The sequence below is a fragment of the Carassius auratus genome, chromosome 7 (assembly GCF_003368295.1).
Source record: "Carassius auratus strain Wakin chromosome 7, ASM336829v1, whole genome shotgun sequence".
Classification (NCBI taxonomy): Eukaryota; Metazoa; Chordata; class Actinopteri; order Cypriniformes; family Cyprinidae; genus Carassius; species Carassius auratus.
In genome coordinates, this window is record NC_039249.1 from 14,936,653 (window position 1) to 15,008,741 (window position 72,089).

General features: G+C 37.3%; 1 protein-coding gene across 1 annotated transcript; it reads right to left on the reverse strand.

The window, feature by feature from the left end:
* Positions 1-17,194: 17,194 nt before the first annotated feature.
* irx5a (iroquois homeobox 5a) lies at positions 17,195-20,689 on the reverse strand. Its single transcript, XM_026267576.1, has 3 exons — positions 20,052-20,689; positions 18,655-19,060; positions 17,195-18,167 (listed from the first exon to the last, which is right to left on the reverse strand). Exons 1-3 carry the CDS (start codon positions 20,289-20,291, stop codon positions 17,476-17,478), a joined length of 1,338 nt encoding a protein of 445 aa, XP_026123361.1. The 5' UTR covers positions 20,292-20,689; the 3' UTR covers positions 17,195-17,475.
* Positions 20,690-72,089: the final 51,400 nt, after the last annotated feature.

The following is a 72,089-nucleotide window of genomic DNA, read 5'->3' on the forward strand; positions in this document are numbered from 1 at the left end:
GTGTGGTTTTACAATCTAGCCACGGTCTCTGTGCAATTGCATTATGTTTCTGTATTTATGTTACTATCTGCAGTGTGTGTGTGTGTGTGTGTGTGTGTGTGTGTGTGCGTTTTAGAGCAAATCTTTCTGAGTGTGCTATGCTTTTTAGTGTGTGTTTCTGTGCGTGCGTCTGTGTGTTTCGAGTGATCTCGCTGAGAGCTCTGTGCTGTTGTGGTGTGTGTGTAAACTCTGTGGTCTGGTCTGTTTTCTTACTCCGGTTTCAGAGCACAGCCTGAAAACGTTCATATTTTTCATGGCAGCTGAGATAGAACCATAAATTCACAGCGTGCGCTAGTATTTTTATCCACTTTACATAATGAAAGTTCCATAGTATGTGTGTGAGAAAGAAATAAAGAAAGAGCTTGAGAGCAGGGTGGGATGTGAGCTTTGGGTTAGTGTGAAAGGGTGGATGTCGCAAGTAAAACAAAACTAACTCTTGTGGCAATTTAAATGGCTGTTAAAAATTTGGCACTTGAAAGCAGTGTTCGCTTTCACATGAAACTCAATCAAGGTTTAGGCCTGAGTGCTCCCGACCAAAAAAAAAAAAAGGAACAGACTCAGACTTTCAACCACACATTACATGCCTCGTGACAGCTCTTATTGTGTAGTGCTCCTTCGAACAAGGCCGAGATAAACTGTCCCGGCACCGTCACAAAGTCACTGGAGCCAGTCAGTCCAGACACTTCCCTAGTGCCACCTGTTGCCACGCTGCTGTGTAACACACACCTGTCCTTCAGGTAACACACACTTGAAGCAGATACCTGAGAGGCAGGGCAGCAGACCCATATGGCCACAGGGTGGTGGGCAAGTCTAAGACTCCCATCACACACTATTGAGCTATTGTGAGTACAGTAGAAGAGAGGTTTAAGGGGGATTATGGTGTTGCCTCTAGCGGGAAGGCTAAACTTTGACTGCCTCAGTAACTGATACTAACTGATCCACCTTTCATCTCTCTGAGTCACTGATAGCCCGTCAATTCCTGTTATATAACAGCACAGGCCTTTGTGTGCAAATGAAGGTCTTTTTGTCTGAACATCCCATAAATGTTTATATGCACCTAAAATGTTCAGTTTATGTCAGACACAAATAATATTATTTCCCTATAGCTTTCCCTATTAAAATGTAGCACCATACAAAATGTACTAACAGTCTGTATTTTATTATTATTATTATTATTATTATTATTATTATTATTATTATTATTGTTGTTGTAATTTTTTTTTTTTTTTTAAGTTGGACTAAAAGACCTAGGCTAAATAATGTACAGTTGTTATTCACTTCATCCAGGTAATTCCACTCCCAATTTATAGTTTTATGCTATTGGCTGAGCCTGTGTCTGATTTACAGTGCCCTTTTTTGCATAGTGCTATTTTTTTTAATCAAAAAAAAATCCAGCCTTGGTGAGCATAAGAGAGAAAAATACATTATTATTATATAAATATTTAGATTTAAATATATTTCATACCATTCGCACTGTCTTTATCTTGAAGAAAAATTCTGCACTTTGGTCTGATACTCTTCTGTATTTGGGTTGTATGCTCTGCCATGCATCCATGGAGAGAGGAGGGAGAGAGAAAGAAGCTCCTGTGTAGAATGATTTCTGTGGTGGAGGGAAGTGGAACCAAGCCTCTTAAAACATGAAAACATTCCCCCTCAAACCACCATGACTTAAGCGATTAGGCTGCATCCATAGCAAAACACTCCTATTTCCTGAAGATATTTGGGGCGTTTAATTCTTTGACAATATTGCTTGGTGTGCGGTGTCTCTCCCTTTTTTGCAAGTGCTTTTTATTGCTATTCTCATGCTAGTCACTTGAGTAAAGCAAATGAGTGGTGTAGTGAGGTCCCGACTGAATAGATTTACAATAGCCTCCGTTTAATTATTTCCACAGCCGCTTCTGTTATGTCAACACACATTAAAGGCAGGAAATAGAGAGAAGGAGGGCAGGAACATGGATGCTACTCCATGCAAGCGTAGCACGCATGTGCGGCGGAGGCAGACAGTGACATAGGATGGTATGCATATTTCATACACCGCATGCATTTTTTACTGGGTGGATTCTATGAGTGCTGTGGCTTTGTACTGTGTCTGTCACCGTGGCTTTGGGTGTGAACGAACCACTGCCGTGTACAATTTCACTGCGATGTATGCTAGGAAAGTGCTTGTATTCTATCCCGCTCTGTAAGAGCTAGTCAGGGGAATCAGCGATAATGAGATCGCCAATTGAAAAATCGTCCTTTGGTTTCTTCTCAGTCTGTGGTGAACACATACATGGAAAAGCCACCATTTGACAGGCAGTCAATGTTGTAAAAAGATATTTTCGAGGATTAGGCCAATGGCAGCAGCTCAATACCTGGGAATCTTTTCCCATGGTGCCGCCTAAACGGTGATATTGTGGACGGATTGCTACCGCGTATGCAAATACAAACACAGACACTCTTTTAAAATATAATATAGATGTGTAATTCAGCTGGGTATTGGCATCGTGTTAGGCCTGTCCTCTCTTCTGATTACTGGTGGCAATTTCCTGTAGTACTGTTCCCAGACTGCGGTTAGATGTCTGATTATACTGTTCACCAACTTTTTTAATATATGCCTTCACCGACGACATAAGAACCAGCAGCAATCAAACATGCAAACGATCAGCAGGCCGATAGTGTTTGGGTTAATGTAGGGGTTGACAGAGATGCAGTGTTTCTAGCACAAGCCTGGAGAGAACCGCATTCACTGTAATGATTGGCAGCCTCCTTAAGCTGGAATTTAACAGCGGGAGGAGGGAGCCGTGGGCACCGGCCGGGTATCCAGTGTTGTGTCGTACAATTGCCTAAATTTAAAAGGTTACACTCCCCCTCTCCCTCCATTCTCAAAGGCAAACCTCCTTACCACAGACAATGTCTCCAGAGCGGCTCAGACTGTATCAGTCTGCTGTAATTGTCTGGTTTGTGTTGGAGCTGGTAATGGCAGAGTGCTTCTGTGGTGTGAGGTGTCTCTGCCTTGTTTTCGGCCTTTGAAAAGTTTACACATAAACACAGGGACAGTGGAATTCACTCAAACTTTGACCCGCCCTGCAGACAGAAATCAGTCTGCTTAATGTTAGGACCGAGTGGAACTTGAGACTGTTGACAAGTCGAAACACAGGTGAGAGTCTCTCTCTCTCTCTCTCTCTCTGTGTGTGTATGAAATGAGATTGTTGCCTTGTGAAAACTCTCTGATGTTTCTCTCATTATTATGGTTGGTTAAAATTATGAATTCTCTGTTTAAATTAGGAAAGTAGGCCCGTTAATGAACAAATGATTCTTATCAGTCAGTTCATTCAGGACTGTAAAACTCTAAAGGTACCCTTTGAATGGGCCAGATGTTTTTGAGAATCACAGCCTAAAACAGTTAATAAATCAGCATCAAGCTATCATTACTTTCGCAGAACCTGGTTTTACCAAGTACGACATGTTCCTGGATCAACATCTTTGTTGACCCTGGAACAACATTGTGATTAACCAATCATACTTGAAGAACCAGTTTATAGTTTTTGTGAAGTTTAGGCTTACAATCAGAGTTTGGTGCTTGTACATCAGTGCCGTTCATCTATCATTTCCTCTGATTTTAAGGAATATAGTAAATATTCGGATTCAAATGTTGTTCCAGGGTCAACAAAAGGAAATATCTGTCAATAACATCCCTGATCATCATTAAAGAGTTCAGATATACAGTATATAAAACATGTCATGTCAACACATTTTAGTGTTGAGATCACCAGCAAGACCCCGAAAGGGCTTCTGCAACATAATGTACGAATATTGTATATATTAGATATACAGTTGTACAGGAATAATGTAAATTCATCCAAGAATAAAGCATTTCCACACTTTTAAAAAGCTGCATTGTAGACAAACTTCTGTTATGCCCCTCACAGCGATGGGAAGCAGCAGGAGGATGTTCCTTTAGTGCAGAGTGAATTTCTGAAAGGGCTATAACTCTGATCCAGGCAACATAAAAGTGATGGGAATAACCAGCAGGTCATGACCCGAGTGTGAGTTTACTAATGAAGCTAGTAAGCTGAATCTAATCTCTCTCCCTCTTTCTCTTTCTCTGATGTGTTCTTTATTGATTACACAGCATTGCCTGCTAATAGGTCCCCCAGCAGCCGTGTCTAACACAGGTACTTTGATAACACTGCCAGAGAGAGAATAAGAGAAAGAGAGAGATGCACATATCACAGTTATAAAATGTTAATCCATGTTAATATATAAACACTGATGTATTCAAATGCCACCTTTTTGCCCACAACCATTTTAAATAATTACTTGAAGAACAAACCAATTTATGAGTATAATATGTGAACATGGCTCACATATCACGGCCTTGTATTTCCAAAACAGTTGAAGTAGTTTGCACCTTTTCTTCAGAAACGTCACTCTCTCTTATCCTCTCCTTCATCTGTGTAAGAGTCAGATAGTCGGATTGGGAGGGAACATAGAGGTGTCATTCTTGTTGTGTCTGTCAAAATCTCACTCAGTGAAACCCTCAAAACATGCAGCAGATGTGAAAAGAGTGTGTGATGTAAAGGAATTTTCCAGAGGGCTTCCCTGTTCAGGCCTATCTCCTCTGAAGCCACATCATCCTGCAGACATCCGTGCTGGCTTCATTGAATATTAATTATTCTGACAGCCAAGCTTATTAATCATGCTTTAAGCTGTACAGCCTTAGAAAACGACACAAAAGATGTCTTCACAGTCTTACCAGGTGGCTTGTAACGTCTTTTAGATCAGGGTGCACATGTTTTTAAAGCCAAAACAATATGGCTTTTTTTCTTTCTTTTTTTACACTGCTTTTTGCAAACTTTTTTCATTTCATTTCATTCAAAGTTTACCAACAATATTGCATATTTCATTTTTATACCTTGCCTTAGCACACACACACACACACACACACACACACACACACACACACACATATATATATATATATATATATATATATATATATATATATATATATATATATATATATTCAGTACCATGACTGAGGTGCCCTTGAGCAAGGCACTGAACCCCCAGCTGCTCCCCAGGTGTGTGTTCACGGTGTGTGTGTGTTCACTGCTGTGTGTGTGCTCTTTGGGTGGGATAAATGCAGAGCACGAATTCTGAGTATGGGTCACCATACTCGGCTGTATGTCACTTTCACTTCACTTCACTTTTCACATTTAAACTTATTAGAGTGTTACCTTGAGAAATTGTAATGATATTGGGAGAGCTTTTGAACGCACATCTCTGCACATGTTGTTTCTTGAAGGATGCCCTTGGGGAGACACCAAGAGTCAGACAGATTTGAACATTGCCTGCATTAAAAAACAAACAAGACACCAGACAATCCCAGTGTGTGGCCTTTGTAAACACTGCCTGTGTTTACATGAACTGCAAAAACCTGACTACTGTCTTTTTTTTTTTTTTTATATGAAAATAAGTTGAGATGCTTTCATGGATTGTCATTCATATTCTGTGTACTTGCAGTGACCGCAAAAGTGTTTGGACATATACAGTATACTCTCCATATGCATATTACATTATTACACATACAGTAATGGATGCTCTGTGATTTACTCCCACAACATATATTATTCATTTATACCTGTTTCAATCATATAACACTGCTTACATGGCAATTTTCTACGTTCTATTCTATTATCGTTATAGCCCTCTAATGCTTGACGTCCATTATTCTGCACCTGTCCACTATAGTTAAGACCATGCACTAAAGGATATTTGTTTATTGGGCCTAAATGTCTTTTCAGTACTTTAGATTGTTGTTTTGTTCGTTTTTTTGTTTGTTAACTAATAATAATAATAATAAATTAAATATTTAATTAAAAATGTTTCATGCAGTAGCATATATACTTTGTGTATATGAGATATATGTATCATTTATTGCAGTACTTTATTTTTTTTTAAGGTTATTTGTATCTTCTTTACTTTCCTGTTAACTGCTATTGGCTTACATTACAACTAGTGCTGTGAAAAATGGAACACATGCATGTATATATTTCAGAAAAAAATATTCTATTTTATATATTAAATATATATAATGCTATCTATCTATCTATCTATCTATCTATCTATCTATCTATCTATCTATCTATCTATCTATCTATCTATCTATCTATCTATCTATCTATCTATCTATGGTATTGTACTTTGTATCTCTTAAAATACAGTGCCGGGAATTATTATGTACAATTTTTATTTTTCTAGATTTGTGTTATTTTTCCTTTCTGATTGCATAAATTCTGCAACAAAAGGGTTAAATTAGTGTACAGCCTGTCCTCTGTCTCTTGCTCTATATCCTTCTCTAATGTAGGTGACATTTAAAGCTCCTTCAGTGAAGGGCAACGACTTCTGTATCCGATCGATGACCAGCGACATACAAATCATATGTATTGATCACCGTAATCATTGTTAAGAATATATAGGGCAGACACTAAAATCATATGCTCTTAGTCTTAATAGCCCACATCAAAGCAATTACGCACCCAAACTAAGGCCAACTCACCATATGCATATTACCTAGCCTAATACATGTTCAGTGATTTACCCCCACAATCTGGCCCATAAATCAGCCAAAACCTGCCGAGTATTGAGCTGTTCAAGTGATAGGGTTTGTGCGCATGTGTTATAATGGAGATCTTCATAGACACTGAGCCCTCTTAGTGTATGACATCTATGTTTTTTTAAATATATATATATATATATATATCAATATATATATGTCAATACTTGTGATGTATAAACTAATGTCAGGTAAAAACACTAATGAATAAGCTACATTTGGGCCTACAGGTCAAGGACAGGGGAGATATGTAATTATTATTTTTAGAAGTAATGGAGTGTGTATGTGTGTTTGGGGTTTTAATCGTATCTAAATTAAGCAAGAATTGAATAGCTATTATGCTTCATATTTATATTTTCAAATCTTTCTTACTAATGCGCAAGAAACTGTATGTTTATAGCTGCAAATATGGTCAAACTCTAGTCAATAGAAGCTAGTAGTGTAAAATCTTGAATCTACATTTCGCATAGTTTTTCAGCAGAGAATCGGTCCCTTGTTGGAGAGCTATATTTTGTATTAGAAGTTTAGTGAGTTTTGGCACAGTTACAGCTGAAGAGACGCACAGCATTAAATTACACAGCTCATATTCTCACTGTTTGGAAAATTGAAATGGATTGTCAAGCAAAACGCTTGTTTAAAAAGATCATTTTAACGCTATATCTCAGTCTGATGATTCAATCTTTAATAGCCACCCTTCTTTAGTTAGATTAGGATGTTTATTAACAATTTATTTGAGTTGTCTGCTTATTCGGATTCCCCTGATTAGGTTTCTGTCAGTATGTGAATAAAAGTAAAATAATGAAAGCAATATCATGTGCTTAGTGAATCTTAATGTTTTCTCTTTCTTCTTCCTAACTTTCTCTTTCTCCACCTCTCTCATTCTTGACAAATGCACTTTTTATCTACCATCAATTTGAATGAGGTTATCATGATCACAGTCCTCTGCCCGTCTTTCTCTGTAGCAAGTGTCAGTAAAAAAGGACCAGTCTCTGGAGTAAATTCATATTTGAAAAGCTGTAAGCGCTAACATTTAACAGTGCATGCAACAGTCTGTAAAGCCAGGTCAATATAGAATAGATTTACAGAGAAGCTGTTTCAGTAAAACCATCACATATAGTTGCTAGTTTGATAGATTAGTGACAGTGATATTGGAAAAAAGCACACGTCATAACCTGTGTCTTACGACTCTTTTATTGTTGAGCTTATTCAGTATCATATTTTATACCTATAGTCGCATATTCCATCCATACATTTTTCTTCTGTGATTGCCTACGCAGTTTATTGCTGTTTGATGCTGAGTGCTTTGGAATATTTAAAGCACCAATTTAATTAGTTTTATTTGTTGAAATAGAGGGAGGGAAAGAATATGACAAAAAAACAAGGGAGAGCTGAAAAAAAAGTATTTTTTTCTTTCTATATATATTTTTAATTCTGAACCATCAAGGTGTCTTTTGAGCTTTAGTTCATTATTATTTAGTTATTATTAGTAGTAATAGTAGTAGTAATAATACAAATTATAAAAACAAATTTTAACCACACTTTTTCAGATTAATAAAGTTATATATAAATATTATTGTAAATAATATTGTTAATATTATATTAGGCTCCGATAGAGGGGGGAGCTATTAAAGTTGATATTAGTAGAGGGGGGCACCAAAAGGGTGAAGGTGAATTAATAAACTAGTGCAATAGTTCTAATTATATCCCCTTATATTTCACAAAAGGAAAAACTGTGTTTTGTTTGCTTTGGGTTTTTGTTTTGTTGCTTTTGTCAACTTCAATTTAGTAATGTCTTTTTTTTTCTATTTTTGGGGCCTTTTTTTTGGAGATGGTTTGCAGAAAAAAGAGTGAGGGTGAAGAGAGAGAAAAAGAAAGAGAGGGGTGGATATCTGATTACTTCTGTCTTTTCCCACACACTGATCAGAGGCTGAAAGTTGAGAGCTTGTGTCCCTCAAAGCAAGGAGTTCACTCCTGTTTCCAGTTTAACCTCCTATTAAACTGTCCTTTGTCTTGCTTCTCCACTGGCGCAGGCTCAGTTCCACACACACTGACCTGGGGTCAGATAGGTTAAGGGGGGTAAAAACTAGTCTCACTATCCATCCATGAATGATGACAGATCTATGCAATGTGTTATCAGAAAAGAAGTATATACTACCACTGTTTGACGATCAGTGGAGCAATGAATTCATTTATCATCATTTTATGCCTCATCAAACAAGTTGCCAACCCCTCCATGGGAGTAGCAGAAATTAGCTAGTGAAAAAGTGTTCATTTTAGTTGGGGCTAGGTAAGTGCTTTTTGATTGCCTTCTCCAACAATGCTTCCCCTGACAAGCTAATAAATCAGATCCAGACAAAATCAGAAGTGATGCTCTAAGGGTGAACAACAGCATCATCTTCAGCTCACACACAAACACACACAAAACATTCAGAAATGTTCAGAAACTTGCAAACATAGTGTTTTTTTCTTTATTCTTTACAAGGAATATTTCAGCCCAAATGAAAACTGTGTCGTTAATTCTCATAGAATGTGAATCTTTGTTAGCCTGAAAAGAAAATGTACCTTAAATGCACTGTTTTTTTTTTTGTTTGTTTTTTCTTTGTGACTGTCATTGCCAGGACTCACCTGAATGGTAATCAGACTGAAATGAGCTTGTGTTGAAATCTCTCCTGTGTTCTGTAGCACAATGTTGTACTGTGGCCCCTTTGCTCTGTGTTTGGCAGTTAGGTGAAATCATGCCATGCTACACCTATCTTGCCCAGATGGCTCTGGCATTCTCGACCAGAGAATTACTTCTCAAACTGGAAATGGCGCCTTCATCGAAAATGAGGTCAATCGATTATTTGAGCCTGGGCTGAGGCTTGCCCCCTTTGCTGCAGTGTTACAGGTATTAATATATTTGGCAGGATCCTGTCTGGGGGGGGGGGGGGGGGTAGCTGGGTGGAAGGGGTGGGGGTTAGCGTGCAGACGAGCCCCAGGTTGAAGGGAGGCCACAGTTGGCGTTTTATCAGTTGAAAAAGCCTCGCTGATGAGATTACCTATTCCGCTTGGCTGTAAAGCACACTGCTAATCAGAGAGCTAGCCAACACTCTCTCAGCTGGCATGCAACCAAAATACTCAGTTTAGAAGGTGTTTAGCAAATGAATAGAGAAGAACAAAGATACTCGGTTGTGAGTAAGACAGAAAACCTAACATAAGAAAAGGTGCCATTTAAAACTGGAATGTTACACGTCTTCCTGTGTCATCCGCTGTTAAAGTTATTTTATTTATTCAAAATTGGTCTGTTATGCTGCTTGATATTGGTATTGGTTATATATATATATATATATATATATATATATATATATATATATATACATATATTAGCGTAAAACATTCTTCTAGGTGTTTATGTCAGAAGTCTGGCACATTCCCAGTAAATAGCTTAAAACAAGCATAATAATGTGGATATTCTGTTGAGACAGTGGACAGACCAAAAAATAAATAAAAAATTTCACTCAAACCATCATTAAAAAAAAACAAAAACACTTAAAAATACCTTCAGTTGCATACCGCAGAAAAAGTAGTTATATATATATATTTTTTTTTTTATGATCTTGAGTAAATGTCAACAGAATTAAATGTTGTGGGGGAACTGTCCCTATATAATTTCATGAAAATGTATTACACTGTTATGATCTGTTCTATGAATGTATTTTTGAAATACCTGTATTTGAACTTGCCGGGGGGATTTTAATGCCATTTTTTTTTTTTGTGTGTGTGTTCTGACATTTGTTAATTGCTGGTTGTACATCATCAGCAAGTGCTTTTCTCTTAATTGGTGTGTGTGGGAGTTCAGCACCCTGTGAAGAGCCTGAAAGAAAACAGTCACAGGGCAGTGCTGTCTCCTCCTCATTTAGTGTGAATGTGTACAGTAGGTCCAGGCACACAGTGTTGTGACTGAATAAAGCGTGTCTCAACTCCTCATTAATGTTGCCTAAACACACACACACACACACACACACACACACACACACACTGCTGTCTTCACATAGCTCAAAATAACCCCAGTAAAGCAGCAGCCATTTATCTGTATCTGGGGAACTGATCCAATTACAGAGCTTACATTTGCATCCATCAACCTGAGAGGGGGGAAATTTTTCTGTGAAAAACTGGTCAGTTCCTTTCACAAAAAAAAAAAAAAAAAAAAAAAAAAAAAAAAAGATTGCCCCTCATTCTCTTGCATAACTTCCATCATCAGGCTTGGCTTTCTTCCCCAGGTGGGCAGCAGATAATGGCCGCTTACTCCTGCTATCTCACAGAGCAGCGCATCAGAACAGCCATTAGGCTAAATATCAGTGTCATAATGTGGAACAGATGTCTAGAAGAAAGGGATCATTTAAAAAGGCCAAATGTAAATAAACAGGCAGCTTGTAGACCTCCCTTCATCCCCTCTTTCCTCCGTCCCCCTCTCCTCTCCCTCCGTTCTCGTGGACCCTGCGTAGTGTCCAAAAGAAAACAGTTCATCAATCTTAATCTGAACCATTAAGAATGTAATAATACTAGCCGCTTATCTAGGCAAAGTGGTGCTGTGGGACTCTTAGGACTTGGGCCTAATGTGTTGAAAACTGTCCGTTTTCTTTCCTTGTAGTGAAAAAAAAAAGTGTTTATATCTGCATTAAAAAATAAAGGTTTCCATCCTTGTGGCTTCGCCTTTCGATGGGGCTGATATTTCATATGACATGTGCTTACCACTAATAGTATTGATAGGGGATGGTAAACAGAGAAAACATAACAATTAAACAATTATTGTGAAAGTGAACGTCATATGCACAATGATAAAGTTTTTTTTTTTTTTTTTTTTTTGTCAAATGCTATATCACAGAAAATGAATGGATTGTGCAGATATATTTTTCTGAATGTTATTGCTATTATGTGCATTAAATAATAAATACACATTAAATGTATTCTTTGGTTTAAAAGTACATTTAATTTGGCAATGTAATAGTTTAGTTGGACAGGTGAAGGAAAGGTAACACCCAGTCTCTGGAGCTAGAGATTAGAAAGGAGATCAGTTTAAAGTTGTCTTAAATTTGATGTGTGGTTTAATCTAAAATATTTCATATATATGTGTGTGTGTGCGTGTTTGCTCATTGTTTATGAAGACACAAATTTGTATACATGATATGGAATGTGACACTTCTTCTTGTTTTCCTGTAATTCAGAAAGGTTAATAACATACGAAAATGTGTTTTGTTTTTTTGTTTTTTATGCTGAAGATTTCCTGTGATGGAAGGTTTAGGGTAGGGTTGGTGTAGGGGGATATAAAATATCGTTTGTACAGTAGGAAAACCATTAAACCTATGGAGAGTCCTCTTAAACCACAATAGGCTACCTAAACGTGTATATGTGTCTTATGAGTTAAGTTTTTAAGTTAATGTGTTTTATTTTTTTAAATCTTTTACCAGGGTTTTATTAATTAAATCCACCAATTATAGTTCTGCTCATATTATTTCATTTTAGCTTTAAAAGAGCGCAGTGCTTTTACTTCTGAATTAACCAACTATTTAGCCAATTTATTTATTCCGTAATACTTGTCAAAAAAGCGCTCGGGTGATTATTCTTCGTTAACGTAAAAAAAAAAAGGTGGTTTCACTTAAAACATCAGAAAGCTGAAAATGACACGTGTAATCTCTCCCCGGAGAGCCGCACGCGGGCAATAGGAAAACAGTGGGTGAAGTCTAGGCTAAAGTGGGGGTAAATAGCAGTAAATCACAGCCTGTCACTTCATCTGGCTCAACTTACAATGTACGTCTGCCGATCCAAAATGTTCCTTTAACGCGAACGATTTATAAGTGTCGAATGGGCCGTGGCTTTGCGGAAAAGCTGCTCTTTACTTCTCCTTCCCCCCTCGTCTGCTTGCCGTTGGAGCCCGCGAAATGATATAGGCTACGTCAGAACAGCCCTGACAGAAGCTCGATTTTTGGGGGAGAAAATGGGCTAATTTGTGAAAATTACGCCCCATGGCCGCGTCACACTCTTCGCCCCGGAGTGAAGAGAGAGTACGAGAGAAACAGCTGGTGTGAATTTTTAGCACCCATAATTAATTAAGAAGTTCCTCAGTGGGATTGGATGATTAAATAAAAGGGAGGAGGTATTCCCAGCATGCCATAGCCTACTGAAGAGGCCGCTCCACTCCAGTTTCTTTATCGAGGGTGAGGATGATGTTTAGAGGCAGAAAAAAACAATATTCACACACAATCAGTTTTAGCGATAACTTCTGTCTTTTGTCGCTTGTAAAACTCAGCTTTTCTTTAGACCAAAGTCCCCTCAAGCGGTTTTCTCGTCTCTCTGTTTTTCTAAACTAACTAGTCCTAATTAACCGACATATTGTTCACTTCAAGGAGAGACAGAGAGGGAAGAAAAACTTGGCCACACGTGCTCTGCTGCCTCGCGCAGATGTCCCAGCGCATATTATAAGCAGGTCAAATGAATGGGTGTCCTTTTACACATTCGAGCTGAATTTGATTCGACTCAGCTGGAGTAGTGTTAGTGTGGAGGGATCAAGTAGTAGTTAGCTGTTATCAGGTGGACTGTCGATATTATGCAGAAATCCGATTTGGAACATGGTCCGGTACATTTTAACGGTGATTTAGCGATTATTTTTATCAACAGGTTCTGATTACGCCCTAGACTTTACCTGTTTTATATGGAGAGGCCAAGACGCTCACTGCTCGATAACGTGGCAGGTGTAATTTTACGCGTGAATGTTTTAAGATCAAATTTTCTATTTTAAACTCATATATCATTATGTATTAAGCAGAGAGATGAAACAGAGTCTTGTTCATAAAAAATAAAAAAAAATAAAAAAATAATAATAATTTGGTGCTTGGTTTTGTGAGGTTTTAGAGCGTGGAAATGCTGTTGCTGCATGATATAGGCTATGCAAATACGTTTAGGAAATATACCCAGAGGATATTTACTATACACCGAATTTTACAGGATAGGTTCTGCTTGTTTTCCCCTGCAAATTAACTGACAATTCCTGTAATATTTAGAACTGCAACCTATAAAGAGGAATGGGATTTTGTGGAATTATGGGTGCGTGCATTGTGAGTGCGCGGCTTTCTAAAATGCAAGCTATATATATATATATATATATATATATATATATATATATATATATATATATATATATATATATATATATATATATATATTATTATTATTATTTTTTTATTTATTTTTTTTACGTACCTACCGTTTTATTGCCAATCCCGTTGTATTTCCCAGATAATGTAAATGTGCCCACAAATCATTATTTTGATGGTTGTTTTCGTCTCACTTTCTCTTCCATTTATTCTGACTTGTGTTTGTCCAGTTTCTCATGTAATAAGATTCCCCCCCCCTGCTGCGTGAATAAGCTAATGTCACATTTCTGATGAAAGCAAATAGTTGCAAGGGGCCTGTGAACACTCGCTATTTTTGAACAGTTCGAGAATTATTGCAGTAAACGCTATTCGAATTTGGTCGAAGTAATTTCGTTATTACTCAATTCCTCCCTACTCTCGTTCGATATAACCTATTGTTCAGAAACTAAGGTCAAATTAATTCAGGTGTATACCAAATAATAATAGTTATCTATTTAAATGTTTAGAGTTTAGCTTACTTCGCAGCCCCTCATTATATTATTAAGCAAAATCTTAAATTAAGTCGTTTCTGGTAGGCTAACACTGCTCTTTTGTATGTTGCTCTCTTCCTTTTAAGTATTGTATCCTAGAGTTGCGGCAAGGTTTCTTCGCAGAAGTTTGAAAATCTTATTTCAGCATATACTTTCTTTATTTGGCCTATCGGTTAGATTTGTCTCGGTCTCTATTTTTTACACGTGGGAACTGTCTTGCTCGTACTTGACATGCACACACAGTGACTGTGGCTCTCTTCCGAACAATAAGACTGAGACCCATTCAACTGGAAGAGAGGGAGAGAGAGACAGACGCGGGGAAAAAAAAGTTGAACAAAGTCGTATGGGACCATTGCGGAGTTCGTGCGGTTATTCATTCTTACAAAAGCACGGACCGGCAAACCCTAAGCTAAACGCATACTGGATTAATACATTTGTGTCACGCTGAAGATAATTTAAACTTGTGTTTTAAAATAGGCTAGTGTAATGCGCGATTTTAATATATAGGCTGCCCACTAAAATTATTACCGACAATGGATTGAATAACACTATCCCATTTGTCTTTCGTTATAATAATAATTAGGCTATCTATCTATCTATCTATCTATCTATCTATCTATCTATCTATCTATCTATCTATCTATCTATCTATCTATCTATCTATCTATCTATCTATCTATCTATCTATCTATCTATCTATCTATCTATCTATCGTTATAATAACTGCCCTTAACACACACACACAAAAAAATAGACAATTACTGATTTAAGTCACTTGTTTGTTATTAACCTCAAATGTCTGAACGTTAAATATAGGTTTTATTTTTGCATCATAGCCATGCGATTATGTTTGAAGTTCACACGACCTTTACAGGGTAAATTAGGCATATTTAATGTATTAAGAATACTCACCCTATTGTGTCAATAGAAATCATATTTTACACAATCCCCGTACAGTTGAAATATCCAACTGATTTCATGCGTAAAATGAGATCGTACTATCGATATTTCAATATTAATCCTGGAATATCATCATTAGAAGAGAAGATATAATAATAATAATAATAATAATAATAATAATAATAATAATAATAATAATAATAATAATAATAACAATTCAGGTGAATGAATGTTTATTAGATTAATTTGGGAGGAAAATGTAACCATGTGTCTTCGAGAATATAAATAGCTGCTTTTTAAACTTGTAGAAGGGCTTATGCACACACGGGGTATTGCATCGAATACTTCAACTCCTAGAGGGATCAGCAAAGAAAAACATAATTATGCTATTTAGCCGGCTGATGTGGTGCAGCGGCAGCTCCATCCCACTCCGAGAGATTAAATATAGCTGCCCCCCTCACCCGCTCTGCTGCCGGGGAAGGACATTAGAGCCAGGGGAATTAAATGAAACCCAGGGGACTTTTCAACTAGAGTGCGCAAAGTAAACTATAGAGATTAATGACACGACCTCCGAATGAATCAAGTCGCTTCCAGTCCTCACGATTATTATTATTATTATTATTATTATTATTATTATCATTATTATACATTTCTGGTTATAATTAAATGCAAGAGATGCTATATTATTTAGATGAAATGCTGAAAATATCAGTAGAGGATGTGCTAAAAAATGTAATTGTCCGTTTCCATTTTAAGAAAGGCCATACTTCGATATGAAAGGCAATTTATTGATGATATTAATATCGTATAATACTTATAATTATATTTAATGGAACAATGTTAAATCATGCAACTGATCTGTGCACATAACGGACGACAAAAATAAATATTTTTTAATTATTATTATTATTATTCTTTTATTATGTTCCAGAGAGTAATAATTTATAGATTTGTTGTGTTTTAATTTGGAGACTGACATAGTTTAAAATGTGTAACTAAATCATTTGAAATTTGTATTTATTATTAATCTCGATTGCAATCTTTTCGTGGAAGTGTGTATCTTGATAACTCTTTCTGTAATTGCTAAAGCACATAAACATTTGTAAACTTTATATTTAATATGTTACTCCAGATTATCTGCGCCTCTTGAAAAAGGTTCACTTAGAGTCTCCCAAAGAATCAGGCCTCGAAATTAAGAGCAAGTGTGACACCTACCTGCGGTCGAGGGTAGAGGTGCAGGACAGTACTAAGGGACAGGCCATGCCAGGGGGACATTTGCTTGTCACGGCACCTTGGCTACACTCTTGAAAGCCATCAGCGTCTATAATCCAAAGCACTATTAAGCCTATCCTACCATTTAATTATATAACAGAGCAGTATGGTCCCAGAACCACTCCGCATCGCCGCGCGCCTCTAACCACTTTGCCACGCCTAGGAAATAGTAATGAGGTCTAAATTTGGCATAAAATCGAACTCATTACTGGAGTTCGCCACCTGATTGCTTTGCATATAACACGACGCGGTTGGAATGTAATTGGGTTAAATGACTGCTCGACACTTTTGCCGGTGTTGTCATATCAATATTCATCCATCGAGGCATCTCTCTGTTTGCAAAATATAGATGAGCATTGCCCCGACCGAATGCTATCGGGAAAAACTTGAGTAAAAACTTAACAGCAGTCGACAAATAAAGAGACCCGTCTTCATATCTTTTCCCAAACCGTATGAGTTTCAAAATGTGCCGCGCTTTCTTGTTTTCTTTTTAGGGGTAAGTCCTAAAACAGTATCTTCATACTAATTCCAAGTATTATCACACTGCTTTAGTCGGCATTTCAGCGTTTAACAGGAATAGCCTATCTGCCCGTTCATGATGTCACATATCGGTAAATAAATAATAACGCTTTAAATTGTGCAGCCATCAAATTCTCATTAACATGCATGCAAACTCTCAAATCAGTCGCTGCACACATTTTCTTTTCCATAATTTACTTCAAAGATAGTGTATTGTCCATTTTAAATACAAAATGCTACATTAAATATACATATTAGTCTTTAATACAAATAGACTCAGGCGGCTGCAGCGTTTAAGACAATTCTTAGAAGTTACATCTTCTTGATTAACCATTCAGAAACTAAGATTTTGAGGATAAGCATTTACTCAGAAAATAATTGTCCTCGGATTTTTTTTTTTTTCTTAATGCGTCTTCTTTTGCTTCTTCTTTAAGCAACAACAAATAATAAATAAATGTCCGTGTGACTGGCGATGAATCCGGTATTAAATGTTTGACATACCTTTCTTTAGCTCATAAGGTGAGTCTTTACAAAGATCTACCTGTGTTTGGCTTCTTACTTTGCTCTCTCTTACCAGAGCCTCGGCTCTGTTTAAAACAGTCTGGCTTAATCCATTGAAATGTGCCGTAGAGCTGGTGTTGGTGGCGTGGCTACTGTGGAGGTGTCCGAAAGTGCTATAGTTCGTGTAGCCCGGGTAAAAAGGGGAAGTGTAGTAAATAGGCCGAGAAAGGACAGTGTTATTAGGGAGAGGGCACTGAGGGGAGGACCGGGTCGGCGAGGCAGCGCTGGCTATGACTGTGCTTTGACCCAGCCCCGCGGCCTGAGGAGCCTCACTGCTCCCTTTGCACCTGTCCGAAGACGTGGCGATCTCGGCTAGAGACCAGAGTTTGGGTTTGGGCGCCGAAGGGGGAGAATGAATAACAGATGTTACGTTGCTGTTGCCCGTGCTCGCAGCGTGGCCCGGTTCTGAGGGCTTCTCTTGCGTAATGAGATCATTCCCTCTCTGTAGGACGGAGGGAGAAGAGGTGGTGGGTTTTACTTGCTCGGCGAGGAAATCCGTCCTTTCCTCTGTGTCTTTTAATTCCGAGTCTGTCAAAGGTGGATCAAGATCTTTAGCATGAGACTCGTCTTTAAACCTGTCGCATGGTAGCTCCCCTGGGTTGATGAGTTTATGATCTGAAAGTTAAAAAAATATATATAGAGGGATTTTATAAAACAAAATTTGCTGACAATAACATAATAACATGTTAATAAACTGTTGTGTATGCTTAGTTTCACAATTAAAAAAAAGTAATCATGAAATGTATTTCTGTGCAATGTAAAGGCCATTTAACATTTGTTATTATTGTTTAATAATAATAATAATAATAATAATATGTTAAAATATAATAATAATAAAATATGGCTGGTGTTATTATAGCTCTAAATGAGATGCCGCGCGCCAGCTGTGTCCTTATTATGCAGCTCGAGATAAATGAAGTGCAAAACACCATACGTCACCAGCAATTCTCAGTCCATAAGAAGTCAAATTAGAGGAGTTCAAGGTGATTATTATTTAAAGCAATTCTCCCATTATAAATAATATACCACCATTAACCAGCAATCAATTTTGCGCCCGGAGTGGAAACGACTGCAATGAAAAATTGATGATTTTTCCACCGACCTGCCTCTGTGTCTGTGGAGTCTCCCTTGTCCGTGGGCTTGTTTGGCTCGTCGTCGTCGTTTTTCTCGAGATCAATGTTTTCGTCCTCCTCCTCGTCCTCGCTCCGGTTCCGTGGGGTCCAGGTCATCTTGTTCTCCTTCTTTAGCCTCCTCCTGGCGTTGGCGAACCAGGTGGACACTTGAGTGAGGGTCATTTTCGTGATGATGGCCAGCATGATCTTCTCGCCTTTGGTGGGGTACGGGTTTTTCCGGTGCTCGTTAAGCCAAGCTTTCAAAGTGGCTGTGGCGTCCCGGGTAGTATTCTTGCGGTAAGCTGGGTCTCCATATGGGTATGAGCCCAAGGGAGCAGCGTAAGGATGATACCCTATAGATCCGGCCATGCCTGTCGTGTGGTCATACGGGGAGCTCTGCAAGGAGCCAAACCAATGGTTTTATTAGCAAAATATCACTTTATGGACACCTGCGTACAATGTAGGATTGGTTACAGAGTACTTACGCAAACACACCACAAGCAAACACATTCTCGCGCACACACATGCATGCCACATGTATGCTTCACACTTTAAATCTAATTAATCAAAACAGTAAAGCGCAAGGCGTGGGACTACGTATTCTATCATTTAAATTTGGTCAGTTGCCTCATTCCCCTCATATTGTGAAATCCAATTTCACAACTCTTCATCCAAAATCCCTCCTCTTTGTTAACGATCATAAATCTCCCTTCGACAGCTAAACTGACTTTTGACAATGTTTATTTTCAGATTAGCCAGCTAATTAGAAGTTGCAGCTTTTATGTGGGGTCATCTGACAGTATGTCGTACACGCATTGACCAGCGCTGGCCTACGTGGACTCAGTTCACATTTAAATAGCCAGTAGAACATGTTTCCTTTAAGTAGCCCATTTGACTAAATACATGGATAAAGACAAATGGGGAACAACTGATAATGTATTCCTTTTCGCCTGCAGCCCACAGAACTGAGGAAGTAGTATTGCCACAAATCACAACAAAATAATTATGTAGTACATATATATATATATATATATATATATATATATATATTATTCAGTAAATACGCGAAATCATGTTTGTATGTTTCTCTATTTGCATTTCTATAATTCGAAATTTATTTACGTTGTAGCCTATAGAAAATTATCAAATGTTTGAGAACAATTTTTTTGGTTGTTTTAAAAAATTGTACTGCAGTATATTTTATTTAAAAGAAACCCAAACAAATTCCGCGAATGAATATTTGATTGATATAACCGTAGATATTGCGCAAACGATTACTGTGTCTCAGTCTTGCAACACAACATGCATTACAACAAAGCGTAAAAAATATATATACATCCGGCAACTTCTAAAAGTAGAAAAATAAGACCGTGAATAGCGCACTCACCACATAAGAAGTGAAAGTGGCGGCGGCCGCATCAGCGCTGTACGGGAGATGGGAATTGTAGCCTGGCGAGGCGCTGGTGAACGCTGTAGATCCGGCATAGGGAGCGAAAGCAGAGCCAGAGGAAGATCTCCCTAGCTCCTCTGTCCGAGGTCCCGATATCACGCTGGTACTGTAGGCAGGACACGAATAGAGTGCCAAAGAGGCGGATGGCTGATACAAGTAGCCCTGAGGGTACGCCATGGTGTTGATCCAAATTTAAGCTTCTCACTTGAGTTGTTCTCCCTCAAACTCTCACGCGCTCTAAGCGCTCGCTCATAGAGTTCCGAGTAAACAGACCTCCGTCCCGTCCTCCTCACGTTGATAGTAGTGATAATTAAAGAGAACGACGAACGCATAGACTTTGCAATCGCTAATCAGTCGTTGTCAGACTCGCACGCAGATTTTCGAGGCGCTCTCTCACTCTCTGCGCGCGCTGTGACTCTCATGCCGAGCGCGCGGGACAAGTTTTTTGCTCTCGGATTGGGGCTTTGCTTCGGAGAGTGCACTGCCAGGATGCTAAGTTGGAAATTGAGGATTCTGACGCCTACTATGAGCCTCTCGCTCCTCCTCTCGGGGTGTAGTCATCGAAGGAAAGGCAAGCTGGAGCTGGGTTACAGCAGCCCAGCCTAAATCGATTCTCTTTCTCTCTCTCTCTCTCTCTCTCTCTCTCTCTCTCTTCATTCGTACCGTGGCACTCACTAACAATCTCCCCCGCTATCCCCCTATTTTTATCTCTAACAAGCCTCACTGCCTTAGACTGAGCAGCTACAGCCCCTGGATGGCGATCTCATGCGAGCCAGTACATCAACTTCAACTTTCTTCATTTTATAAATATACGAAACCTTCATTTTCACACATGATTAATAACAAATGGACTGTTGTCTTCTTAGGGCTTGCCGAATACGACAAGAGACAAGTAGGGTACACAAGTACTGTTCGCAGTTCTTCATTCTCCAAAAATAGTGTTTGTGTGTGTGTTCGCGTCGCTCATTTCAAGCTTGTAGAAACACTTTTTTTTAAGAATGCGCGACAAACTGTTATCCATCGTACCTTAAATCAGCTGAGAACTGATTTCTTTTCGAAGTGTCATGTGTTTGAAAATTATCATGGATAATTTGGAGGTAGTCTACTTTATTGCCTCATTGTAGAATATAATTAGCTATAGCTATTTTTACACAATAGTTTTTGTAAAACGGGTTTCCCTAATTTTTCAGAAACAAAGAACATAAAGTGACTGTTTACGAGCTTAGATCAAGTCTCAGCGGTAAGAAAGTGAAGAAGCAACTTTTGACAGGTGTTAACTGATTTGTCTGCTGGACAGTTTTCGCCTTAGATCCCGGAACAAACCAGATCTTCTTCTCCTATATACCAAAGCCCCAAGCGCAGACCGATTAAGACCATATGAACCACGGCAAATCCATCACGACCAGGGGCTCTAAACCCCTTTGATTCAAACAGATATATTCATTTTATTCTATTTGCTCGCAGACTATATTTTGTGCGTATATTCTAACAAATAACAAGAGATATATCTTAAATATTTTTTATTTCGCCTAGATAAAAATGCATTAAGTAATCTACTCTTTTTATTTTATATAGGCTAGCATTCTACACGTCATCACAACAGTACACACAAGCCTAATAAAACAAGCAAAATGTGTGTGTGTGTTAATAAAAAGGTTGCATTAATACAAAATCTACTAATCTACCAGGTTCATTTTAGACTTATTTACAAAGGTGAACTGATAGCCTATACATCCAGTGTTGAAGAATAATAAGCAAAAACTAAAGAAACAAAAACAAAAGTGGTGGCTGAGGAACTTGACGCAGGAGTCAGTGGATTGGCTCACTTGTTAAAGTCTCTTTGAGCCGAAAGGGATCGCTGTAGGCGCTGCTACGGAGTGTGTTCATGATGTCACGTGTTACTGCACTCTCAGGAGTGAAGAAAGATGACGCTCAAACTCAGTGGACCAATGCTAAGTTCAAAGCAAAACAAACTGTAGACATACGGAATTACCGCGTTGTCGACTGTGATATAGTGAAGTGTTTTATTATATCTGCACCACCCTTCAATGTTGGTCAATATATACATTAAATCGAGTTGAGGAGCTTTCGAGAATGGCAGTAGCTTATTTCTTGTAATATCTATTAATGAGTAAACCAAAATAGCCATACCCGTTTTTATTGTAATTTTACATTTTGAATCGTCTGTATATAGCCTTATAGAATAAAAAAAAAAATATTCCATCTAAAAGCCTTAATCTCGTTAAATACCCCACTAGCCTCCGTTTTTTTTTTTTCTGAAGCACAGCTGGAAGTGGCCATTGCACAGACACCTCTAAATAGTATATCAGTTTCCAAGGATACCTGGGAAGTAGCATTTAAATGACGTCAATATTCATTGATAGAGTATTATCGGCAGTAATGAGTTCCTCTTCACCAATAGGATTCGATAAGCAGTCTGTTTAGCGACAGTGGAGGGGTGAATGAAAGAAAGCTAGGAAAGAGAAAGAAAGCAGGGACTAGTCACACTCTACACGCGCTGCAGGCATAAAGGTAGGAAACTGCTTATTTAACTTAAATGACATTCTTTACATAATACCCTCATCGAAGCAGTAGGTAAGTGGACGAATAATTAAACAACAGCACTTTTGAGCATGGTGTTTTAGCATAGGGGTCTTATATTGAAATGGTGCGTGTTTTATTTTCCCGAAATGCTCCCGTGAACTCCCAGACTGGACGGCAAGGGGAGGTGTAGGCTTATGTTAGGATATGTGCGCTCACTGATGTATAAGTTATCCTCTTGCTTGTTTTATGACGGACGCTTATGTTTCCAATTATGCATGTTTGTAATATGACTAGTCGTGCGGATATGCAAGAGTCTGAATCTTTTGCACAATAATGCAATATGTCAAAGAAAATATAACAAGGACGAGCACAAAAAAAAAAAAAAAAAAAAGAGTAGGGGGGAGGTAGCCTATTTCAAGTGATGTTTTTACAGCAACATGCCTCAGGGAGACGACGTAATTTAATTTGGATTTAGAAACTATTATTAGAAAGCATTATCTATTGTAGCAGACTAATTGCTTCTCGCGTTCACGCGCAGAATGGGCTGGTTAAACGAAGTTAGTTAACGTGAAGTGCATGACAGGTTTCCTCGAGGCACAAGGTTGGCGTGTCTCTCCCGACAGCAGTGGGCAGTCGGTAACGTGTAGCCTACCTCTCTCTCTGCCCCCTCAAACGGATTTTAGCCACTCCAAATCTGCCCCTAAACCGATTAGTTGACGCCAAATATTCTTTGATGTATTAGCTAAGGGGTTTTGCCACTTGGAAGCCAATTGAAATTCTAAACAGTCCGCCGCTAATGCTTTGGGGAGATCCGTGGCGAATAATGGATGTGATTTATTTTTGACCTTGCCATTTTTATGAAATGATTAAACACATGTGCACAAGTAAACCCTGCTCCCTAAGCAGCAAAGCAAAGCAACGTAATAATAATAATAATAATAATAATAATAATTACTATTATTGTTATTATGAATATAGCATTAAACAGCTAAATAAACATTTATATTTATATTATGTGTTAAAAAATTATATAGCTATAGTATATAGCAAATTTGTTCATCATGGCTTCATTAATTTATTTTCTTCTCTTTTTTTAATGCTTTGAAACATTAATATTTTTTTTTACCAAATCTACTTGTCTGTCTTTAAGTGCAGAAAGTTTAAAAACAACGATAATTGACCACTGTTTTGAAATGTTTTGTAGATGTTTGTAATACTGTGAAAGCAAATATCAACGTGATCTACAGTTAATGTTTGTCATCTTTTCAGTACATGACAACTGTGTGTTTCATTTTTGCTTTAAATAATAAAATATATGCATAACCCAGGGAAATAATAAACATTTGTATCGGTTATTTTCCATACAATATTATGTAGCATTTGATTGTGTGAGTGGCCGCGTACACAAGCATGTGTTCACTCATTACAATGCTGCTTGTAATGGAGTGCTTCTAAGCGTGATCCAAATATCTATGTAAGTAGGGCACAAGATCAAAAGGGGCAACGCTGATCCTTAAAAAGAGCAATCTAAATCTGTCAGTACTCTATAGGTTTGCCGAGGACATTTTATTGAAACCACCTTGAATGTTGATGCAGGAGCTCATTTATTTTAAACGTGATTACTCTGGTATTTTTTTTCTGTCCCCTGGAACAGGTGTGAAAATACTATGAGGGACTTCTAGCAGATTTAATCGACTTGCTGATTCTCATCATGATAGCCTTTACCACCCCAGTCAATTTTAAAGTGTTCATATGGCAGAGATAGACTGGGTCCCTGGGTCCCCCAGCTGTGGCTCCATATTCCCGGTAGTCTTCCTCAGAGGCCCCTGGTGACTGACAGGCCGTTAGCCAGGCTAAACGATGTGATGATGAGCTTTTTATGAGAATGGATTTAGAATTGAGAGATTTCAGACAAAGATTGTGTGCATTTTTCCCTCTCGTTCTTTCTCTGTCTCTCTCTCATATCCCTCCCTCTGTCTGTCTCTCTCTCTCTTTCCCCTGCCAGACGGCTAGATTATGATTGATTTGGTTGAAATGGATTGTAGGAAGCAGACATTGATTTTTCAATGACTTCTCACCAAAAAAAATTAAATAAAGAAATAAATAAAAATAAAGAAATAAAGTCGTATCCACAACATCTTAGTTTCCGACATTCTCTCTCCTCTCTGTGTCATTCTTTGCTCTGAGAGCGAGAAATCATCATAATGCCGTCTAGTCAACGATGAGACAAATGACCTGTAATGTTATTTTGAAATGAGTCAGTAAGCTGAAGGACTAAAGGAGTATTGATTGAGCCTAATGAGGATTGAGTGTTGGAAAAACAAGCTTTTTCAGGGTTTTGGTTCTCTTATCAGCACTAAAGCAACACAACAATGCAATGCACCCTGTACTACTGCAGATGCCTGTGTCTTGTAAGGCTCATTTGCTGTCTCCTAATATTAAATCAAACATCATCAGCCTGCATGCATGTACACCACACTTAAAGATTGTTATGATCAGTTAGTTGCAGCAAAACATTTTTACTAAAAAGTCATAACAACATGTATTTCAACATGTATTTTTACCACATGTGAGGGCATGAAAGAGCCTTTAGGCATCATAGGTGCATATTTTAGTGGAATTTTACATAATGTGTACAAATAGTTGCTTGGCAGCTGTTTAATATTTAGACATTTAATCAGAACCGGAATTATTGGTGTATTCGCCATAGTTATTATTATTTTTTTATTAGCTTTGTGTGCAAAGAAAGAATTACCCTTGTCATAGCAATTTCAGTCTGATAATGTGTGAGTAGAAGCAGCTTTAATAGAATCTGATAGTTTAAAGGGTCTTTTTCATTGACACACTTTAATATTAACAACTGCAACAATAAATAAATAATATAAATTTTAATTTATACTTAATTTATATCTTACCAAAACTTAAGAACACTTTACATTTGAGATAGAAATAATATTATGTGATTTACTTACTTATAGATTTTCTTTTTGTTAATGATGATATTTGTTTCTTTATGAATTTGAAAATGTATTAATTAAATAGTGCAAAGCATGGCTAGTTAACTAGCTGCTTATTAACATGCATATTACTAGAATATTGGCTGTAAATTGGTACTTTGTCACATATTAATCTGTTTTTCTCAAAACCATATTTTAGATTCCTTTATCCATCCCATACCTAAACTTAAACTAAACTTACTAACTATTAATAGGCAGCAAATTAGGAGTTAATTGAGAGAAAACGCTTAGTTAAAAGTGAATATGTGTTCCCTAATCTAAAGTGTTTCCGTCATTTGTGCTTTGGATTATGTTTTTAAATTTATAAAGAAAATATACCAATAATCAATATTAGACATTTATAGACATTTGATAAACTGCTGTGGAACAAAGTATCTTTACAAGGCACAGGCTTCATTGAAAGCCTCACTGAGACTTAAAGTCTTAGCAGTCCCTGATCTCTCAAAATGCCCTTTAATTGGTGTGAGAAAACAAGTGGCCACAGTTTTTTTATTTCTGACTGCAGTTATCAATGTACAATGCTAACATGACCTCCAGAGGATTAGAGTAAATGTAATTAAACTTCTTTTTCTCTGACCCTCTTTGGCTGGTTTAATAATGCTGGTACTGTATGGTAAGCTATAATCAATGGTTCAGGACCTAACTAAACTCATAAAATTGAATAATTTATGGACAAGTTGTTGAAAGTGAAACATTAAGTCGATTTTAAGGATGTTTAGCTGGACTGTTTTACATTCAGTTCCAGATTGCTTTATGTCACTGCAGTAGCATCCTTGTTTTGCTATCGTCACACCATTCGGTACACTCTTCCATCCACAGATTGTTCACTTTTTAAGCAAAGCCTTCCTTGTCATCCCATTGGTCAGAATCGTGCCACACCAACTCGTCATCCAGACAGTTTGTGTCCGAGGTTCGAGCGAGTCGTTCAGAGGCCCAATGTTACAGGTAATCAGTTGAAGCTGCTGCATAATTCTTAGGAGGAGTTTCTTCTCTCCTCTTCCGCGAGCAGCGGCGTGTTGTTGTTTTGTTTTCTCTGAGCAGCTCTTTGATGCCATATCCTCTTACAGTTGCTCGATCCCAGCAGCCATGTTTCATAAACATCCAACGGAAAACATCCTCTGCATTTGAAATGTAGATGGCTTTCTCTGCCTGCCTCTCTGCATACCGTACTTGCCCTCTCACATTCTCTCCCCGACGCTTTTTCGCAGCAGAGGTGTTGGGTTTCTCTCCACTGCCTTTGATACGTTTGAACAGCTACCCGATCAAGCCTCTGCGTTTTGGGTGTCAGGTGTAATCTGTGGCAACAACAATGTGAGCAAGGCCTCATTCCCCATTTGCTCCTCATTAGGATGATATCACTGAGGTGCTGGATCCAAATGAGCTGTTTTGTTACGCTGCAATAGTACATGATATGGCCTCTCATGATACATCTAGGATGCTTAGGAGAATGCCAGCCTGTCACAGTACTCTAGAAATATACTGGAGTTGTTTGTAATTTTTTTTTTAATTCAATGATTTAATAATGTCATTTTCAGTGAATAATAAATACACAGAAATCATGAAGAAATATACGCCATGTTAAATGACTCCAAATGCTCTTAGAGAAGGAGTACATCATATGAGGCTGGAATTCTCCAAAGACATTTCCTAGAGTTTGTTTCCCCATACCTGGTTGGCTGTTTGAGCATGTCTCGCTCTAGGTATCTGTACGCCTCTGAGGTACCTATCTATTGTGTGTGTATGTGCGTGCATCTATTTCCCAATTGAAGCATTCAAGTATTTGTCTTTTGTTGCTTGGGCCCAGGCATTATTTGCTGATGATCTGTTTGCATAACCCTCTTCCTTGCCTCCCTTCTCCCTCAGGGAGGATGCATTTTAGTGTAACACACTGGTATCTGCGGGTGTGCTCACCTTTCTTTTCCCATAAGCAGCTGTAAGCCCAAGAAATGTGGTTCCACCCTCGCAATAAAAATATATCAGTGAGATCAAAGAGTCACTCATCTCACCTGTGCTTACTCTCTAGTCCTATCACTACAAAAGCAGGAAGATGTCACCAGAGTTCAGTTGTTACTCATAAGACTGAACTTAAAGAGGTAACTTACCTTTATGTTGAAAAAAAAGTGTGTGTATATATATATATATATATATATAGAGAAAACTTTTACTTTTTTGTTATTATATATTTTTCATTTTTTGGTGAAGTGTGTATATAATTTGATTGTGCCATTAAAAAAACATAAAAAAAAACAACAACATTAATTCATTCATTCATTTGTTGGGTTAAGCACGTCACTATTATGATTATGCCAAAAAAATGAAAATCTTTTTAAAAATATTGATTTATTTATTGCGACTGAAGGGTGTGAGTCTCTTTTTTAATTATTTAATTAGATACCATTTAGATACTGAAGGGTGTCAGTCCGTTTTATTACTTAATACATTTTTCATTTTAATGAGCAATGCAGTTTTTTTTTTTTTGTATTATGATAATTAAGCACAGCAACCCACTATCAAAACATTGCTCATCGTCTCAGACATATTTGTTTCCCTGTAGCCTGTTAATGAAGGCAAAAGAGCAATGTGTGTGCAGTGAGTGTAACCCATGAAGTGTGTCCCTATGCAGATGAGATGCTCTTCAGACAACATCAGTGTGTGAGCAGCACACCGTGTAATGACTGTAGCAGAAGCCTCAGTTCTCATAGCTTAACACGGCACACTCACCACGCACCTATATTTGCCAACGGTGGGAGGATCTGTTGAAAAGCAGAGCTGGCGTCTGAATATTTTGAGTGAGGGGGAAGCAGGGAAAGTTAAGAGGGCCGTCCATGCGGGAGACAGTAGAGGTGCGCAGAGGTGAAGGCTGTGCTTCCATCCTTGAGGGAGCCCATTTAAACAACGCTTTGAAAGTGAAGCTAGACAGCACCGGGAGTCATCTCTCTGACTGGATCTGTGAGCAAGAGAGCACAGAGAAAGAGGGAGAGGAAGAAAAATTTTGGTGGTTGGGAGGGATGGCTTTGCACATGAAACATCTTGTGTTTTGTTTTCATAGGCCGAATATCCTGTTGTAAATATTCACCGAATGCCTGTTTTCTTTACCTTTCCTTCTGTGTGTGTTCCTTTTGTGTGTGTTTCTCTTTATTTTGCACAGGTCCTGATGGAAAGAGAGAGGGAGTGGGAGGGAGACAGAACTTGAGAGAGGACGAGGGAAAGCCCGTAATGCTGTAATGCCCATTAGCGAGATTTCACGCACTCTCTCTGATCTGACTCACTGACAGAAGCCTCTAACAGACAATAATGAGAATGTTTGGCAGGATTTTGGATGTCTGTGTGTGTGTGTGTGTGTGTGTGTCTAGGTGAATGCAATTTTTATGTGCTCCGCTCATCAGCTGTAGCAGAAAATATTTGGTATGATGCATGCACCCACACATATTCTCCTCACACATTATTATTCTTTGACAAAAATGCAGAACATCATATTCACATATGGCATTGTACATGTTTCAAGTCAAATGCATTGCGGGTTGATTTTAGAGATGTATATTAAAATAATGGCTGAAATCAGTAAATTATTTTTGTCATAACTAATAAATGTAAAATAAATAGCACTTATAATTAAAACTGTTACATGGGACTTTAGGCAGTGCAATATTATAATTTACAGTAAAATTTTATTTGAAGGTGTTACATGTGTAACATGTACTTACTATTATTGTAACAATAAATGATGCATAATTACATGCAAATAACCATAAACCAAATCCTAAACCTAATCGTACAGTAAGTACAATTAATATTCCAGTAGTTAATTAATATTCCTACTTGCAGTAAATTAATAATTACACTGTAACAAGGACACCTTAAAATAAATTTATAATATTTAATATATATATATATATATATATATATATATATATATATATATATATATATATATATATATATATATATATATATATATATATATATATATATATATATATATATAAAGTTTATTTATTAAAGTTTACGAAGGCATGCAATTAAAAAAAAAAGAATATTGTGTATGGATAAATAATTTATACATTTACTAAAAATAAGAATTGGTAATTTTGATTTCATGGGGACTTTATTATCAGCTATTGATAAATGATATGGTGCCAACATATTATAAGTTGATTTACTGTAGTTTACTTGTGAAAACTAAAATGAAATTGTGGTTGCAGTAGATCAATCTAATTTACCCCTTAACATTTTTAAAATGTTGAAACCCAGCTTTAGATTTATTTGAAAATTACATGTCTGTCCTTATTATGAAATATTATCAGTGTACTCTTTTAATTCCTTAAATGGCAAAAAAAATTGTCACCAAAAAAAAACCTGCTTTCACTCTCTCTTTCTCTCATGCTCTCTCATTTTATTTTACACAAATTAGCTTTGGTCCTGGAGGGCAAAATGACAAGAGGTTACTGGGAGACTATGTGTTTAATTAATTGAAAAATGCTCAAATTGCTTTTACAGTTGTTATTGGAGGTGAAAAAATGGAATCCATGTTGCCAGTACTCAGGCGTAATTAGCTCCTGAGGGAGTTGAATATTTAGCATTAGCAATGTTGCTGCACTTAGGACACAAATTTCTATTTTGATAATGAAGGGCTGGGGCTGTCGTTGAGGACAGCTGTAGTTCGAGAGGGTGGGGGTGTAGAGGGTTTGGAGGTCCTGTGCAAAGGAGAGAGACACCGTGTCTGCTTTCTCTCTCTCTCTCTCTCTCTGTCTCTCTCTCTCTCTGTGTGTGTGTGTATGTGTGTGTGTGTGTGTGGCTGTGAAGGATATGGCAGCAAGGGCTCCCAGGGGCCACACATTACCCAAAGTATTTAAGTTTCCAATTAAACTGAGAACCAGCTACCACTGCAACAAGCTTGGAGAGGGCCAATGAGATTCCACACACATCTCAGGGAAACTGCGGCCCATAGAAGTGGCGGGGAAAATAGGAGAAAATCCTTTGTTTATTCAAACTTTAACTTTATTTAGACTTCTTTTTTTTCAGTACAGAGATGGTTGGGAGGGAGAGAGAGGGTGAGAGGGAGTGTGAAGAGAAAAAGAGAAGGGAAGGGAGAATACAAGACTTTAATGATCTGCTGTGGAGAATCAGTGTGGAGTCCTTGGAGACTGCTGGGCTAGTTTGAAGCAGCATGGTCTCATTTGGTTTGGACTGAGTGTGGCAGTCCAACTGAGCTCTTATACCATGCTGTCTAAATGCCTGCCTGCTACTGCCTCTAACTGGCCGTGTGTGTGTGTGTGTGTGTGTGGACATATGTCATGTGGATTGCATAGAGGATGTGTGAAAGAATAAGTCTGCTCTGTTAAGTCCCCTTGTTAAACCATAATAATTTCCACCGTAGTCAATTACACATTCCCCATGTGTTTAATAGTCAGTTTTCAATCCCTATCCCTTATGTTTGGCAATACGGAAAGTGCTCATACAGTCTTTCTCATTTCTTGTTGTTAGGCTTAGCTGACAAAATATTGTGCATTGCTCAAGTCAGATTTCGAATGGTGTTATAAACTGGTGTTTTTATTATTATTAATTTCATGCTTTCAAATTCTATGCTAAAAATATGTGTTCAGTTGTGACCCTGGACCACAAAACTTAAGTCGCTGGGGTATATTTGTAGCAATAGCCAAAAATACATTGTATGAGTCTCAATTATAGATTTTTCTTTAATGCCAAAAATCATTAGGATATTAAGTAAAGATCATGTTCCATGAAAATATTTAGCAAATTTCCTGCTGCAAATATATTAAAACTTAATCTTTGATTAGTATTAGTATATGCATTGCTAAAAACTTACTTTGGATAACTTTAAAGGCGATTTTCTCAATATTTAGATTATTTTTGTATCTCGGCCAAATATTATTCTATCATGACAAACCATACACCAATGGAAAGCTTATGTATTTAGCTTTCATATGACATATACATCTCTTTCCACAAATTGACTTATGACTGGTTTTGTGGTCCAGGGTCACAACTGGTCAGTTTTCAGAATTTAAGCTTTATTTGGCCTCAACAGGCATCTTTGCATCTGACACTGGGGCTGCAGTCTTTAACCCTCTTGTAAGCGCACCCAACTCCTCTGTTGACTATTGCTTGTTTGAGCCGCACTTGGACTTGGAGCAGGCTAAGTGGTTTTAAAAACTTTTATACTTCATTTATTTTTCAGTGTAAAGATACCTAAATAGAGGAGTATCCTGTGAAATAACTGTGATCCCTCCTTGTGCAGGGAGTTCACCCAAATTAATTATTCTGCTTAATTATTCTAATATATAATATTGCTCATTATTGGTCATCACCAAAAACAATTTAAGTCTAAAACCAACATCCTTAAAAACAAATAAAATAAATAAATAAAATAAACCGTAAAATTCAGATGCATGTGCTTTTAAGGGAAATTCTGTCATCATTTACTCAGCTTCATGTCATTCCCAATCTACATGACTTACTTTCTTCTATGGAAGGGAAGGGGAAAAAAAGATATTGATGGCAATTTTGTTCCAGACAGACTTTTCTTTTATTTAAAAATAAACAAATAGTTGTCACAGTATATTCATCCTTTGTGTTCCACAGTTTCAATTATGTCCTACAGTTTTGGAATGACAAAAGGCTGTGTAAATAATGAAAGAGTTTTATTTTATTTTATTGTGGACTGTCCCTTTAATTGAGAAAATATAGCTAAATGACTGTCCTTTTATCATCCTAGACACCATGCCCATTGTACAGAAAATATGCTAATTGGGGCAATGGGAGAAACTGAGACATGGGGTTATTTAATTTCCCAGGGTGCACTGGACTTAGCAGAGATGACAGAGAGGCTGAGGCAGAGTGTAACGGGAGCTTCACCGCAGCAGCCCTGCTCTGGGCTTCCAACCGACAGAGGAGCACCGTGAGAAAGAGAGACAGAGAGAGAGAGAGAAAGAGAAAGAGAAAGAGGAGGAAAGTAGACCTCTGAGCTGCGACTCTTGTTCTTTAAAGCACACATCATTAAATGATATAATGTTGCTGTCAGTTTGTCATGCAATAGAGTCAACGAAAAAACTTGAGAATAAGACTAGTGCCAAAAATTAAGAGAAGGAGAGGAAGAGACAAACGGATTCTTGCCAAACGTTCATCGTCTCACTTCCTCTCTCCTCTCTTGACAGACTTGTTTTTTTTGTGTGTGTGTGTGCTACCCAGAATTCCTTGTGACATTTGTTGTGTGAAGATTACTCACTGGCCCGTAGCTTAGTGTAGCACAACAGCGATGGTTTTAAAGACACGGAGTTGGCGCTGTCCCAGCCTCGACACCTCACCCACAAACTGTGCCTCCTGTCAACCCCCACAGGCACCTATTGTGGTGAATCAGTGACCGTACCATTCCTCCTTTCTGCTCTTCACCAACAAATGATAAACTAAGTGGAAAAAAAGACAGAATGGCATGAAGAAGAAAAGAAGATCCAGAGCATGTTGCCTTTTGGTTGAAGTTGTTGAGGACAATGCAAGTGCTGGACCATCATTTTCAAATGCACTGAAAAGCAGAGCACTGACAAGTTTCATCAAACAAACATTTCATTATTATATTTCTTACAACACAATGCTTCAATGAAAATGAATGCAATGTTTAAATAGAAAGCAACATAATAATAACTATTCAATACTGCCTTTACATGCTTTTTGAGTAAGTATGTCATGTTAAAGTGTTTTGTTCAGTCCTGCTGATAGTTGCTGCATGTATCATTTAGTTCCAAATAGAACCTGTCTCTCTTAGCAGATTAAAAATAGTGGTGAATTCTGACTTAATAAAATTAATTATATGTATTATGATTGTTTTAAATGTATTCAAATATATATTGCTAATGTAGTATAATAGTAGATATTTACCAGCATTTGTCCTTAACATATTGAATATATTTTCTATTTTTAATGTACAATAAAATATTTTTTATCCTTGACAGAGGCCAACAATTACAAAACAGAGCAGATATAATGCAAAAATGCATGAATGATTTGAATGCTTTAGTCTACTTAAGACAAATGGACAAAGTTGAAAACAAATAAAACGAAAAGCAAAATGAAATGATTTGGACTGTTAGGCAGTCATAAACTATTTTTTTTAACTTATTATTTTTAGTAATATATATATATATATATATATATATATATATATATATATATATATATATATATATATATTTTTTTTTTTTTTTTTTTTTTTTTCAGCCACTCTTGCCATACAGAACAGAGAAAGAAGCAGTCAAATGAGTTTATCGTTCCTCATCTGGTCTAAATCTGTTGTAAACCTGTGGCTGCCTTGGGTGGTCTTGATCGTTTACAGTAAAGTGGGGTTATTTTGTGTGTGTGTGTGTGTGTGTGTGTGTGTTTGCTGAATAAATGACCAAGCACAGCTGTTTTAGCACTTAGCTAATTTTGAATGTGTTTGCATGGATGTGTATGTGGTTGTGTGTTTGTTAACTTTTGACCTTCTCCCACTGATATCTTGCGTCTGACTCACACATACATGCTTTTTAAGGCCTTCATTAAACACTGAACAATAATTCAAAATACACATAAAAATACTAATAACCAGAAGCAGCTCTTTAAAGCAACGAATAAGGAAACTAATCATTTGATTGTCGTGTGAACTTGTTATTGTTTGGCAAGGGCATGGCCTGGCAGCGAGGACTGCAGGGGGATGGGGTGTCTATATGCTGTCTGTATGTTAAAAAGACAGACTATGTATGTGTGTGTCGCTCCAAGACCAAGTGAGAGACACAGATGGGTAAAAAGCATGTTTGTGCTGGGTAGTTACTTCAGGTGAAAGTGAAACACTTGATGGGGAGAAATTGTGATCACACATCTACAGGGTGAGTGACAGACAATAGCTGCTGTAAAATTCTCTCACATCTCGCCTGCTCTGTATTCACGGCTCCCGTCTACTTTGTGACCCTCTCTCTCTCTTTCCACATCCTCTCAACTCTCTCAATCTCTTTCAACCTCTTCAACGCTTCCCTTTCTTCCTGGAATATTTGCTGTATTTTCCCCCCTCTGTCTAAACTCTCTGATCAGGTGGGTTTGAGCGTGAACCTCACCTGACAACCCACTCTCTTCTCCTCTTTATCCAACCTAAAATTTCAAATGTCGTTTTCACCATGTTGCAGTACTCATTTTTAGCCAGTCTAGTGTAATAAAAACAGTACAATCTTTCTTTTTTTTAGATTAAATCTCAAAGATCTTTGGAAAATGTAAGCAGTTGGTGTAGTACACAGTAAGTCATATCAGCACTTTATTCAGATCACTGCTCAATTTAGAAAAGACGGTTCATTGATAACTTTTTTTTTTTTTTTGTCCAAATCTGTCTTGGCTGACAGTGTTTCGGTATGTAAATCGATAGGTGCACTAAAAACATTGTGTGAAAACTGCAAGCAGGTGTTGTTTGTCACTGTTGGTTTGGTTCTGGCAGATTTAGGCTCTTATCTTTCTGAATCTGTGTCATCTAATTTCTGTGGGAATTGTTTTGACAAAACAGGTTAGCATAAGGTGGGAGATGTCAGACAAAACAAAGACTCTTTCAATTTGTGTGTGTACGTGTGTGCATTTGCGTGTTTGTGTGTCTGTCTCTCCATGGGAAACATGTGTCAGTCATCCGCAAGGTGTTACACTGGATATGACATCATGGCCCTCTAGGGCTTGTGCTGGGAAGACGAGTTGTTTGATTCTGTGTAAAAGAACAGAGTCTGGAGCTAACAGTGAAGATCTGCTTCTATCTCAGCTGTTGTAAATGTCTTGCTAACACAAATACAGCTCACAGGTGCATGTCAAAACAAATGTACAGTCTTTTTGTTCCTGTTTATGGGTCTTGAATAAAGGCGCATGAGCTCGGCAGAACCTAATGGGTAATGTGTTTTATTAGACTATGTGATTATGCAGATAATTACGATTCAGTGTGTTTACTTAATACACCAATGTCTGAAATTCCTGAATCTGATTGGTCAGTTGTGACATTCAATGCTCTAATGTGTTCATCTTCATCCATGGCAACATTTTCGGCAGACATTCTTTCTCTTGTTTCATACACTAAAAAAGGGAAACACTCTGATGCTTTCTGATGTTTAAGTTCTCATAACTATTGCTTTAACAATTGTCCAATTGATGTAACACTACTTTGTTTTGTAAGTTTAAATTTGCTCTTTCATTAAATGCAAAATATTTCTCATTCAACCAATAACTTAATCAAGACAACTAGAGATTTCTTGATCAACAAGTGTTATTTTTTTACATACATTTATGTTAGTGACAATAATGACAAACAACAGCAAATGTTCAAATAATTTTCTAACTTGTAACATTTCAGCAATATTGTTCAATATGAAATTCTTTGTTTAGAAAAACTATTTGACTTGCAGTTATTCTGTTGGTTTTTATGTTTTTATTTATTTATTTATATATATTTTTTAAAATTCACATTTGTTAGTATTTGTAATTTTAAAAGTCCCGTAAACTGGAAAAATATGTATTTGGCTTTTATTTATTTAAAATTTTTTTTTTACAGTGTACAGATGTAAATGTCAGTGACTGTATTAAAAAATAAAATAAAATGCCCTCAGAGCTTTTCACCATTAATACTACTGTTATATTGTTGCAGTATCCATCTTGTTGCTAGTATTTTTTAAATGTGGAATTAAGCTGTTTTCTGTGAATGAAAAAAAGTAAGTAAGAAAGTACTGAATCAGTTATTTTAAAATATATTTTATTAAGCGTTGATTCTGGAGCTTCAGCAGTCTTGGTAATATTAGATATTAGTGCAGCATTTGATAACATTGATCATAGTCGCTTGGTTTCTCGTTTGGAGCACTTTGTTGGTTTTCGAGGAGTTGCCCTTCAGTGGGTTAAGTCTAACAGAAGCTTTGCAGTTAATCTGGGTACATTTTTCTCAACTCCAGTTCCTCTAACTTTTGGGGTTCCTCAAGGGTCTATTCTTGCTCCTCTTTTGTTTTCATTATATATGCTTCCTTTGGTATCTATTTTTAAGAAGTATGGTGTTTATTTTCATTGCTATGCTGATGATACACAGATTTATCTGCCACTGCAACAAAATAATAAGAGTGCTCTAACTCCCCTCTTAGCCTGTCTAAATTACAGAAAAAGCTGGATGTCCTTTTTTTAAACGTAAAAAGTTTATTTTATTTGGGCCATCCGATAATTTTGTGCCTCCTAACCTCAATCTTGGTCTACTGGCCCCATATAATAAAGCAGTTATGTGTTAAATTTGATGAACAAATAAACGCTGTTGTCAGATCCATTTTTTTTTTCTGAGACTTTTGACTAATGTAAAGATTTTTCTTTCTATTAATAATCTTGAGAAAGTATTTCATGCCTTGATTTTTTCATGGCTCGACTACTGTAACTTTCTTTATGTAGGAGTCAGTCAGACAGCACTGCCTTGTTTGCAGTCAGTCCAGAATGTGGCTGCTAGAATACTGGCAAGAACAAACAAACATGAGCATATTACACTTTAGTGTTTGCCTGTACATTTCAGAATTGAATATAAACTTTTATCATTTATTTTTAAATCATTAAATGGCCTGGCTCCACCATACCTTGCTGGCTTATTAAAATGGCGAACATCTGCTAGATCTCTTATGTCTTCTGATCAACTGCTCTTGACTATACCCAGATCAAGACTGAAACTTAGGGGTGAGCGGGCTTTCTCAGTCCCTGCACCTAAACTGTGGGACATCAATATCTACTTCTAAAGCTTGATTAAAATCTAATTTACTATCCCAGGCTTTTACTACTGATTAGGTCCGTAGGCATGTTTTATTCTTAACATGGATTAATTGTTTATGTATGTTATTTTTGTATTATTTGTTTTATGTATTATTAGTATTATATTGAAGTTTGTTGTACAGCACTTTGGGCAACTGCTGCTGTTGTATTAAATTGTTCTTTATTAAGAAAGAAAGAAAGAGAGAGAGAAAGAAAGAAAGAAAGAAAGAAAGAAAGAAAGAAAGAAAGAAAGAAAGAAAGAAAGAAAGAAAGAAAGAAGAAAGAAGAAAGAAAGAAAGAATTCCGGTTCATTAGCTGCAGCCTGTAGTGAAATAGCGAGAAGAATAACAAATTGCAGTGAATGGTAAAACAGTTTGCACTACAAACTGTGTTCATAATTAAGATAATACATTCAAATAATATGGTAAGAGTAAGACACACCAGTTTGCAATATCAAGCAGCAAAATAGCTGTTTTGGAAGTGGTGCATACAAAACAATACAATAAACTTTTTTACAGGACACTTTAACATTATGTACAGGTAAAAAAAATAAAAAAATAAAAAATTAGATTCATTTTCCAAGTTATTAGATTCATTTTGTTGCACTTCCATCAATAGATATTTATTGATTTAACTAATACAAGATCTTAAAAGCAGATATTCTACTTCCTGGATGTTTTCTGATTGGCCAGTTTGAAGTCGTCCTGTTGTAGCAGGTCATGTGATTGGTTGTGCGATGTGTTGTGGGTTGTGAGAGGCTCATGCAGTGTAGACAGGCAGATTGATGTGGGGCGGGTAAAGGCTAAGGGAACAATACTGCAGGCCTTTGAAGTCCTGCAGGAGGGGAGTAAATTGATATATCAATTTAAGCCGCGGTGCCTATTAGAGGAGCTCCAGTCAGGTTAATGTGATAGCCCTTGCATTACCCTTCCAACCCCTTTCAGCCCTGCCCCAGTGCCCTACTCACATTCACACACACACCATCAGTACCTGCCAACCACTGGCTGCAACAGGGTGTAAATAAAGCAGAGGAACAGTCGACTATCCTTCTCTCTCTCTCTCTCTCTTTCTCGCTGTGGGTGATTTAAAATCCCTCTTGCCCTTCTAATCGCCTGTTAGGATCAGAGTTGAGGGGTTTCTTTAAAGTGCGAGACTGTGTTGCAGAAGTTTAGGGGTGCTTTCTGTTAGGACCGTTTTGATTTAGCCAAGATGTTCCTTGTGTATGAACTTTGGAGACCCTCTTACTAAACTGTAGTCGATTGAAACTGCTTAATTCTAATGCACATACACACACACACGCACGTGCAGACTATCGCTCTTCATTCCTCGCACACCACCCTGAGGTGAGACAGGGATCATTCATATTTAACAGCATGCAGACACACATTTACATTAAAAATGCAGAGTGGTGTCTTTTTAATCCAGACACTGCTATATTTATTATTAAACCTTTGTCTTTGGGGTCAGATCACAAGATTTCAGTTGTCCGTCAACATTACTGCTCACTCAGTCAGTTCTGTCTGCTCTACATCTAGTTTGATTCACCTCGCTTTTCCAGTGTCATACAAAGATCCCAAACCAGATTATCTGAAGATTTCTATTCTCTGGAAAATCTTTGAAGATTAGTAAGGCTCCGGATGTGTTATCTAAATACAAATTAAAGGCTGACAGAAACTATGGACTTCACTGCTAGAGAAATTTATTTTATTCAATTTATTTTATTATTTATTATTAATAATTTTTGATCCTGGCTAAAGCTTCAGCAAAAAACAAAAAACTGAGCCTTTTCTACTAGATTATAGTTTTGATTAGATTAGCTTTGTTTTTATTTGCTAAAAATTTTATTGTGCTGTTTCTCTGGTTTTCTTCTTGGTTTTTGAGTGCATCAGAATATACTCTCAAATATTTGTCCTTGTAGTTTTGTATCTATGTGATTCATTTACTTCACTTTTCTTTTTTGTTAAGAGACTTTTACTTAGTAGTATAAATATAAATAAAGGAATGTAAATGTTATTTGTTCACTTAATAGCAGGTAACACTGGCTGTGGATTTGAGAAAATGTAAGAGACACAAAGAGGCTCTTTGGGGCCAGTTTTTGGAGTGTTAGTGCTGGTGAGGGGCTCTTTGATGGGTCCGCCTCGGTGTGCACTGGAGCCTTTCGCATATATATGGAATTTTTGAATATCTAAACCATTATTTAGCATCTAAATCAGTTCTGCCTGTCTGACTGATGGACAATTTGGGCGTGACCCACGTCTCCCTGTGTGTGACCTATACTGTCCACATTCTTGTGTACGCTTTTGAATGTTTGGGCTCTTTTCCCTGACACACTCTGACCATTTTAACATGTTTTTTTGGGGAGACATTCATGAAATATGTATGCACTGATGATAAGTTATACATAGCTCTGTGTACAATTACTGGAGTGACCCTGCAATGCTTATTGCTTAGCTTTGTCATAATGCCACTGAATTCATTGAGTACTTCTATTTGCACTTTTTTTTTAAATTATGTAAATATCATAGTACTATATCTTAGCATGTATGATTTAAATACATTAATGTTACATTAACAAATGATACATCAGTATTTATAGAACATATATTATACACTTTTCATCTATTCAGATAATTAATATTATAATAATGCTATTTATCACTATGGTTGGTGGTGCATGCGATTATAATAAAATACACCTGAGGGTCGCATGTAAACGGAGGTTAAATGGATTCATTGTCTCTCTCTTTCTATTTCTTCCTCACCTGTAAAGAACAAACTGAGTCCCAGAGCTGTTTAAGACTGAGACTCAGGATTTAAGATTGTGGTGTGGTCCACTTGGGAGACCTAGATGAGTATTTAATTCTTTGACTGTGCATGTGAACCAGGTGAAGAGGGAGTTTGATAGACTCCATTACCCAGTAAGAGTTTGCATGTTTGTGTGCGCATGCATAAGTGTGTGTGTGTTTGTGATACAGACTCCATTACCCATGAATCTGCATGTTTACTCAGCTGTATAGCTCTTAAATACATTCCTTCAGTTTCCATCACCTGCTCCACCTGCTCAATACTTCGGTGCAAAAACACACACATGTGTGTGCACAGAATCTTCAGCACAAAATTGGCTGAAATTGGCTGCACAGATGGAATGTACCGTGCTTATAGCATGCTCAGATTAAACACATGCGCAAAGGTGTGCAAATCTTGATGTAACATAGTGCTTGATATATCTTATAATCTAAATATATCACAAAGGGCTTTTTTTATTATTTATTATTTTGAAATATTATATATATTATCATATATACATAGTACTGTTCAAAAGTTTTAGGCCACTAGTATTTAAATGGTTTTAAGTTAGTTATTTCTATATGTTTTGTTGTAGTGTCAGTAGGAAAAATCTGTTTACATTTCCAAACATTATTTTTGCCATTAAATGTAATAATGCAGTGAGATCTGTTTGACAGCATCCAGTGCTCCACATACAGATCTGATCTCACCATCCGGTCTGTCTGGAAACCGGCAAATCTTTAGGCACTTGTTTAAAAATGCTGTTAAGTGAGGATGCCATTAAAAATAATGCCATAATAGATTTTATTAATGAACTTCTATTAACTTAATTAAATCAACATTTGGTGTGACCACACTATGCGTTAAAAAAAAGCTTTTGTCCTAGGTTCACTTGCGCATTGTTTTTCAGGTGGCTTTGCAGGTAGGTTTCTTGAAGCATATTGGAGAAATTGCCACACTTCTTCAAGATTTAATCTGTCCCAGTTTGTTCTGTTTCTTCGTGTTATTTCAGACAGACGGATGGTGATGAGATCAGATCTCTGTGTGGGCCACTGGCTGCTGTCAGACTCCTTGTGCAAACACAAATTTCACTGGATTATTGCAATTAAGGGCAAAAAATAATGTTTGGAAATGTAAACTGATATTTACCACTGACACACTACAGCAAAACATAGAAATAACTGACTTAACATTTTTATTGGTGAAAACACTACTGGCCTAAGACTTTTAAACAGTGCTGTATATAACAAGAGCAAACATTATTATTATTATTATTATTATTATTATTATTTAAACAACTAATTTAAAATTTGTTTCTATTTATTTTATTTTATTTTATTTTATTTTCATCCTCCTCATCTAAAAAAGAATAAATAAAACATTTGAAATCTTATCCTGAATATCTGTTTTCTTCCAGCAGTTCTTTCTAGACATATTGAGGTAGAGGTCATTTTCCTTTACCCAACTGAAGTCAAAAGTAAGAAATATTTGACATGTTAGATGAAAGAAATGATGTGCACTTCATACTGTGGCTTTTGCACTCTGCTTACACAGCGTCAAAGGGCAGCATTTATGTTTTGTGTCCATAACCTCTGTCTGACTGCTGATACTCATAAATATCACCTGATGTCTGAGAGCAGTTTTTCTTGTCAAAATGAAAAAATAACAAGTTGGGCTCTGTTTCATACTCTGTGACTCATTACCCCAGTTAGAGAGACTGGGTGTCAGTATATCACCCCGAGAGCTCCATCACCTGACCTCAAACTAAGACCCCCACATACCTCTGTATGTGTGTGAGAGAATGTGGTTTATGACCTCTGAGAGAGATCTAAAGACCTCTGAGAGTGTATGTGAGTTATGGTTGGACCCAGTGGTTCCTGGTGTGTAAGTGTGCGTATGTGCAAGTGCAAATGAGTTATGGCAGGGTCCAGTGACCACTCTGATGAAGGGGGCATCCGAATTTATGGCTGTGCCAAGTTCACAACTTTGACTTGGATACAGAGCAGACACCTAATGAGAGAGAGAGAGAGAGAGAGAGAGAGAGAGAGACTGACACCCCTTCAGGCACACTCTTAGTGTGTGTGTATGTGTGTTTTATATGTAGTCTATTTCTTAATACGACAGAATGGGAAGAAAATGAGCAGTGTGTGTGTGTGTGTTTCTATATTATTTAGTACAACTTTAACAGACATCTTTATTTATTTATTTTATGGGGATTGCCATGTTACTCTTGTGTTTCAGCTTTCCTGGAGCAGAGTCTGTAATGATGTTTTTCTATTTCTGTTTCAGTGCCATTGTCACATAGACATGGACCACTAATGGGCATATCTATATTGGGATGTTTTGTATCGGACTACCAAAGTATGTACGGATGTGTGTATAGTGTGTGTATGCGACTGTGATTGTGTGTGTGTGTGTGTGCTGTTTTTTTTAAAGGCTCTTGGGAATAGAGAGTGAGGGAAACAGTGAATAAATAGCACACACAGCTAGCCTCCCTCCTGTGTCTCATCGCTCAGATCTGATTGCAACATAAACATGGCGTCTCAATCCAGACTGCCCTTTCTAAACGATTTTTCACACAGCCAAACAAAGGGCTAGTGAAAGCGTAATGACCTACACATCAAAACACTCGCATGCACAAACACACACACAAGCTGAGCGCTCTCAAAGCGGACCTCCTTGAGAGCTGACACATTTTACAATGATGGCAGGACTACACTCTCATGAATATACAAGCCCCTATCAATTAATAATGAATTAAACATGTGCTTTGTTAGAAGCATGAAGGGCTAGTCTGTACCCACACTGAACAGCGATAAACACGAAAAGAATAGCTGATTTGTGCACTTTATTGTAAGTCTTTCACTATAGATGTACATTTTCCTCATATCTCTATTTACAGTTCAGTTTTTATTTGTATGTGTCTAATTAATTGTGTTCCCCCCGTTTAACCCCTGAGCAAGTTGATTTTGTCACCAATCACCTGTTGATACCTGGTAGGACATCATGCCGGACCCCTTCAGGGCAGCTCCTTTATCGGCTAGGAGACATCTGGTAACTCAGTGGTGGGGATTTTTAGATGAGTCCGGGCTGCTCTACATTAGAAGCTAAAAATATACCCGGTCTTCTGAAGTTGTGCCACAGGAAGACAGTAAACCCTTTCATTCTTTCCACCCCCTTTTTTTAAACAGTCAACAAATCCGTCATATCTGGAGAACAGGTGGCACTTCCACTGTGTCCCACAGTGTTGAAACTCAACTTAACATTTCTTAACATCACAGAGATGCTGCTAACGCTCCACGTGCCCTGTGTTGTATTTTTAGAATGGAGAGCTGTGCTTTTCTTGGAAAAATGACTGAAGAGATTTACTAGGATGAAAATGAGGATGACTCAGATGAGTTAGCTATGAAAGCCAAATCTGAGCAGGATCTCTGTCTCTATGCTTTGTTGTTACCCCCCCCCCCCCCTGATTATTTCCTATTCCCCTGTCCATTTAATCTTTATTTTTTTATTTTTTATCATATTTATATTTTATTTATATTTTTTATAACAATAATAATAATACGAATATTTAGTAATTTAGATCATGTATACACACACACATACATATACACATAAAGTATATATATATATATATATATATATATATATATATATATATATATATATATATATATATATATACACACACACACACACACACACACACACACACACACACACACAAACACACGCATACATATAGCACCTGTTAGTTTTCATAGCAGTAATTTTATTTATTTATTTATTTTTCAAGCAATAGATCTAAAAGGTCATTTTTATGACCTTTGGTTGTTTCGAAGGGGTTAGTAAAATGCGTGTGTGCGATGTGTGTTTAATGTTCAAGCACAGTGTCTCTCTCCCTGTGATTGCAGTAAAAATACCAATTAACCCAAAGCAATTAGTGCAGAGCTATTTACTACAGAACGTTACCCCCTCCCACTCTTACAATCTGTCCTGTCTTCTTTCTGTTTACATGTGGATCTGTGGCTGTGTATTTGGATGCTTGTGGTGGTTTAGTGTGTGTTTGTTTCTGTTTACAGTATGTTAGATTGTAAGCTTAATTACCAGTCCAGAATATATATATATATATATATATATATATATATATATATATATATATATATATATATATATATATATATATATATATTTAGTAAATTGCTTGCTGAAATCCTGCTTACACTGCGTTTGTGTGTACACACACACAAACACACATTCTTACCCTCTCCGACCATTAGTTCCATGTATGTTTGCCTTTCTGTCCCCCCTGGTGGTTAATGCATGGATGCCGTTGAGCGGCTCTGTCTCATGTTTAAAGGTGTGATTAGACCTGATCTCAGATCAGAGGTCTGTGGGAGGAAATATCCTGCTGCTGTAGGGACTGTGCTGTGTTGTCTTTGGCTTGGCTTCGCCCTCCCTCTGGCCCAAACCATCACCTCTCTGTCTCTCTAACTCACCATTTGAAGTACAGTGCTACACTATGCAATGCTATTACTCAGGGCAAAAAAAAAAACAATAAAAAAAAAAACAGTATTGCTGTAAATGAATTCCGGATTGGCGTAGCTGAGGATGGATAGATAGGAAAGAGTAGGAGGTAAATCCTGTCTTTTCCAGATGAAAGTGGATTGCGTGTTTCCTGTCCAAACTAATGATAGAAATAGAACAGAATCTGACCTCTGAAATAAATCTGTTGTATTAACACATGCTATTATAAATATAGTTTAATGGGAATTGAACAGATTACTAGGTTTACCTCATGGAGTTTACAGTGATATTGCAGAAATGCAGAAACACTGACGATGTTTATTTATTTTTTTGAAACCATTTTTCCCATGTTCTTGACTAAGACACATTTCTTTGAAATGTAAACATCATATATGTCTGTGTAAATGAATCTAAGCATACATCAGACAAAGAGTTATCTTTACAGTGATGAAATCTCACAGCGCATCCACATCTATCTCATTACACTCAGCACTACAATGATAATAAACACTGTTACATAGTTTTCTTGATATGTCTATCTCTTCTTGTCAGCTGATTTTCAGTAGATTCATGCATTCTGATAAAAGGCAATGCAGAGCACCTGCTTATATATCGTTTGATAATTTTGTAGACTCTTAATGATAAAAGCTGCAATTTAGATAACAGTGCTAGTGTTGCCCATTATTTATGTAGTGTTTTTTATTTTATTTATTTATTTTTTTTATCACTTGCAAGTGTGGGCTTTATTTATACAAGTAGACATACATTCCACCTGTTGTAATGTAAATGAATGTCATTTCCCATTGATTCTTTCGAATGCACATGGGCATTGATACTCAATTTGAATCCAGACGAGACTGTGCATTTCTGTGCAAACAAAAGCAAATGATAAATCGATTTTTCTTTTGAACTTTTTGAAATATAATGCATTTTTTATGATAAAAAAAAAATGTTTAAAGTCTTGAAATGTACCAGAAAATAAGTGTTTACCTTTCCAAAAAATCTGTCAAATTGCACTAGTTATGACAAAAGAAAATCGCAAAATGTTATTGTTGTCCCTTTGCCTCCGTCAGTAACCCTTTTTGCAAGAAAGCTGTGATTCGGGTGCAGTGTATACCCTGTTGTTTCTGTCTGTGTCATGTCATGAATGCTAAAAAGACTAACGTAGAGGGGCAAAAGATAAAGAAAGAGTAACATGCTCAAATTGTCTGTGATTGATGCCCTGACTGTCTCGCTCACTGTGTGTCTTTGTGACAAAATCAAAACATTTTGCTTTGGGAGCTCACAAACAGGCTGTATCAAGCAGAGAGGTAAATTAGCATCTTTGCTTTTGATTGCTAGCTGGGTAAGTTCACCTCACAGCCACGAGGCTTCAAAACAAAGTACAATTCCAGGCAGTCGTCTGACGTCAAACGCATCTGCTCGCTTGTTTGGAAGAGTGACACACAAGTAGACCGTAATGATTGCCTTGTTTTGTCATTATTTTTTTTCTTCTTTCCTCTCTTCTCTCTGTCTGTCTTTCTCTCTCTCACTCACTCATGGAGAGACAGCTTAAACCAGCACTGCGCTTTCAGAACTTAAGGAGTTTTGAAAGTTAAAAGAGCTCTTTTTCTCAGGAGCCAGTGTGATGTTTCCTGCGCGGCTTTGGTGTCGAGACTCCCAGACGATGCTATTATGTGAGCGATGTTAGTATGACTCTGACAGCCTTCTGAACGCATTTGAGGGCTGGAATTGGCAGTTTGTGTGTGCGCGAGCGAGAAAGAGAGAGCGCATCATGCTTCTCTTAAGAAATACACTTTTCCCTCGCACGGTCTTTAAAGAACCTTGTTAAACACAAAAAGCACAGCAGCGAGGCTCATGCAAAAGAGGGAAAAAAAGAAAGAAAAAGGAAACTTTCAAAAAATGTTTCTAATCGTGCTTGGCAGGTAGGAGGATGTCAAGTTGAATTTGGAGCGGTGTTTGCAATGGTGTCGTTTAAGTGTTTAAAGTCTGACCTTGAGACGTTTTTCCCTGTCTGAATTGTGTTAGCGCTCCTGCCTTCTTTCTCACAAGGAGCCGAATCACAACATTGTTTATTCACTTTGATTTGTCAAAGATGCATGCAGGAGTATTGACAAAAGATATCCAACCCCCCAAACCAGATGTGCTCTTCCGAGACATGCTGATGCTTCCTGTGTGTCTCTTGTATCTTAGCTTCTTACTCAAGAGTCTTAAGGGGTAATTCACCCTAAAATGAAATTATTCTGTTACTCATGTTATTCCAAACCTATATGACTTTTTTTTTCTGTGGAACACAAAAGTAGATATTTTGAAGAATGTTGGAATCCAAAACAAGAAAACGAGACAAAAACAACTGAAACAAACTATCTTTGTTGTTGTTGTTGTTCCATGGAAGAAAGAAATTAGTTTAGAATGAAATGAGGATGAGTGAATGATGATATAATGTTCATTTTGGGTAAACTATCCCTTTAATTTTTATTATTATTATATATTATATTATATATTATATTATTATATATTTTATTTAATATTTTTTTTAATAATTGCATCCAAAAGAATCAAAGAACCATAGGGGTTTCCCAAAGAACCATTTTGGTTCCATAATGAGCCTTTCAATAATAAAAAAATGTTTGTAGATGAACAATTGTTTTCTTTGTGTAATACTTTAAAGAACCTTGCAGCAGAAATGTCCTTTAAAAAAAAAAAAAAAAAGACAACAAAGAAATGTTATTGTTAAAAGAGCGTGGGTGATAATGTGAATTTTTATTTATTTATTTTTTATTATCCTTACTCAGATCTCCATATGTTAGAACTTGTCCATATGTCTTACTGGAGACAGAAATATACATGTACAGTATGTGCACACACACACATGACTCTACTTGCATTTCTTTGATTTTATACATATAATATAAAACATATCACGTCCACATGCATGGACACTTCTAAGACAACTCAAAATATGCACATAAATATGTGGGTGTGCACGTATCACATTTTCTTCTGCCTCTTACTCTCATTTTCTGATGTGAGTGTGTGTGTGATGTGAACGTGCACTACGGTTCCATATGTTTATGCGCAGAGGTCTAGTAGCACTTGATATAAAAGGTAACTGTGACATTTCTAATTTTCCATGCACCAGCCCAGTTCATTTTCTTCCCTGCTGCCTCTTGCATGCAACAGTAAGCCTCTAGGATTGACAATAATTACGCCAGCACGCAAAATGAAGAGCGTAATGTGAACACAGCTTTGCCATAATTGCCTTTTCATTATTTGCTAACAGTGAGCTATTCAGTCAGAAGAAAGAGATTGCACAGTAATTGGCTAACAATAGGAAGCAGGGACACTGTTCAGCAGCACTGGTAATTTTTGTGTTGCCGTGATGCCTTTTTTTAATAAAAATCTGAAGCATTAAACTGTAATTTAAAACTACAATTTCTAGCCTGAATGAAAACGCTGGTATTACCATGAGCTCCTATTTAGAGTGGAACATCCTATTAGCTGTATTAGCAGCAGAGTTGGTTCGTTTCCATATGTGCTGCCTCCAAACCAAATGGGATTTAGGCGGCTTTGTTTTTGCCTGTCTCACTCAGACGCTCACAGATGGGAATGCCACACAAACACATCACAGAACGCACAGCCTCACTCTGGAGTATCACACTCTTTGTGGTGACGTTTGAAGAAATACATGTCTGTAATTACAGTTTCCAAACCCTGAATGGAAAGAGGCAAAGGGCAGCGCAGAGGTGTGTGCTCTATCTACACAGGCTGTGCTATAGGCCAGTTGTTCTTAACTGGTGGGTCGTGGTCATGGAGAGAAGGGGAAAAACATTGCTGAATATAATTAATAACATTTATATAATTGTATATTATCATGCAATGATAAAATAGCAAAAAATAAATATTCTTACCAATTCCGACTTGTGATGCCCTCGTCATCAAAAAACATGAACAAACTGCTACGTTAAAGTATGCATAGTTTTGTGCTGTGAGTTATTGATTACTGCAATCGTTGTTTTAAAAGAGCCAGGACAATTTCAATAATGCTTTTTTTTTTCAGGCAAATTTCTGTTTTATGAATATACTTCAATGGGTTATTGAAAAACATTATAGTTATTGTATATGTATTTTTGTAACACATGGTTTTGGTAGTGTTTTGTTAATTCATTATAGCTATGTATATATATATATATATTGTTTTGTTTTTTTTTATCTCCAGAAGTAGTCTAGACATTTGACACTTTTCAGCGGCTCAGTCAACATGCTAGACTGAATTATAGTAATAACTGAATTATAAGAAGAACCAAAGAGGTTCTGACTAATTCAGTATATTAATGGATAGAGGCAGAGTTTGACTGATGATTCAACTCTAATGTTCTGTGATTGATTTCGGTAAAGGTCTTTGTGACCCTAGTGGCATATGTGTAAAATAATAATGGACATTTGAAATGAGCCTATTATTTCGGACTTAATCAAAACCCTGTTGGCAGATTTTATTAAAGCTTTAACTGTCCGTTGCATTGTAAAGCAGGCATAAGCGGATTGTTATCCAGCAAAGACACAATGGAACATTATCTAATAAAAGCAATATTGTACATATAGTGTGTATACCAAATGAATTTAAAAATGCTTCCATTTTCTTTCACCCATGTTTTATATCTGGGATCTCTAAGACTTTAAAAATTAATTTTATATAACTATATATATAGTTTTTTCAAAGTTCTATTAAAAGAACCTTGGGGTCTCTGAGACACTTCATAGATCATGAAGGGTAAAAGGCGTAATTCCATTGATTAGCACTTTATAAAATGTCCTGAGCCGCTGAAACGTGCATTGCTTTTAACTACTGATTAATCTCTCCTCTTACATATCATCCAATCCTTTCTACAAGCAGCCTCTCTCTCTCTCTCTCTCTTTCTCTCTCTCTCTTGTTCGCTCTGTTTGAGGTGTGTGTCTGTGTCATAATTATCTAATATGGTTGGTCTGCTGCTCTCTTATTTAGTAATTAGCTACATCAAACTGATTGGTATGGCTTCCTGAATTCATCCCTTTTAATGTTTAAAGACTGACTTTGTGCTTGAAGGATTTGTTTGTATATATCCTGAGTGTGATGAGAGCTTTTCAAGTAATTGGCTCCTAAGGGACGGCACTTTCTAATAGTTAAAGCATAATTATAGCCTGTATGAAATGTTAAACTGCCCTCGCTGTCTCTCACGCCGCCTTAATTGCATGCAACAAGTAAGGCAGGCTTTTCATTTTGTACCATCATAAGGATGGACTGAACTTTCATAGAAACACACTGAAATTTTGTCAGGGAGTAAATAGTCTCTCATATGGTAATTTTGTAGGACACCAAAATAAAAAGGCTGTGAACTTATTCAAACCAGTGCTCATATCTTCCCCTCCCCTTCTTTGTATGTATGTGTGTGTGTGTGTCTTTTGTTTCTGTAAGTGTGTGTTAGGTGGCATATATTCAGGGCCTTTTAAGGAAGAATTCAAACAGGAAAAAAAATTGCGCTCGCCAAAGCTGATTCCCCACTTTCTCCGAGCAGCTCTCGGGCTTACAGAACGGCTATTGATGTAGTGGAATGCCTTTGTCTAAGTACTTAAACTGAGCTGTTGTTTGTATCATTGTTATTAATTTATTGTGATTAGACGTCCACGCAGAGCTCAAAGCATTTAGAGGAGAGTCTGTCTCTTTGAACTGACAATGCTTTGTTCTCTATCCACAGCTCCCTGATTGATTTAAATATTATATGCAAGAACAATTGAGAAATTTAATGTAATCCTTAAAAAAATATGTTGAATTAATAGGTCGAATTATAATTCTCTTGGCTATTCCATTAGATATTCATTATTCAAAGGAGAAAAAGGCAAATGAACTTAATAGGGAAATATCATTTCCTTCTTATTTCTGCATAACAGAGGGAGAGTGAAATTTAAATAGCTGTGTGTGTGTGCCTTTAGATCCTTTTAATGTTAATATGCAATATCATTCAGTTTGGTCCCTTTTTTTCTCTCTTAAAGTTTTTAAATTGGTTTCATCTATTACAAATCATATTAATGTAGAAGAATTCTGGAATAATGTGGCTGAAGAACCTTTATATGATAAACAACATGACTAATATGCATGCCCGCTCACCTGTTGCTTTTTTATAAAAACATAAACGATGAATTAAAAGTGTACACAGCCATTTACAGAGTGGTTTAGTTTTTCTGTAGCTCGGTGACAAATTAAAGAAACAACTGCTTCATTGTTTTTTTTTTTTTTTTTTCTGTGATGAAAATTTTTTAGCATCCATCACTCCGGTCTTCAGTGTCACATGATCCTCAGAAATCATTCTAATATGCTGATTTGGTGGTCAATTTTTTCTTATTATTAATGTTAAAAACAGTTAAATTGCTTAATAATTCTGTGGAAACCATGCTAACTTTTTCAGCATTAAGGATCAAATAGAAAGTTCGAAAAGAATGGCATTTATTTATATATTGTATTTGTTCCTTTTGTGAATACGGTAGCTTTAACTGAGAGATTTGTTCTTGTGAGTGTCTTCTAGTGTGAGTTCTACAGAAGGTTTTCAGATATTCTTTATTTTATGGACCCTTTCTATCCAAAGCAAGCTAGTTCTCAAGATTACGCTTTGCATCCCCCCCCCCTTCCAAAACACTGTTGACCATTATGTGCTACTTGTGAGTTTACCCACAGAATTGATGTCTTTTTCTTTAAAAGTAGCAAATTTCTGGTTCGGTTTCGATAAACAAGTTGGTATTGATCAAGTTCTGTTTTTGAACTGATTATAAAATAAGAGAGAACATTAGAATAGAACACTAACACCATACAACATAACCGCAGTGTTTAGGCAGTTATTGAAAGAGATTGTGTTTGGATTAATTAGAGGGAGACTGTGCCTTAGTTCTGCTTTCTGCACTTGGTGAAGAACTCCTCCTTCTCAAACAGCTCTGTACTGCTTAGTGCAGGTTCAGTGATGCTATACCTTTCCCAGCTTAACCTCAGATGTTTATCAGGGATAGAGAGAGACAGAAAAAGGAATGCAATGAAGACTAGACCTTTGTGTAGCTCCTTCATTTAGCCTCTGTGATATATGATCTTGTCTAAAAGTGGCTGGGAAATATTACATAGGAATGGTAAACTTATATATATATATATATATATATATATATATACTAATTGCTTAAATAAATATTTAAGAACTGTAAAAAGGATGGGGAAATACAACTGCATGCAGTTCATCTGTCTAGTGGTTTTGCTCTTAAGTGTTACACTTGTTTTAAATGGCATCCATGTTTGTTCAGATACTTCATTTCTTCCTCTCTTCCTACCTATATTGTGTGTGCATGTGTCAGGTGTGCTGTATCATGAGATAAACAAGAAAGCAGATCTATAATCTCTGTTTAGCAGAGTAAGTATGGTCAAAGATAATATCAGAGAAAATAGTAAAGTAAACTGGTACAAACAAACACAGCCACAGTTATCCCCTGGTTAGCTATAATGAGATGTGTTTTGTTGGATCCTTTAGAGCAGTGTTCCAGAAATCCCGCTATTGTTTTTCTTTTTCTTTTTTTTTTTTTTTTGGTGTTTTGGATGTTCATGGACATTTATAGATGTTTACTGTGGCCTTCTCTCTCTTTTGACCACGATATTCTTCTCTTTAATCTGCTGGTTTGTGAGGTTTTTCCCCTTTTTGTTTCTCTCTTTATTTGTCTCTTTCTCTTTATTCTGAAAGTCAGGTGATGTTTAGATTTTACAAAGTTATGTACAGATGGCATGGATATGTTCATTAACAGAAAATAAAATAAAATAAAATCTTGTAATTTCTACTATATGTGACCTTTAATAATATTATGGGATGTGCACATAGACGTATGTGTGGCATTCTAGTAGTATCTATTAGTGTATAGTAAAATACTGAAATCCATATTTTACCCTACTAACTGCTTACTATTTATTTTATAATGTTTATTTTATGTTGACTTTTAGTTGCTTTGCACTCTGATCTTTTTTTACTCATTTAAGTAATTCAAAAGGCTTTGTTTTTAAAAAGTGGGCTAGAAAATATGATGGGATGCGAAAGCCCATAAGATGGCTTGATTCCGGTTTTGTTTTGCAATCCAATGGCAATCACTTCCTTCCTCTTGTGCCCAGGGCATTATTGGGAGGCTGAATGCAATTTGAATGATTGCTGCAAGAATCTTCCATTATATCAGATGATAGCCAGGAGCTGTTGATGTATTCACTCCTATGTGTTTACTTATTTGTCTGAGTTTGTGTGTGTGTTGGCTGAAGTGTGTATGTGTTGTACTGACAGCGGTTTAGAGCATCAGCGGTTTCCCTCGCTAAACCAGTGTGGTTTGGGCCACGCTGCAACTGCATACCTAATAAGTTTTACTGCTGAGGTCTGCCAGCGGCTGCGTCCCCCAAATGAGAGCTGACACACACACACACACTGAAATCCCATCTGCTTTGAATGATGGGAGAGGGCAGACTTTTTAAAGGTACTCCATTGCCCCCCAGTAGTCTGGCCCCAAAGGTGACACCTCAACACCTTTGTCTCCTAATCATCTCTGGCCCTCTGACCTCAGGGGGACAGCACAGGGAGCATGGCTCTATGAGGGGAGCCATCACTGTGTATAAGTGAGCACTGAGCCCCAGTCAGGGCCCCTGGGAAGGAGATTTTTGAAAATATTTCAAAATACAAAAAAAAGAAACACTTTGGAGGTGTAATTCACAATACAAGCACAATATAAAGGGATCAATGACTGATTTGATTTTAATATGAACAAATGATCAAGATTGATATTTTCTATCTCTTCCTAACTTGCATACTGATTTTGTCACTTTTGATGAAATGAAGGTATGTGGGACAGTGAGTAATAAGCACGAGTAGTAATGTACCAAGTAATGTACCAAGCTTTTCGAGTTTACTTTATTTTACTTTTTAACACATATATAATTTTTTTTATTTTTTCCTGTTTGTGTTTGTTTGTTTTTCTCATGCATATTAATTGTGATTTGGTTTACAGATGTTTTTTCAACATTTTTATACCAAAGCCCTATTAATATTATTTTATGCTTTATTTTAGGAATTTAATAGATTGACATTGTTGAACGCATATGAAAACCGCACACTTGTCATTGTTCGTTTACTACAAAACTGGATTAACAGTGCCTAGTTTACTGCAAAACCTCTATTCTGAACAACTGGACACAATCCCTGGAATAATAAACGCTGTACATCTTGATTGAACTGTGAGCGTGGAAGCAGGCATTGCCAACTGATGAGATAAACTGGATGTCTAGGGTGAAGCTCGTCAATGTCAAGAGCTGTTAGAACAGAACAGACCTGTATTAGGCTCTGATGATAGAGCCCTGTTACTCCGTGGTGCTATCACGTTTCAGAACATGAGAAAAATAACATTTTAGCAAGGGGGTCAGGTGGAGAAATGGCACCTCTAAATGAGGGTTAAGGCCCTATCATTGTCTGTTATAACGCAGCCTCTCCCTCCTCAAATAATAGCACTGACCTTCGCGGGCTCTGGGCCTGTTAGGGCTCTTGGCGGTGGAGAGAATCCATTCACAGGGTTCGCTCCGAGCAGCACTGCTCCAAATGGCTTTTTCTTCCCCCGCACAATCAGCTGAAACAGCCGCTGAATGAAAACATAAGAAAGGTCCTCTACTGGAGATAAGACATCCACCTGAAGACGAAGGACATCATTCGCTCTGTCTTCATCTCTCCTTCTCTGTCTCTTCTCGCTCTTTCTTTTCAGCCCTTATCTCCCCTTTTTATTCAGTCACACAACCTTTTCTCTCAGTTTTCTTCTTTCTTTTTTTACTCTGTGACTGAGAACTTGATTTGAAATACGTCAGTTCTGAGACTAGATTAATATGTAAATGTCTGTACATTTTTTTAATTATGTAAGATTAACAGAAACTCTCAATAATCCTTCAGGGAGCAGCTTAGTGTTTCATGTGAATTTCACTGATTCTGTCTCTTTCTTTCTTTCTTTCTTCTTTTTTTTTTTGCTTAGACTTGGTGCCTTTTTTTCTTCATTTCCCGTTTTGTTTTTCTTTATCTTGTTTTCTTATGTAGGCAATGCAGACCAAGGAAATATATCTCCATTGTTCCAGGTTTGGAACTGAACAAAGTACTAAATAAAGAATGACATCCATAATACATTTAAGAATGAAAAATAGAGCCTTATTTCCCTTGTGTGTGTGCAGCATATATGACAGTAAAGAACAGTTCTATTGATCTGGAGTTTCATTAGGTGAAAGCACCTCGCCGTGAAAGAACAACCAAACCTCTATCAGCATTACAGAGCAAAGCACAGACGGGAGGCATTTGCAAAATATATATGCCATTTCAGTAATTATTTAAACGCACCTCACAGAATGCAAATGAATTGGCTCATGCAAGCGGCTAATTCTAATGACTGCAGATCACATCCTATTGCTTGATTGAGTCTGAGTGGAATGGCAGACTGAAACATAAACACACAGCTGTGCTGACAGCTTTAACAGGGACAGTCTGAGCAAAAAGGAGGTGCTTCTTTCCCGGGTCACATTATTGCTATGGAGCTTACAGCACAGTGCCGCTTTGTGGTGTGGAGGAAAAATCCTGTGGAGCTCTTGCTTTCTGAGCCACAAGAGCCTGTTGGGATTTACTAAACAGAATGGGACAGATATGATATCTACAGTATGGCAGCAGACATTTTAGAATTTTTTATTTGTATTTATTTTTTGCTAAATATCAATTGCTATACAATATTATCTTTAATGACACTATATATATATATATATATATATATATTAATTTAACAAATGTTTCTCTTTATAGCCCATATAGAATACATAACACAGGCTTTAAAAGCTTTCCAAGTCAGGAGCTATCAGAGGGGGGCAGACAACCTCTTTCTCATGTAGTTAGGAAATAATTTTGCCTATGTGCATAAAATAAGTCCTTTATTATTATTGGCAAAATGAGGAGTTGTAGAAGTTTTGGCGAGCCGCGATTAAGCGGATATATTACCGTCACAATCTTGCAAGTCTTATTCAAGCACCCTGTTCCTGCCGTGAAGTGTTCTGGAGATAAGAGGAGGATGCCAGGTCTCATCAATGGAAGCACTTATCTGAAGAGGAAGAGGGAGTGAGATTGAGCTTCAATCCACGATTGTGTATTATCTTAAACGCTTTGAGGTATTTTCTATAAGAGCAACTCGACTGCTTAGGAATGCTTTTTATGTTTTGCCTGGGAGCTTCTCAGAGTTTCAGGCGAAAAACAAACATGTGTGCAGATTAAAAAATAAAAAATAAATTATTATTATTATTATTTTATTTTTTTTAATTTTTTTTACGGGTGACCTGATTTTCTAATCTACAAACAATGCTTCCACAGTTTTTCTTTTCTTAAAAATGAAATAAAAAATACACAAGTATCTGATTTGTTACTATAAATACAGCAGCTAAAGTAAGCCATCTCATGCAGAAGTCTATGCCAATTCCAACAATATGCTCTTTTCACACAAGCTTAACTTTTGCCCTCTTTTCTCTTGTTGGAAAATGATCTGGAGGTGTAATCTTAAACAGTCCTACAGATTAGGAAGCGAACGAGTTAGTGAAACTCTCGCAGAACTTATTTAGTCTGATTTGTTTATCTCGGAAGTGAAGCAAAATTTTCCCGATAAGCATTCCCTGTCGGAATCCGCTTAATTCATTGTAAAAGCACAAAGAATGGGGAATGTTTTTAATGCCGGGACAAACCGACTGCAGGGTGCAGATCACACACTACCTGAGCCACAGAGATTACACTATTGTGCAGAGGGAACGTTATCACAGGCATGCCAAGCACAGACTCCCCTGTGTAACGGCGCATGCGAACAAGACCCTCGAATGTGCTTATTGAATACAGTTTGCTCGCAGGATTTATCTATTTCATGTCCTTTTAGACTCAAATCAAAAGGTGACCCCCTATCACTGATATATTTGGATGTACCCCCAGCGCCAGTCTCATGTAGCCTAACTGGGTTTGTTTTCCTCTCCTCTGGCCTAAAATAGGGACAAATCACACAAGAGCCTCTGTGCAGACTACACTGAAACGTGAAAGCAATAAAGTGCATGCAAAACATAATCACAATGTGTGATTCATTGAATACGGAGCCAGTGTGGCCTGGGTTACACCACCACCCAGCAGTCCTGGCTTAAACCGTCACATAAACATCAGCAATCCTCAAAACCAGAGAATAGAGAATGTGGGAAACCACCACTGCATGCTAGGGATTTAGTTTGGGCTTAGTGGCATAAATGCTGGAAATATGTCACTCTAATGATATTAGATTCTAAAAGAGAAGAAGAGCTAGACTTTGCAATGAAATATTAAAGGGAAATTTGTCATCGCTTGCTTAACCCAATGTCATTACAAACCTGTAATAAGATTGAACACAACAGAAGATATTATTTATTTATTTAATACAAGGAGTAAAAAAAATAAAATAATCAACAACAAAGAAAAATCTGAATATGTTAACTTTTTTTTTTTTTTTTTACAAAAATGAAAATTATAAAATTTTTGCATGACATAAAGGTTAGTAAATGACCACAGATATTTATTTATTTATATGTATATTTTTGGATGAACGGTCCCTTTAAAAAAAAAAATGTTACTACAGCAGCACTTTTTCACTTTCTGAGAAGACATTTATGTTATATTTGGCTCATCCAAAATTGTATTTTTGTTCTGTATTGCTGTGTTTATAACATCATTATTGTGGCTGACATTTTAGTGTGGATGCCTGAAGAATGGTGAGGTGGTACGGCAGAACGCTGTTTCCTGGCTAAGCTGCTGTGTCTGCACTCTGACTGCGTTCCTGCTATTACATAATTAAATTTGGACTTGGATGGTTCTTTTTAAGAGATTATGCCAGCATATGTTGCTTGAAAATGCGCCAGGCTCTCAAATAGAGAGAGAGAAAGTGAGCAAGTTTATTGAAAATCAGAATACACTTCGCTGCCAATAGTTAATGAATTGGTGTTATGATCTCAGGCCAAAGGATGCTGGTGTGCTATAAATTAGAATAAAGTCTGGGTGGGAAAAATAAATAAATCTGCATATCAAAGTGTCAAGGCCTTATAGTGCATATTCAGTGGATTTATGTACTGTAGCTCTGAACAGGCACATTTTGTGCCCACTTTATCTCAGAATGAGAGTGACGCTTTGTTGTTGTTGTGTTAGAAAATGATGCTATCATACAAGCTTCATCCCATGTTTCTCTGTTCCTCCTCTATATACGCACATACCCACACATGCACAAATATATTCCAGGGTGTTCCTTCCTCCTCTTTGATACATTGCTCCTGTCATTCCGCAGGCCAAATATATCATCTCCCTCTCCGCTCAAAGCCGTGCGGGGTCCGTTAAGGTTTAAGCGGTTATTCCAGTCATTATTGGCCATTAAATCCAGCGTGGGTCATAAAGGCCCTGCCAGTCCGCTGTCTGCTGTAGAGGTCAGGTGCCCCGCGCTACTTTACGAGCTCTCTCGTGCATCAGAGAGTCCCTGTGAAGTTCCGCACCTCACCACCACCTCGACGGATAGATAGGCCACAGCCTGCCATCCATTACTCCTGTCAATGGCTCCGTTTGTCAGCTGTTATAGCTTTCCGTCTCTACTGCTCTCGGCCTGGCCCTGATGCCTGGCCTGATTTAAACCTCGCTATCATGCGAAGTGACTGGTGTCTCTGTTGCTCTCATTACGCCGAGCCCGGTTATGACAATGCGGGTGGTTAGTGTCTCTTTTTCTTGCCTTCCATCACATTTACAGCGTGTTTCTAGAAATTGGCCCTTTTTTACAATCCCTGTGAGCGAGCGAGTCATTTCAGAGGCCCTCTGTTGTGTCCTCTTGCTGAGGCGGGGGAAAAATAATTGAGTTTATCTTCAGGTTTTAAGGGAGACTGACACACTGGGTTTTATTTGACTTTTTTAAAGAGATCTGCTCTTATGGGAGGTATTAAAGTCTCTGATTCCGGTCGTTAGACGCCGCCACAAGGGTGATTACTTAAAGCTGATAGGAACCAGATTATTACTTCACTTATACTGATATACAGCCATACACACAGGACAAATTCACATTTTATGAAGCTGCGCTGGAGTTCGTCTCTGATGAAAATTGCTTTTATCCGAGCGAGGGAAAGAATGAAAGGATGACACAGTGGTCTGTGCTCAGTAATCCCCTCTTTCTCTGGCTCTCCATCACTTTCTTACCATCTCTCTTGCTTCTCTACTGGAGAAGTATAATTCATTTTCCAGGCAATTACTGGAAATAACTTTCAGTGTTTTGTTCTGTTTTTTGCAAAGGCAAGTTTATTTATTTTTTTACACGTATTCAGCAAGAATATATTAAATTTATCAAAGTAACAGTAAAGGCATGTAAAATAAATATTTCTATTACAAATAAATGCTGTTTAAAAAAAAAAAAAACTTTCTATTCATCAAAGGGTCTTGAAAAAAAGTTTTAACTTAACTGTTCTAAACATTTATAGTAATAAGAAATGAAGGATTTCTAAAGGATTGTATGCTGAACATTTTGCCATTACATGAATAAACTGCATTTTAAATACGTAAAATAGTTTTTTTTAATTTTTTTGCCTGTAAGAATATTTAGTAGTGATGTGTTTTTCTTCTTCTTCAGTTTTTCATCAATAAATGTAGCCTTTAGAAACATCTTGCAAAATCCGACCAACAACGTTTGCATGTTATGTCTTTGAAAAGACAAAAAGACAGCACCATAACAAGTCCAGTAATCATTGTTATATGCACTAGACTCATTGTAGTTTCATTTTTGAAACTTCGGATATTACTTCAGCATGTCTCTCACACAGTTTTTCCTTCAATGGACACACAATAAAGACAGAATAAATGTTTTACTAAAAATATTTACTGTTGCCGGAAAGAAACATACAGTGTTTTGCGATGTTTTCAACGGTGATTCATACATTCCGTATTGTGTGAGGTCTGTATGACACTGTTTAGTTTCAAAAGATTTTGCAGTAAATAAAGTAGTTATATAATAATTCAATTTCCTGTCATATACATCAGAACAGTGCCGTTTAGGCCTTACGCCTGGCCCGATGCTAAAAACAGTATGTGTCAGTGACATTTGTGTGTGTGCGAGGGAGTGTGTACAGGCACAACGCACATGGCAGGAAACTGTCCTTGTGTGCTTTCGCTTTGCCCTCTTCCCCTAATTTGCAGGCTGAGGAGCATCACGGCGGCAGCACAGTGATGACATCACGCAGCTGGCTGCGTTTGATGTGTCAGTCCTGAAGGAACCACTTATAGCAATTAGGATATCCTTGAACAAGCGTTTGTGAAACATTGGCTGGTTTTTGGCATTTGCCTCCTGTTTCTGCCTGCTAACTAGCGGGGTTTGATCTGTGATAATTACCCTCCCACCAGCTTCTTCACTCTGACAGTCCTCTTCCCCTGAGAGCCCCACACGCCCAGGCTACTCACTGATTGCATCAAAGTGACAGAAATTGCAACATCAAAAATAATAACTGATATTCCTCTGGCTTTGCCAGCCTTTGAATATTTCCTTTTAAATGCTTTCTAATTTGTGTCTCGCATACTGCAAGTGTGTGCGCGCGCAAAGCTTAAAGCAAATAAAAGCAGCGATAGGGCATCCATTATTGAACTACTATTTACATATGGCAGACTATTCTGTCTGAACTCACATGAAGTGGAGATTTTCTAAGGCGTTTCTCCCTCTCAACATCACCACTCAGAGTCGTGCACTCTCTTCATCGCTCCTACTTTCTTCTTTTTGTCATCTCCTTCTTTGTAGAGCCTGCTTCCCTCCCTATGTCGAGCACTGGTGAAGAGTTTCTAGGTGGAGACATGTTTGACTGGTAGCGTGGATGATCAGCACCATTTGACTGAAATACGCAAACTAGATGTAATGATGAATATGTAAACAAAGACAAATCAAGGGATAAACAAAAGGCAGGGGTGCAGTTCTTCCTCCAGGTGAAGATAAGAATTATGACCAGCTCTGTGCACTCAAATGAACGAAACTTTGCAAAGGTGACCACCAGGCAGAAGCCACTAGATTTCACCTGCTGCAGCACGCACATATTCTCATCCTCCAACATCTTGTCCTATGTTGACCTTGCATGAGGATACATTAATAGCATTTATAATATATAATATCTGTCTTGTTCACATCGTGTTCTCGCTACCGGGGAGTCAGTAAGGCTCTCGGCTGTAATTACCGGCCGTAGGAAGTATAATTTGCAATGACTCACATGCATGGCTGTCTCAACACAGATCATTTGCATTAGACAGTGCAGAACCCCAGGTACAGTCCCGGCTCGAGATTAAAAAGGACAAGCGTGTGTTCAGACAGCCAATTGATAGCAACAGTCAGCCAAGGTTTCACCAGGATGAGTGTAAAATCATCAGCGGTGCCACGGGCGGCCGGTGAGCCTCTTTAGCGCAATGAATTAAGAATGTGTAGAACAGAGCTGGTTTCAGCGCTGACAAATGCTGATTTCCCTTGAGGTGCCTGAAAAGATCTGACCTAGTCAGTGTTTAAAACCATACAAAGAAGATGATAAATGTGGTACTAATGAGACTTCACAATTTCCCGTTCCGCTTTGCTTTGCTCATTTTGTTTTCTCTTTCCCCTCCCTCTCTTTCTCCATCTAGGTTTGTGATCTTACAGCGAGAGAGAGAGAGCGAGAGAGAGAAAGCATATCCTTTACATGCTGAGTAGATTATAGGGAAATTAAAATCAAACACACAATCTCATTGTTCTGCAAATTCTGCTGCTCTAAAACCTCCGTAATCTAAAATCCTGCATCCAGAATCCACCCTGTCAGCATTTATAGATATTATACTGATCCGAATATGCTTTGCTTTCATTCCTCGTGTCTTTTGTTCTCTCGCTTATAGGAGAGGAGCGAGCATTTCCTGATATGCGCAGACAAAGTGCGGCGCTCTGAAAAGCTGTTTAGCACTGATTGGAGCCCTTTCTGCTCTCCGCCAGAGAGAATACCTCTTCAGGTGCCGGTGTCGAGCATCTCTGATACATGCTGCGCCTCCTCCATGCTACGAGACCCTCCCCTGATCAATCAAGGTTGACAGAGAAGGCCTTTGTGCGACGCTCCGAGGAACAGATGTCTGCCTGAGAGAGCGCTTCACCTGGAGCCGCGCTGGATTACCCGTGGCCTCGCTTTGATGGATTAGCATGTACGGAAATTGCCCGATTATTGATATGAAAATATTTGCAAACGAGGGGAAACTGGTGACGTGAGGGGTGAGGGGCACGAAGACACTAAGAGAGCTTATCAGCCTTCCTTCCAACCTTGTCCCTCGCTTCCTAGAGAAAGGGGAAAAAAGAAGAGGGGTAGAAAAGACAGATGAGGGCACGGGGAGGAGAAAGAGAGCTGCTGTGTGTCAGCGTGGCAGTATTCAGCTGCCCTTCATGAAATATTGTTCACCATTATATTAACAGAGCTGAGTGGAGCGAGATAAGAGAGCTTCTGAAATAGTAAGCAGAATGTCCCGAGGAGATATTTCAATCTTTATTCTCTGTCGCTCTCTCTCTCTTTTTCTCCCTCTCACCCCATCTTTTTCTTTCATTTAGGGCAACGGGTGAATGTGAAATGTGCCGAGACCTTTATAAATGAAGACAGGGCTGGAGAAATGATGACATCATCAACTCCCACATAATTGCTTGATTTGTCACTCTGTAAAAGGAGAGGATCTGTATTTTGGGCAGGGTGGGAAAGGGGGGTGGGAGGTCGGTCCCTTCAAGATCACCACTTTCATTACATTTTCTAAACTAACCACAGAGAGAGGGCTAAGGGTTTGCACGACTGAAAAAAATGATGTTGATCTTATGCATAATTATACAGCGTGCGTTAAGGCGTGCAAAATTATATAACTGAAATTACACATTCGGCAGTGAGATCAACCAGAGAGAGGCTTATCATTTCAGTCTCTATGACCTTTTGGAGAGGTGATACTGTGACACACCACGCTGTGGTGGAGGAAGAGAGAGAAATATAGAGGAAAATATTATTTTAAAGCAGTAATTGCAACTTCCAAGACAAATATAAATAAATAAAATACTAATAATGAATTATAATAGTATGAATTATACTTCAGAAGCATTGGCTCTCATCAACCAACTAGATGAGGATTTCCAGATGAGGGACTAGACTCAGACCCAGACTCAATTACACACACACACACACACACACATCTCAGAGCCATCCACAGGTTAATGAAAACAGTGTGTGTTCAGCGTGAACTCCAGAGGCAGGGTGACAAACACTGGTAACGCAAAAAGCGTGTGTTTTACAATTTCCCCTTCCTCGTAAAGGTCTGCTCGTAAAACTGAGAATTTACGCCCTTCATTAGAGCTAATACAATGCACATAACTCTAATGCACAACAATTGGGATAGCCATAAAGTAACTGCTTTATACCTCCTCAAAACTCTGACTCCTCAGTGACCCTCGGCTGGCCACAGTCAGGGCAGATAGATTTACAGGGAACCGCGATTCTGCCTGATAGACCTCTGCCTTTTTAGGGAATTAGAAGTGCCAAAATGTAAAATGATTTAGAGATTTATTTTGTGTACTCTCGTCAAAAAATATAAGTCTCCGAAGCACTATTTACAATTTGCAACTCAAGATATTTTGCCGAGGACACGAGTTTGATTTATGACTAGGCTCAGTTTTATAACCAGACACGAGGTTAAAAAGAAAGGCTGTTTTTATTTCATGTGTAACTAGTCTGAAACTGCATTTCGGCTGAAATATTGAGTGTGAGTTACATTAAGGTTCAAGTCATGAGTCAGTTACTTCATCAGTTACTTCTCTCAGCCCTTCCTCCCATAATAATTATGGGTAACTTTAGTCCTGGACAGAGCTTGGACTTCTTAAAACATTTCCTGGTGTCACTCCGCTTCAGTGTAATTGATAAACCATATGAACTGTCATACATTCACATGTTTGAGCCCAACCTTGTCCTGACATTTGGCCTCTTCTGGTTTCTTTCATGGTGTGTCAGTGTCCTACTGTTGAACATGAAAACATTATTATTATTTTTTACTACCACTCATAATGACGTATATAACCTTGAAGGCTGGTGAGAATAACTCTTTCCAGATATCTGAAGGCCCTACACCTTCTGTACATAAGAAGCGCAAATGAGTTTGGTGTACTAAAGCCCTGGATAATATAGATGATCCTGTGAGTCCACATAGTGTGTATATAGTGTGAGGAACAGCGGGAAAGACAGAACGAGACTGTGTGCTATCAATGTCAGGTTGTGAAATTTAACGTGAGGGAACTTTAGCCAGGAAAATAATTCGGCGTAATGGCTGGGTGGAGAGGAAAGCACAAACACCTCACTTTGTATTTGCGGTTCAGTTTGACATCATTGTTGCATTTATAGCGATTCGTGTTTGTGTGCGTCAGGCTGTAGGTGTGTGTTTGTGTGCTCTTGCTCACAAACCACAATTGTCACGTCACACTCGACATGTTCCCTGTGATCTTTCACGCCGATGCCAAGAGAGTTGAGCAGAGGGCATCGGAACATGTCATCGGTTTGCGTAAAGTTGTGTGCGATTCTTTTGTTTGACATTTTATTCCTATTTGAAGTTCAAGCTCTTTTCCGACCCTGTGCTGGGAAACAGGCTGTTCCGCACAGTCAATCTATCTTTATCTGTGTTGTTTTTGAAGGGATAAGCTCTATAAAGACACCTTTTCCTTTCTATTTTCAACCATGTGTGTTTCCATTTCAAAAAGGGTATTTGTATCCACCGTAACAAAAGGGAGTATCCCCACCTACCTGAGGGGTGTAGCAGGGATCGTGGGTCGGTCAGTTCCTCAACGCTCCCCCTTTTAGAGCTCCAGATCTCCCACAGCTCCTCACAGAGGTAAAGAGTATTTATGTTGGAAATGATAGCTTGTATAAACCAAAAATGAGAATGAGTGCAATGAATGGGTTAGAAAGAATACTGAGAAAGACAGAAAAACAAAAACAAACCAAAAAAAAGAAAAGAAAAAAGAAAAAAAAAAACTGTCAATGTTGTAATTTTAAATGCACATTCTTACTTGTTGAAACAATATTTGTGTCATATTTTCTTAGCAGCACACTAAAAAATACAGATATATTGTAAAGTTTTCATCCAAATATTTATGTGAAATATGGGATACTGACAAAAAAAAAGAAAAAAGAAAGAAAGAAAGAGCAAACATGAGAACACACTTACTTGTTTGTTATTTGTTAATAAGATATTTTAACACATTTACACAATACATTCCTATTCACATTAGCAAATAGTTTATCATACGTTCATCAAACTGTATGTACTGTAATCATTGCATTCATATACATTTACATTATATTTTTATAAAAGAGCCACTGTGACTTCAACTTCTACTTTGTAATTTCCCCAGAAGTCACAGTATTGTTTTCCTGAACACATGAGATGAAAAGGTGGCTTTTCTTTCTTTTTGTGATATTGGATTTTTTTCTTTGCATATATTACATTCACAGCTTGAATGACTGTATTCATGTGTTTGTCTGTGTCCATGTGCTTCTGTGTGTGTGTGTGTGTTTGTGAGTGTGTACACTCTCTATATGTGTAGTGCATGGCTGGTTAAGCAGATACAGAAACAGAAGCTTGTTTCCTAATTAAGTGAACTGATAAAGGCAGTAGCCCAGTATAGCGTGCCAGGCAGTGCCAGCCTCTGTGCCTACTGATAGCGCTTTAGAGATGAAAGCTCTGTTAAAGACTGTTTAATGTCCCTCTCAAAAACCTGCTTTAGAAAATCCCCTCAGATCACACCATAGAGAACTTTTAATGGGTTCAGGATATTCAGTTCAGGGTCCCAGGAGGAGCAGAGAGAGTCTAAACTACCAGGCTTCATTAGTTTGGTAAAGGATGACTTGATATGCATAATGTGCTGTGTCTTTATGGGAGTAAACTCTTTTTAAATACTGTCAGACTGCTCTTTGTCATCTGCAACCACTGTATTTATTTGTTGTTTTTCATCTTGCGGATGCTTCTAAAGCTTTATTTTTCTAAATCAGTCTTATCGTACTGTGAATGATTCATGTAGATTTTTGCCCTTGTAATCAAAATAATTATAACTTTAATTCTAATTGAAATAAAATGACATGATCTACTCTCTGGTGATGTATGCTGCTAGATTTGATTAAGTCCCCTCCCTTTTTCTAATACAGTGACTTGGATGTCACAATACAGAAGAAAAGATCATCACAACTTAAAAATTATTTATTTTTATTTTTTTATGTTTTTTTCCCTCATGTCCGGAATATGAAAAATGTAAAATTATAAAATTCAATACTATTTTGTCCAAGTAAATCAGAAGAAGGCCTACTGTAAAACACTAAATGCTAAAATTAAGTTTTAAATGCTACAAGTGAATTGAAGCAAAATATTACAGAATACTGTATTAAAAATGTATATTAATAAGATTTGCTAAATTACGTTTAACAGTGTCGATTATAGTAATGATTAATGTAAAAATTGGTGGAAATGAGCGTGAACAATTAAATAACCAATATCAATCCAATAGTTATATATCCAGTGTGGACTGATTATTTTTAATAATAATAACATCAGCCTGATATGTTGTGCATCTCATCTACTTCAGGTCTTAGTATAGAAATGTAAGGTGAAGTATGTTTAGTCTGTAATCACAAAACATCACTGACTTGTTTAATATTGTTAGCAATTGTGTGTAGAGTTATTCCACTCATAATTTGTTATTTCTGAAAAGTACAACACACTGAGTGTACACTCAGAGCTGGATGTCTCGATAACAAAATAAACCTCTTAATGGCACACAGCCGGACCACAGCGCCTGACATCACCACACGAGCGTCAGAGCCATCCATCACTCTCACAGCGCTTCTTTGACATGTTCAGAGGTCATAGCATAGATCCTAAATGATACCATCCTGCAGGAAAGAGGTGAGAGTTAGGGGTAGTACACAAAAGATGGAACACAAAAGATATTTTAAAGAACGCTGGAATCCCAAATAATATCGTCCAGTTGAACATTTTTCAAGATATCATCTTTTATATTCCACAGCAGAAAGAATGGTACAGATTTGAACATTTCTTGATGAACTATTATATTGTTTTCAAGGCAGAATCTGTACACTTAAATACCGTATGTACAACGCAGTACTAACTCATTCAGTGTCATTACTGGTACAGTGCAGTACAGGCCAATTTCACACTCAGTGTGAGAGTGATTAATTCATACTTGAAGGATGTCTTTACAGAATGAGAGCAATTCTTTACACTATTCTTTCAATGAATCATGTGTGAACTCCAGCCACCACTGAAATAATGATGGTATAATAGCAGCTAACGCAGAACGCCAGATTACCTCATATTTATAAATGTCTACCACAGAGCTGTAATCTGCTGTGACAGAGAAACATGTGAGGAGCGCAGCAGCGACTCCTTCCATGTAATGCAACAAATGCAAGATTCCCCTGTTGTGCTTGCGCTGTGAATAACTGCGATAATCACGGGACAATGGCTTCATTTATCAAGCTAACCCAGCAGCCTTGTACAGTGTGATTAAAGTGCTTTGCATTTTCCGAGCTTATTTTAGGTTTTAGGGCAGGAGGAGACAGAAACGTGTATCATGGAAAAGAAGCGGTCAACAAGGACACAATTAGAAAGATAAACTAGATCCACAAGTCTTCACATCTGTCAGATTTTGTTTTCTATATCCTGCATTGTATGTTAGTGAAATTGCCTCAGATAACTGAAAAATGAACAGTGACTTTATTATAATTTTTTTTTTTTCAAAAGCTGACTGCTGTTTCCAGATGCTTGCTAAATCAGTGTATTAATGTGTATTATATTCCATCGTCCGCCAGCCTCCTGACGAATGACTTCCTCTCATTGTCATTGCGACACAGTTACGCCATTCAGCTAAATGATGATGGTCTCATTCACCTCGCCAAACAATAGCCACACTGGATGTTAAATATAGATTTGATGACTGAAGGTAATTTTTCACATGGAAAATAGTGATGTGGAGCTTCTGTAACTGTGTTTTTCCCGTGTGTATTAGCTCTTACTGTTGTAAACAAGGGATATGTGATGGATGAAAATGGGGAGACTGAAAAAGAAAAAGGAAAAAAGAAAAAGGGAGGATCAGAGCTTCCCTTACTGTGGGAGGACAGTCATGGCCCTGAAGGGATGAGCTGGATTGAAGGATAGAAAGAACGGACGGAGAAGAATCTCAGTTGGATTATAAGAGGTCAGGGAGAGATGGAAACTGATTCTGCATCAGTCATCATAACAGATCCCACCTTTTTACATATATAAAGTGTACTTCAAAGTCAGAGACCTCAAACATCACTAGATTCCACTCAAATCTGACCCTCTCAGGCTAAATTGTACAGCACTATGGTAAATCGCAAAAAACATAAACCAGAACTGAATGCCATTTTCAGCTCCATGCATGATTACATGCCTTTCTACGGTTTAAGAGAAGCTTTTATAGACTTTAATGACACCTTCAGTCTCCCATAAAACAGAAATAGTGGTTGATATACTATAGCGAGCCATGCCAAAAGGTTGGAGGAGTTTCATAGTTTTCAAACAGTGATTGTGTCATTGAAAATATTTAAGAATATGAATGTATACGAAGGTTTGTAATTAGCTGTTATTACAGGATGCTGTAATTACAATGGCATACATTACAAATTTTAATTACTTCTGAATGCATTTTAGTTGTGTGCAGTTTATTGGGAAAGTTCAATTAATTTTAGATCATAACTTTAAGCAGCGAGGTCTTCAAACATTGTAATTTGGACAATATGAGAAAAATGTATGTGTTAAATCTTTAATCTATCCATATGCTATAATAAAAAATAATCAAAGTGACACTAGATGAAAGGTTTTACTGGTGTTTCCACGTTTCTTTCTTTTTTGTAAAAAAGGGCCAAAACAACAGTTGTGTGGTTTGTTTATTTTTGTATTCAATGTGTTTGTGTGGCCTGAGGCTAAAAGTCTACATATGCATGCACTAGGTTTGAAAGGTGACAAGCATACTCTGTAAATGCTGACACACACACACAAACATAAAACATAAAACATAAAACATAAAAACATTTTTTTTTTTTTATTTTTTTTTTATCAGTTTTTTAAAGTTAATCTATTTACAGGCCCAACTTTCTTTTTTTCTCCTGGCAATATTTTGTCTAGCAAGCAGCACAAGAAGCATTCATGCTTCTCATATAGAGATTTATAAGGAGTTGTGTGAGTAAGACAGGCCCTCTTCTTCTTCCTCTGTAATGTTGAGATTGAGCCTACCTCTCAGTGGGTTCAAGCTAATACATTAATTACCTCTTTCTGTCTTTTTCCGTCTATCTGAAGTGGTGGAAGCATTCGTGGGCTGCAGGGCTGAGAGAGACAGATTGCAGTATTGAGGTGTTGATAATGGGCTGGATGAATGTGTGAGCCGCAGCTAATCACCCTTATCCCAAACTCCCCCCACAGCAGATAGAGCTGTTCAACTGCCCTGACTGTGGCCCGCAAGATGGATGGCACACACACTGCTGTCAGTACAGACCAAACGCTCACACACACAAGACTGTCTTGACAAGGAGTGGAAAAGGAGAAGATATGGGTGAAGGAATAACATGAGCATCTTAAAATTATTGTACACAAATAGGCACACTGAAACAACAGACGGGTAATGCCTGCATTCACATTCAAATAAGATTTCTCTCCTTGCATCCTTTCCTCTGTTTTTGCCATAATGTCATCCTCTGTTTCTGTCTGTTTCTTTGTTCTCAGTATTCTCGCTGGTCTAGCTTTTGACATGCATGCAAATCATCAAATTACAGGGTGGCAGGCAAATGCTAAGAAGGGAGAAAATCTTTTGGTAACACTTTCTATGAAGCCTGTATTTATAATATACTATAAGAGTATTCTTAAGGCATCATAATGAATCCATAATGCATAATGAATCCATATATATATATATATATATATATATATATATATATATATATATATATATATATATATGTTGTTGATATATATAGTTGATATATATATTGATATATATATTTATACATATATATATATATATATATATATATATATATATATATATATATATATATATATATATATATATATATATATATTTACAGTATAATGGAATCATTTACAGTATAATGGACAGTCTAATCATATCTTGACATTGTTTAAGATCTGCACAGTTTCTTACTACAGTTTCTTCCTGTGGAGCTAATGTAAAGTAATTGATTTGAGCGTAATATTCCAACTGAAAAAAAAAAAAAAAATCAATGTTTTATATGGTTGCATTTTATTTTGATTGTCCCCTTAATCAGTCGACTATAAGCAACTTTGCCACTACATGCCAACTAACTCTCATTGGAGTATTGATGTGCTCAAGAATGATCAACTCTGGTAGAATAAGTTGATGTACTTGCAAAGACGCTTATATTCAGTTTATCTGCTGGTTGATCATCATATTAAAATGTTATCATATATTTACAGTAGCAGACATACTTATACTCAAATGACCACTAGTTGCAAATACAGTTGCAGAGTTACTTATCAACTGATATTATAATAAAACTAGTTCAAAGCAAATGTGTCATATTACACTTTCATCTGATCTGATATCTGATCTTATGGCTGTTTGAGAGGAATTTTATTATTATTATTATCATGCGTACTTATAAGTGGTCTTTGACCACTTTAAGTAAAATAGCATAAGAAAAATGGCTAAATATGAGACTTATAATACATTATAACTATGAGAAATATAATCCATTGTAAAAGTGGATGCAACTTGTTCATTGTTATAAATCATCATACTCTTAAAATCTATAACCACAAAAAAGAAAATATTATAATATATTAAAACGGTTCTTATGAATATTCATGAAAATATACAACATATTATAAAGATTTTTATAATGCATTATGCATTTATTATAATGCCTTAAGAATACCCTCATAATGTATTATAAATAGAGGCTGCATAGAAAGTGTTACCAAGTTTTTTTTTCATTCATTCATTCATTCATTCATTCATTCATTCATTCATTCATTCATTCATTCATTCTGAAGAAGACCAGGTGTAGATGGAGAACTGTGGTAATGCAGGTGGACATACTCTGGATGAGGGCAAATGCTCATAAACAACACACACACAGTTACTTCAGGCTGGAAAATGAGATTTCATAGGCTGTTAATACTGTTGAATTGGCACAGGTGTCTCTCTGTGTATGACCGTCTCATCTTTAATCACAACTGCGTTCATAAAGAAGAAAAAAGAGAACAAAGAACAGTGTTTCTGCCAGGTTGTACAAGTATATGCAATGGCTATTTCATGCTTCATGTATCAACTGTTTTCGACATTGCTAATACTAACAATTGTTCTTAAGTACCAAATTAGCATGTAAGAATGATTTCAGAAGGATCATGTGACACTGAAGACTGGAGTAATGGCTGCTGCAAATTCAGCTTTGCATCACAGGAATAAATAACATTATAACATTTATATTCAAATACAAAACAGTTATTTTAAATTCTAAAATTAATTTACCATACCACTGTCTTTACTGTATATTCAATTAAATAAATAAAGCATTTGTGAGGATAACCTCTTTCATAAACATAATCTTACCCACACCCAAACTTACTGTACTTGGACAGACAGCTGAAGACTATCTTGAATAAAATGTGTAAATGTCTGCAAATAGTAAAATATGTAAAGTCACAGCATAATCAATATTTTGAAGCTTTAAAAAATATATTTAAGAGCTTCACAATAAAAAAAAAAAATATATATATATATATATAATAATTAACGGTGCCATCACAATGAAAAAATAATAATAAATCTGTCCATTTTTATTTGTCTAAATACACCACGCCAGAAAAGAAGTAGATTGAGCATTGCCCTCTGATTTCCACGAGGGCTTCCATAGTGTTTTGGTAGCGTGTTAATTGCTTCTCTGTATGTTTCATATGCTCACATGCCTCCCTGTTTAATTGCCCGATATTAGCACTGTGACTTGTGCTGTTTAGCTGCTTTCTCCCTGGAGTTCACTGGGCCGGTTTTAATTAACGGAAGGTCGCCACCTCAGTACACACAAACACACAGACACACAGACACGTTTAAAGGTACCTGTAAAACACTGAGGGAATCATTGAGCGTTAGTTAATACACACATATACACACACACACACAG

Bases quoted from the DNA above. Each gene is read 5' to 3' on its own strand.
- irx5a (XM_026267576.1), bottom strand. From the start codon at position 20,291: ATGGCGTACCCTCAGGGCTACTTGTATCAGCCATCCGCCTCTTTGGCA. The intron at 19,061-20,051 runs GTGAGTGCGCTA...GGCTCCTTGCAG, and splicing joins CCACTTTCACTTCTTATGTG to AGCTCCCCGTATGACCACAC. The intron at 18,168-18,654 runs GTCGGTGGAAAA...TTTAACTTTCAG, and splicing joins CTCCACAGACACAGAGGCAG to ATCATAAACTCATCAACCCA.